The 72,089-nt window shown below is 36.4% G+C and overlaps 1 pseudogene; it reads left to right on the top strand.

Moving 5' to 3' along the window:
* Positions 1–27,624: 27,624 nt before the first annotated feature.
* Positions 27,625–56,669, top strand: LOC114208902 (glutamate decarboxylase 1-like; annotated as a pseudogene).
* Positions 56,670–72,089: the final 15,420 nt, after the last annotated feature.

Genomic DNA, 72,089 nt, shown 5'->3' with positions numbered 1-72,089 from the left:
AGATATTTTTGTTTGAGGCTTACCGCATGATAACCCAAGCAATTGGTTCTATATAAGGAAGGTTCTGAACTGCTAAAATACCATTTGTTCAAATTTTATTTGAATAGTGACTAGTTTTGAGAATTAAAATTCCTAATTGTGATTTATCTGAAAGGTAACCAAGTCGAGGTGGGAGGAGAGACTGCATAAAGAATTTGAATATCTTCTATGGATTTTGTAAAAGTTTGGAATTCAAATATTTTAGCAATCGTTCAATGATCCTTTTTGGGGGTGTGAATAATTCTTAACCAGATTGTTAAAGCCATATTTAAATGGTTTGACTAAAGTCTTTGATTTGTATTGAATTGGTGTTTTAACTAAAATCTGATACCATAACATAGGTAAAGCTGGGTAAATTTAGATAATCTAAGTAAACAATCAAATATCTAATATTTATTCTTGCTTTAATTATCTCATATTTATGCTTAGCTTTAAAATAGTCTTTTATTTTTTAAAAAATAATGTCTGAATGTAAAAACCAAATGGAAATTATTTGCTGTTAACCACAGCTCCTCACTGATAAGGTTGTAACGAAGGCTCTATTGCTCACCTGCAGACATTGTGCTTGATGTCAGCAAAGTTTCTAAGTAAAACAAATGGCTACTTACAAATACAAATCTGCAAGATGCACAGTTTACATTATAAAGCAAAAGAAGCCTAAATTTAGCCCCAGCATTTTTAATACATGTTGAAATTGAAGGTTTGTAAAAATCAAACTACAACCTTTTCATGAAAACCAATTTTTCTATATTTTTCCCAACTGATAAAAAAATTATAGCTATTCTCCAAAATAACCATAATCCACCATGTGGAAATTGAAGGTTTCAAGGGGAAGATTGATCTAGCATTCTCACACCACTGCAGAGAGGATGAAGTTATTTGGATACCAGAGAAACTAACAAGAAGGCAGATTCTGGTGTAAGACATGATGTGTCATTTGACATCAGTATTTCAGGGGAGATGCTTTATATTTATGAGAATAATTCAATGAGACTTGATCTCATGACAAAATGCATTGCTAACTTATTTATACTAAAGATATTTGCTATAAAATTTTAAGCTGAAAAACTTGCTGAGTTGATATAGGTGACCTAATCAAACTGTTCAAGTTTATTCTGTTTTATTATTCTCTCTTTTTCCCCTCTGAGACCAGGCTTCAAAAACTAATGGGATATAAGGCTAATTATAATTACAGGATAACAATGCCAATTATATCTCTCAACTGGAAGACACTCTATTTCCTTTTCGTTTGTTAAATTTTACAAAAGAACAAACTTGTATAGTTCAAACAATACTTGAATGAACAATAATTGAATTTCATGCCCCATCAGCCAGTCAAATTTAAGGATATTCCCAATTATTGTCCCAGAGCACAAAGCATGGATTTCATTATATTCAACAAAGAGCAATGTCCTTTAGCGCTGCTAACCTTCTGAGCTTTGAGAGACTGCATAAGGACAAATGCCTTTTAGAATACATCAAGGCTTCTGATGTTTCATCTAACAGTAGCCTCTGGTAAAATTAAACTCCACCCCAACATTCATCCTTCTGACACTGAAAAAGTTAAGATAAATACCTGTGTATTTTCAGCATTTGCTGTAATTTGAAGATAAAATAGTTCTGCTCTAACTCTCTGATCTTCCAGTTGACCGCTTACTCACTTTCTCTCCCCCGCCCCCCACTGTGTGTGTGTGTGTGTGTGTGTGTGTGTGTGTGTGTGTGTGTGTGTGTGTGTTAGAGATCACTTCAGCTTTGGTCTTCTTGGTTCTCATGGTAAGAAAAATAATTACCAGGACACCTGGGTGGCTCAGTCGATTAAGCATCTGCCTTCGGCTCAGGTCATGATTCCAGGGTCCTGGGATCGAGTCCCACATCAGGCTCCTTGCTCTGCAGGGAGCCTGCTTCTCCGTCTCCCTCTGCCTGCCCCTTGCCCTACCTGTGCTCTCTCTTTCTCTCTCTCTGTCAAATAAATAAATAAAATCTTTGAGAAAAAAAGAAAAATGATTACCTTGGCTCTAACAAACAGCCTGCTGGATATCCTACTGTAGAGCAGGGAGGGAGCAAGTCAAGGTCAGAGGGAAATGAAGGCTCCCCAATTGGGGAGCACAAACTGGAATTTACAGCCGAGATCCTACAGATAGAACAGTTTAAATGACAAGGAGGTATTGCAAATGTCCCTTCCCCATCCAAAGTTTCTATGACTGACTACTCATAAGAAATGGGGCAAAGTGTGTCTTCCAGACTAGTGAATGCAAATAGCTCAATTCACATTCCCATTTTTCCATCTCCAGTGAGGTGCACTCATCACACTGGAGTCTCCAAGATTTCTTCATAACTAGGGCCTTCAAACCTCTTTATGTTTAGATCCAGTCTCTTTTGCTTGAAATGCTCTTCTATCCTTCTTTACAAGTTAACTTCAAAATCTAGTTGTTACCCTTACATGTAAGAGCTTTTCCAGTTCTCTCAAGGAGAATTGGCCATTCTCTCTCCCTGCTCCCATATACTTAATATATACCTCTTTTCTGTCTACAGGCATCCCTCCGAGATATTGTGGGTTTGGTTCAGACAATTACAATAAAGTGAACACCGCAATAAAGCATGTCACATGAATTTGTTGGTTTCCCAATGCATGTAAAAATTGTTTATATTATACTGTAGTCTATTAAGTGTGCAATAGTATTATGTCTAAAAAACAATATACATACCTTAATTACAAAATACTTTATTGCTAAAAAAATCTAACCATCACCTGAGCTTTCAGCAAGTCATATGTTTTTGCTGGTGGTGTCAGATGGCTGCTGACTAATCAGGGTGGTGGTTGCTGGGGGTTGGGTTGGCTGTGCAATTTCTTAAAATAAGGCAACAATGAAGTTTGCTACATTGATTGACTCTTCCTTTCAGGAATGATTTCTCTGTCACATGTGAGGCTGTTTGATAGCATTTTACCCACAGCAGAACTTCTTTAAAAATTGGAGTCAGTCCTCTCAAACCCTGGCATTGCCTTATCAACTAAGATTATGTCATATTCTAAATTCTTTGTTGTAATTTCAACAATCTTCATAGCATCTTCACCAAGAGTACATTCCATTTCAAGAAACCAGTTTTTTCCCCGTCCATAAAAAGCAACTCCTCATCTGTCCAACTTTTATCATGAGATTCCAGCAATTCAGCCACATCTTCAGGCTGCGTTTCCAATTCTAGTTCTCTTGCTATTCCCACCACATCTGCAGTAGTTCCTTCATTTAAGTCTTGAACCTACAATTTGTAAAAAAAAAAAAAAAAAAAAAATGTGTTTTCTGCGGAATGCAGTAAAGCGAAGTGCAATAAAATGAGGTATGCCTATATGCTACTTTGAATATTGGATTCAAGTTTTTTGAAAACACAAGTAGAATGATCTACAAGTCAAGGAGAATCACTCTTAAGGAGAAGAAAGACATTGTATAATAAAATAAGAGAGGCATGTGTGTTCAAAAACGGAGGAATTTTTGAAGTTGGAAAAGCTTTGAATTTCTATAAGGTCCAATGAAATCTGTATCAGTTTGTTAGGGCTGCTATAACAAATTACCAGAAACTGAGTAGCCTAAACAGCAGGAATTTATTTTCTATCAGTTCTGGAAGCTAGAAGTCTGAGTTCAAGCTATGAGTGAAATTGGTTTCTTCTGAGACCCCTCTCCTTGGCTTGTAGATGATCATATTTCTCTGTGTCTTTACTTTGCTGTTTTTGTACGTGTTTTTGTTTCCTAATCTCTTCTTATAAGGAGGCCAATCATACTGGATTGGGCCCCACCCTAATGATCCCTTTTAACTTAATCAGCGCTTTAAAGACCTATTTCCAAATTCAGTTCTAACCGGGGTTAGGACTTCAACATGAGTTTTCTGGGGACACTGTTCAACCCACAACACACGTCATTGGAGCTCTGTTTCCAGTAAAAGGGAAGAAGTGGAAGTCATAGGAGAGGGGATTCATGAGAGAATGAAGTCCCTGAAGGACATAGACCAGAACAGGGCGCAGAAGAGGATCAGCCAGAGAGGAGAGACATTGTTTTAGATAATAGAGGCTGAAAAGTAGATAGATGCAGATGAATTTAAGCTTATTGAGAAATCAGAGTCTGATGGCTTTTATCTGTGGAGGGAGAGGAAGTATGGTGGCAGCTGAGGTAAAGTTTTGAGGAAGATTTGCTGAATGGGAGAGGCCAGAAAACAGTAACAAGAGATTGAGACTATTGGCAAGAAGTAAAACCATGAGCCATGGGGTCAATGCTGGCTGGGGAAGGGACGGAAGATCGGAAGACATTAAAGGGAAGGTATTGACAAGGATGTTGAAGGCCTAGAGAGCTCAGGCTCAAAAATATAAACCTAAAGGATGATGTTTTTTCTAACTTTTATTATTAGCTAAATCCATCCGTGCTTTTTCTTATCCAAACATCATTGAACTTTCTATACAAGAAAGTTGCTTGTTCTTTCATAGAGGTTAATACGATCACTCAGTACATCCTTTTATACCAGGTATAAATATAAATAAATATTAGGCGTGTTTACTCACTATCTTATGATGTTTTGAAAGATGTTGCCTTTGGGTAAAAGAATATAATACTTATTTTGAAGGAACAGAACTGAGGGTTGAAATGTTACTGACTAATAAAATGAGAATTGTTGCCAAGAATAGATTGCAGAGTGCACGTACAAGTGGAGGGCAGAAAAATAAGTTTGGAAGAAATGTCTGGAAAAGAAAAGAATGTGCGTGGGGGGGGGGTCAATCTCACTTGCAAGGGCACAAAGTAAACCAAATGAGAACTGATGAGTGATCACAATTATGTCTGAGTAATAAAGGGTCTATTTTAAGTTCGCTGCCTGTAGTTTAAAATGTTTAACTGTTCCCTATATCATAAATTAGTACTTGCACTATTATTAAAGTCTGTTAAAATTCATATCCTTTAAAGCAAGAAAAGTAACAGGTGAATTTATTAAATATTTAAGTGTCAAATGATGCATTCTGTAAAAGAAAGCCTTTATTTTCCAAAAGTATAGCTAATGTGTCACGAGATACAAAAAAAATCACCCCGATTATCATCACTCCCACCACCTTCGCCTATTGCTCACCACTACTTTACATGTTATATAAATTCACAAAACACTGTAATGAAATATGGATCCTTCCTCAATCTATTGATTTAGCAGCTCCACTCCTGCTTCAGCTGTTCTACAGAGAAAAAGAGGAATAAATTATTTTGATGATTTAAAAATGGAATAAATAAATTGTACACATTCATGCTCATTCCAGAGTCTTTCTATCTCAAGGAGGGTCACTTTTTTTTTTTTTTAAATAGATAGTGAACTACACTGTTGGCTTTTACACAGTAAAAACCAAGCAGCTTATAACTCTGATCATTCTCAAAGAGCATTACTCTTATATTTTCCACCTTTTTCAAATCCCTTCTTCCTTCTTTTCTTTGACACCCTTCTTCAGCTTTCCTTAGATACAAGGGTACTGCAAATCTGCTGACATGGACACAGGTGGAATGCGAGCCTCCGAGTTAAGTAACTTTTGGGGGCCAATGTTCGTTTTAAAAAGTGGGTTTAGGATTTAGGCCCAGACCAGTCTGGACACATCCACATTTGTGTTATGGTGGCCGGTTTGGGCAGGGGGACAATTTGCTTTGGGAAAGATGGAGAAAGCCAGCCAAAATTCATCTCAATAAAAATAGGATGACATAGGGATCCTCCTAACGGCTTCTTTAGAGGGAAGAGATTGTTACTGTCAGAGAGTCAGTTCTGAGACTAAGACAATTTTTTTATTCATTTTGAAAGAGTCTTAATGGCACACTTACTATGTACTAGGCATATGCTAGAGGCCAGAAATACAGAATAAAACAAGCACCATTCCTAACCCTGGAAAGATCATATCCTATTTGGAGACATTATTACGTTTGTGCTTTACTGGCTGGTATGACTCAATCAGTTATGCGATTGTCGTGGTTCAAAGGTCTTTTGGGAGAAGTCGGTGAAGTGCAAGTAACTGTAGGAGAGGTAGGGAGTATTCACAAATATGATAAGATTATGATTTTGAAGTATGAGCAAGTTGGTTTGATATAAAAAAGGGAAAAAGTATTCCAGGCAGAGGGAATAATATGACTAAAAACACAAGGAAAGATTTAACTGCTTAAACATAATTTACATCTGCTCTAAATAGGTAAGATTTTTTTTTTTCCCCATGATTTTTCTCCAAAAAGAAACAACTAATACTTATGTGGCTGTTTAGATACATTTTAAAAATCTTTAAGATGATTGAGTTTTAAAGAATTAAACGTAGCAGGAAGGGAAAATTGTTGGGGACACTATACGAGACTGGTGGAAACTAATTTAATAAAACCAAGCTGATGAGTCCTTTTCTAGAATAAATTACGATTTTTTCCTATAAGTATGTAAAATACTATCCATGTATGGAAATCTCTCCTAAATACAAGGAAAAAATGGTCACTACTGCATTTGTGGCACAGTCACTTAAATCATATTTCTTACAATTATTTTGTATGTTTCATAATTAAAGTTGGCTGTCAATAAAGCTATAATTAATCTAAAAGCAATATGGGTGGGAAAGTCTAGATTCCATGACTGCGTGAGGTAGGTAATCAAAGAAAATCAGTGTAAATGTAAATTTCACTATTTCACTGATTAGAGTGTCCCTGGTTTATAGTAGCAGCAAGGAATTCTATATATTTTATGTTATCTACTTCAAGATTTTGAAAAATCAAAAAGCAAATCGCTGTTTTTGCAAATCTATAGCTTGTTGGGAGGAAAACAGCTGTTCCTCTTTGCATAAACTCCAGGTTGGTGTCTCATCTGAAATGCTCATTGCTGCTTTCTGTGAAAGTGAGAATTTGCTCAGGAAGCTTGTCAACAGGATGGTATCAGAGGAGGAGACCTTTCCAGTGGGAAGATGTGGATGATGAGACAGAAGAATCATAGCAGGATGAAAAAAGTAAAAACAAACAAAAACCCTATATTTTTTGGTTGCAAAGGGATAGTGATAGCAATAATCATGGTAGGAGATTGGAAACAATTTTTACAATCTGTGCTCTCAGATCCCAAGAACTCCAATATGGAATGAAACAGGAAGACAAATTCACCTTAAATTTTTTTAAAGGATAATGATGTAATTCTTCAAAATTTAAAGAATTCATTGATTTGCATTGTAATAACAGACTAGTTCCTTTAACCTGTTTTTTTTTAAAAGATTGATTTATTTATATTTAAGAGGGGTGGTGAGAGGCAGAGGGAGAGAGAAAGAGAGAATCTCAAGCAGACTCCCCGCTGAGTGCAGAGCCTAATGTGGGGCTTATCCCAGGACCCTGAGATCACGACCTGAGTAGAAATCAAGAGTCAGATACTTAACCTACTGAGCCACCCAGGTGCCCCTCCTTTGATCTGTTTTTGAGAGCACAGTATTTTCCGTATTTATTTCTCTTCATCTCGTTCTGTAATACATATCTGATAAATTGAAGACATATTTCCATTTAGTTATCCCATTGCAGACTCCCCTCAGTTTCGCTGGGTGCCATTTACAGTAATTAGGAAAACGTTCCATCACAACTTTTAACATATCCATAAGTTTAATCCTATCTCTCATGAATCACCTTGTTTAGGTTTAGAGTCTCCAGAACTCAGGAGAATATAGAACAAAAATTCTAGAATTGAATATAGAATTGTTTCATCATTTTCCACCTCTCAGCTCATTCCCTCCTGATTCACATCCCTTAAAAGTGGAGACAAGATTAGTCTCCAAAGGCTTTAGTATTCTTGGTTTGGAGGGAAATGTGGAAGGCTTACTGTTCCACTCCTAAATCAAACTGTCCATGATCCACTTTATGGTTAATAGTAATATGGAGAGTATTTTGAACTTGCTTACTCAAAGGTATTGAATTAAAATCTCCTACAAATTATTGATCCAAAATATCTATAGAAATATAGTATGAATTTGAAAGTCAATATACAAATGGGGGAAATGGGGGGATTGTTATGAATATTTAATTCTCTTCTTACACTGAACTTGTATTAAATACACTATACATTTACATACTTGTTCAAATAACTTAGAGGTATATAATATGTATTTGTTGCTTTTTTCCTTCTTTTTCTTTGTAGTATAACTTAAAATCTAAGAGCATATGGAATTGACATTTTCACCATAAATCCACAGGATTCCCAACGTTAGGGTTTAATTTCTGTGATAGTATAGGAATATCCATGTATTCACTACCAATCTTAACATTGATCCTGTTTGTTTAATATCTTTTCACAGGTTTGACATACAGTATCTGACACACAGAGGGAATATCTATAACACAAACATAACTTAAGAAGCAAAATGATGAAACAGACACCCATTAACTAAGCTACCTACTTTCCCCTACACTGTCTCATTTCCCTGCCTCAGATCTTTCGTCCCGAAAAATAAAGCATTTCCAATCTTATTGATGCCCCGTGTGCTTCCCTCAGTTCTCTATCTGTCCTCCACTGTCTTGAATTTGTTGTATATAATTCTCATGCCAGTTTTTCTCTTTTTTTAACATTTTTACAACAAATATATGAAACCTAAACAATGTGTACTAATTTCATATAAGATTTATTAATTTGATACTTGGAGCTCCAGTTAATTAATTTTATCTAAATATTAAATTAATATGTCAATATTATTTATCCCTTTTTCCATTGATAGTGTTTGGATAGTGATATATAGATATATTTTTTTCTGTATGTGTTAATGCTTTGATGAACATTCTTATGCAAGTTGTACACAGATGCTGAAGTTCCTGTAAGGTGGAGGTTATTAATTTTTACTGCACATTGAAATCACCTGGGGAGTATTAAAAAAACTCTGATGCCTCACTCTCACCCCCAGAGATCATAGCTTAATGGACCTGCAGAATGACTTGGGCATCAGGATTATATTAAAGTTCCCCATAGTGAACTGAGTTTGATATAGGTTTATATATGATATAGGTTTATGTATGGAGAGTTATTAGGTTGTAGGTAATGCATATAAACATCTTCAGATTTACCATATATTAATACAGTGTTCCTTTGAGTGGGGGTACCATTTTACACTTCTAGTGAAAGTGTGTGAAAATTCCCTTTTTAAAAAAATTCGTGGGGCGTCTGGGTGTCTCAGCTCCTTGTGTCCGACTCTTGATTGTGGCTCACGTCATGATCCCAGGGTCATGAGATCAAGCCCTACATTGGGCTCCACACTCAGCAGGGAGTCTGCTGGAGATTCTCTCTCTCTCTCCCTCTGCCCCTCCCCCTGCTCTCTCTTTCTCTAAGATAAATAAATCTTTTTAAAAACTTCTTGCCACCACTTGATATTGCCAGGCTTTTACATTTCTGCCAGTTTAATTAGAGTACGACATTTTATCTTCTATGGGTTTTAACTTGCCCTTTGCCGGATCATTAATGAGAAGGAGTAATTTTTCAATGCTATTGGTATTGAGGTTTTTGTTCTATGAATTATCTTTTCATATTTTTATGCATTTTAATTAAACTTTTTTCTTTCGTGCTTAAGTCATTAATCAGTTCCATATTGTTATTTGTGTATAGCGTAAAAACTCTAACTTAAAAAAAGTTTTCTATTTGAATTTGACTGTCTCAGCATCATATTATTGAATAATCCTTTCTCCACTGATATGCAGTGTTGCTTCAATGATGAGTCAAATTTCCACGTATGTATGGGTCAGTTTCTTGTCTCCTTATTCTATCCCAATAGTTTGTGTATGCCCGCATGAGTAAGTCGCTTCTGTAATATTGACTTTATAATAACTATTTCTATCTGTTAGGATAAATTCCCTTGTCTTTTTCTTCTTTAACATTGCCTCATGCGTGTTGGATCCTTTATTCTTCCTTACTAATTTTAGAATTAGTTGGTCAAGTTAAGATCTTTTTCTTTTTCTTTTTTTTTTCTTTTTTTTAAGAAAAAAGCCCAACATGGGGCTTGAGCTTACAACTCTGAGATCAAGACCTCAGCTAAGATTAAGGGTTGGACACTCAACCGACTGAGCTGCCAAGGTATCCCTCGTTAAGTTTTTGATGATAATTCCAATGAATATATAGATAAATTTGAGAAGACTTGCCATCACAAGACTAGGTCATCTTATGATGAGGCAAATAATTCCATTTATTTAGATCTTCCCTTATGGCTTCCAATAAATGTTTATTATACTCTCTCTAGACTAATTGCATCATTTCATTGGATTTCTTCTTAGGTAGCATTTAATTTTGTTGCTATTATAAATGTCTTTTTTAAAAATATAATTTTTAGTAGTCATTCGTGGTATATAGGAACATAACTGATTCCTGTAGATTGATTTTCAATCCAATAAACTTGAATTCTGTTAGCTCTGATAGTTTTCCTGTATATTTGACTGGATTTTCTGTATTGACCGTGATATTGTCTGTGAGTAGTGGAAATTTTAATCTTTAGAATTTATTGACTTTGTTTTACTATGCTCTCTAGGACCTGAAGAAAATTTTGAACACAGTGATAAAATTCATCCTAGAAATATTCCTGATTGTTTTTTTTCTCTTACTCTAAAGCCTATTTTGTCTGATACTAATTTAACCACACAGTTTATTTGTAACTGTCTTCTCCTAGTTTTTCTTTTCTTTCCTTTGACTTTTCATCTTTGGTATCCTTATACCCTTATGTGTGTTTCTTGTTAATAACATACATCTGGATTATGTTCTTTATGCAATTTGATTAACCACTGTCTTTTTTTAAATATAGTTTTATTGGGCTACAATTTGTAGAACCATAAAATGCACCTATTTAAGTTTACCTTTCATTTTTTGTGGTGAATTTATAGAATTGTGAAAGCATCACCAAAATCTAGTTTTAGAACATTTTCTTTTCCCCTAAAAGAGCCCCATCAGCTGTTATGGGTAGTGATGCAATGTACGTTCACATACAAAGCTCGTGTGGACATAGCTCTCATTTCTTTAGAAAAATGCCAGGCAGTACATTTGCTGGCTCTGATGGCAAGTTTATGTTTCACTTTTTGAGAAACTGCAAATTGTTGTCTGAAGTGATGGCACCATGTCACATTCCCATCAGCAACATAGGAGGGGGTCTCGTTTCTCCACGTTCTCCAACATGTGTTACTGTCATCTTGGAGATAGACATTCAAGTATTTGTGAAATCGTATCTCATTGTGGTTTTAACTGGGATTTCTCAGATGACTCATGGTATCGAAGACCTTTTCATGTGTTTATTCACCATTCATATACCTTTGGTGAAGTATCTATTCAGATATATTCCCCACTTAAAAAATTAGGTTATTGTCTTATTATTGAGTTGTTAGTGTTCTATGTCTTAAAATAAGTCCTTTGTAAATGATATGATTTGCAAATATTTCCTCAGAGTAGGTGGCTTTTTCTTTCTCATGTTAATGGTGCCTTTTGAAGAATACTGTACTTTTGATGTTATATATTCAAGAGCTCTTTGCCTAACAGAAGGTCATGCAGAAAGTCCCAGAAGGTCCTGTGTTTTCCAATCCCTCTCTTCAGCTGATGAATTTAGTCCATCTGTTTTTTTTTTGTTTTTTCCTGTCAGATTAGTTCTTAGATCTATCCTTTAACATTTTTTATTCTTTTGTGTCATCTTGTCAGCAGTGAGAGGATTCGTGAGTTGAAAGGATGTTCATAGTATTACAAAAGGACAATAATATAAAAGGATAATAATATTATACTTTTCCCTCTTGTTCTCTCATAAGTGGACAGCGTGGGTTTTTCAGAGGCCACATGACTGATACTGAAGGCAGAACAAGATGTGAGGATCCGTTTCTCTTCCCTTAAGTCATATTGAAGGAGATCGGCAGAAATGTGAAACAATGACACCCTTAGTAGTTTTGGAAAATATATTTTTCATATGAATGTTAATATGGAAGAGGCTCGTTTTATTTTCCCCAGTGACTTATAACACTCAGAAAAAACTGAGGCCAAGGTGTTTGAGAATTACTGCCCTGCCTCGTGTGTAGTGCAGAGTGGGCTTTGTGTATGTGTGCGTTTGAGTCCTGCTCAGCACGACATGTTCTTTGGTATGAGGGCCCAGAGCTTTCTTCCCTTTCTGGAACATCAGCCGTGATCTCGTCTGTCAGCAGCGTCTTCCCCTCTCCCCTCATTCTAGTCTTCTGGACTGTTTACACCCTCTCGTGCTGTCTTCTGTACCTCTCTGTCTCCGTGGTAGTTTTCATTTCTGGGTCTCTGTCATACATCCGGAGTGATTTCTTCACATCTGGTTTGAAATTTGTTAACTTATCGTTTGTTTTTTCATCCTTTTTTCTCTCTTTGTTGAGGTGTAATTGACAAATTAAAAAAGTATATATTTAATGGGTATGTGGGATGGCTTTATATACATATACCTTGTGAAAGAATTACCGCAGTCAAGCTAATCCATCCATTACCTCACACAGTTACCTTGTGTGTGTGTGTGTGTGTGTGTGTGTGTGTGTGTGTGTGTGTGTTTGTATGGTGAGAATCATTCCTCATTAACGGAGCTATATCAAATATGTTGTTTAATTGTTCCACTTGATTTTTGATGACTGTAGATTCATTTCTAGAAATATTTGGTTCTTATGAAAATCTGGTTGCTTGGTAGTGTTCTCTTTTGCAGCCTTAAGAAGACTCTATCCCTACCAGTATGTGGGCATCTAAGCTTTTGGTTCCTGAGATGAGCAAAGGCCACCTCTTCTAAATTTCCTTCCCAGTGATAAAACAGTGTCAGCTCATGTGCTTGTCACTATTCTTTCCAGACCTGCAAAGATTTCCCCAGTTCTTTGGAAGGGCTCATGAGACTCCAAAGGGCATACTCACGTGAGGCTTTTACTTAAAGGCAGAGATTGCAGTGTAATAAGAGAAAGAGAATGCAGCAAACATCTGAAGTCCTAGACATCTCAAGAGCAAGATGTCCAATGGTCCTATTCACATGGACTGCACCGTGTCTCCAGGTTGAACCCCAGGATCAATATGAGAAATCATGGCTTTGTGAAAGTTTAAAGAGAAGCTTTCAAGGAGGCCCTTCAGGTAATCAAGCCAAGTTTATCAAAGCAGGTAGGCCACCTGCAAAAGCTAGGTAAAGAAGCTAACTCCGGAAGTTACCAGGGAACCTAAAATAGGACATAAAGTAGGATATCCTAAACAGTGCATCTTAAATCCCACTGCCCTGATCTTGACTCAGAGTAAAAACCAGACATGCACACTTCTCTTGAGATAAGCTCAGAGCTTTTCCATTCCATCTGAAAGTCAACTTGATCTCCGCAAGGTCTCTCTTTCCTTTGATTCCTGGAAGTTTCTTTTACTTTCATATGAGCTCAGTTATACAATTGAAGGTATGATTTTTGTATTTTATACAGAATTTGTAGGTGATTTTTAATAGGGAATAGTCCAAGTTGTCTTGGTGTTACTTAAATCAATAATCCTCCATTATTTTTAATAATGGGAGTGACCGAAATTCACTGGGTTTACTATAATCCCAGCGGGCTACAACCCTTTTCTGAACCTGCACACTTTTTTTTTAAAGATTTTATCTTTAAGTAATCTCTACACCCAATGTGGGGCTCGAACTCACAACCCTGAGATCAAGCATTACACGCTCTACTGACAGAGCCAGCCAGGCAGCCCTGAATCTGCTCTTTATTGCGTGTCTGATCTTCTCCCTGAGGTTACTAGATCCCATTTCTTATACTTTAGGCCACTGGCTGGATTGCTAGATAAAAGAACTGTTGGCCATCTTACTTCATCTATTTTACTCAAATTCCTGTTAGTAGAACTTATCTCAATTATGCCTGTTTCCTTTTTTGGGGGGGGCCGTCCTTGTAACTACAACAGCTCCTTCAGTGCCCCAGCAGTCTCTTGCCTTCATAGGCCACCACTGCTGATATTTGATTCATTGAGTACACCTTATAACAGGGAATTTAAAAATTAAAATTTCATTGAAAGCAAAGAGCATATTTTGATCTATTTTTTTCCTGTATGAAACAAATATTTTTCTTCAGTCATTTATCTTGTTGGAATTAAAAATTCTACTAACAAAGAGAGATCCCTCCACATAAATATGGAAATAAGACTGATTTCTTGTTAAGCATAAGAGAGAACATGCATGTAGGTAGTCCATAAAGACTATAGAGCCAGGATAAAATACTACACAATTTATATAGCGAAGCATGTATAAAGTTCACTCGGGACTTGAGATAGCTATTTGTTTAGTTAATTGACCTCCTCCAAAAGAATATTAAAACTTCTTTTATCTTCCCAAGAAACCAATGGTTGCACCTGGCACTGTGCACCTAAAGATCAGAGGAGGGAGTGAATGGCAACATTTTTTCCTACACTTTCATTGTCATGCCTCAGCCTCACAATTACCCAGGGAAGGAGGAAATCACCCCATTTCACAGACCGCAAAGACCCCAAAAGTTTGAAGTGACATGTTCCAGAACATGCAGTCAGTTGGTGTAGTGTTATGACTCCCCTCCCTCCCTCCCTTCCTTCCTCCCTCCCTCCCTCATTCCCTCCCTACCCCCCTTCCCTCCTTCCTTCCTTCTTCTTTTCTCTTTAAACAATAGTTGGAGGTTATTTTTTTCACATCAAAGTAGCACACAGGGATGTAAGATTGTTAAAATATTGCATTTGGGCACTCTTCCACTCTTTAGTTTTCTTTTATATCTTTTGTTCTCATTTTATTCTATATAGTTAAGTTCATTATAATTTTCTATACATGACTAAGCTTTTAAATTACTGCGACATGTTCAAGTCTCTCTCTCATTATTGGGGAAGTGGAATTTCCCCAGAGGGGAAATTATAATTAACTTGATTACCTTTTATCCAGAAAATAAAATAAAATAATATAGAAATGTTTTCCAAGTTAGGTTTTTAAATAAAACTTTCCTACCATTGATTAAAGTAAGATGTTAAGTGTGCTTTGAACTCTGTATTATTTTTATAAATATTCAAAATTATTTTCTTTATAATTTTATCAGGAATTTTTTTTGGTGCTCATTGATTCTTTATTCTATGCATTATATATACATATATACATATTCTATGGCTTACATATACATATAATCTGGAATATGTCAAGCAGAGATTTTGAGTGATAAGTCTACAACAACAAATAAAGGAAGGCTCAGCTTTCAAAGAACTTATACTTCTTTGGGGGAGAGAGATAATATACAATTAAATATATAATATTTTAGGTACAATACTCTGCAGTTACAGCTGTGCAACATAATAGAAATTTAGATAAATTCTCAAGTTTTGTACAACATTGCTGCAGGCATATTGGTTTATCACTCTTAAGGGAACCTGCAATGGAGTCCAGTACCCCCTCTGATAATAGCAATTATTGAGTGCTTTTTCTTATTACCATACACACTTGCAAGTCTGAAACACAAATCTGATAATGTCATTTCCACAGTAAATTCCACAGTGGCTTCTTGTATCCTAGAACACTCTTCTCAAGCCTTTCCACCAAAGTACCTCAGTGAGGAAAGGATACAATGAAGGGTGTGATAACCAAGGCTCGAATGATTGTTGAAGACTGTGAAAGTACTTAAATCTTGTATTTTGATATAAATATGCCAGCAGATTTATACTCTATACATAATATGCTTACTTTAAAATAATATTTTATTTATAATTATATAGTATAAGGAGAAAACTTAACCATCATTGATTCGTGGGTACAATGCTGGTGAATTTTGCCTATTAGTTTTAGAAAATTGAATTGAAAGTTGATATATTATTTTCATTTCAGTTTAATTTTGATTCTCAGATTTTGTATTGCATTATTGTAGTGATCTTTATTACCCAAATCGAGTGACATTCTTGATAAGGGAAGATATGTGTGACATAATACTCCTTTCAAATACCAAGATTTTACTTTATCCTCTTTTAGTTTGTAGCTGTTAGAAAAAAGACCTTCAAGATAATTTATATTCCTTAGCATAGCAGTGTTGTTTGAACTAGCTTAGTAATAAAGATAAAAAGAAGGAAGAGGTGTTGGAAGAACATTAAGAATATTGGAACAGTTCACAGAAGGAAGTGTTCTAGAAAATAGGGCCACTCTGTTGCTGGGTGAAGTGGGGAGACACTGGGGCCCTAGGGCCTGGACCCAGCTGGACCCAAAGGAGTCACCTAAGGTTCTTGGGCTTGTCATGAGAAGGAATTCAAGGACAGACATGCAGCACAGTGGATGAATAACAGAAACAGGAATGTTTATTAAAGTGAAAAGTACACTCTAGAAATATGACAGCAGGTGAGCTCAAGAGAGCCAGTGAGCTGCTCACCCTGGGGGTTGGGTTTCTATCTTTTATTGACAGTTGTTAGTAGGGCGTGGAATATTGATTACTTGGGGTGCGGAAACAGTTTCTAGCTTTTTCTTCCTAATGTGGTCAGGGGTTTCTTGTCATGACACCCACCATCCTGGGCCTGTCTGGTTTGATCTGACTTCTTGTAGAGTGCTGCCAGGATAGGCCTTGGATTTTCCAATAGCTGGCCATGACTTCCTCATTGCTGACCCCCAGAGTATCCTGTTAGAACTTAATTGCTTACTCTAACAGCTCTCGAGTTCCTCAAGAAAGAACCAGAGTTTGGTTGGATCCAGAATTTTCTTTTTCTGCTTCTGTTTTTTATGTTCTCTGATAATCAGCTTCATTCACTCTGGCTGATTCATGTGGCACAGAACAGTTACCAGCAGGCTGGGGTCAGACACTGATATGTTAGTGAAGTAAAAAGGTCTTTAGCACCTGCTTCAATTAAAAAATTCTTGGAGAAGGGCTCTGACTGTTCTCGCTTGGGTTATATGTTCAACCCTGGATGAATGACAATGGTCATAGGATGTGCGATTGATCATGTCTTAGGGTGTATGATTGGCCCTTGAAGACCTATGTGTTTGACATGAAGTGGAACAAAATATTCCACCCCCAAATATGCCTCTTTGGTATACTGACTTTTGAGGCTGATTATTTTTAAGGAGCAGATCCCAGAGAAGCTCTGAAAACTGGGTAGAAGTTACTCTTTTGTAAGAGACATTTACATATATAATGGATAGCTCCATTTATAAAGGTGTCTCCATCTCTGTACCAGAAAAGGAAGGTGACTAAATCTTTAGAAACTCTTATCAATAGAGAAGGCAGTGACTTAATCTGAATAACAACCATACCTTTGTTTATTGTGCTTCTCTGGCAACCCCCCATAAGTGGTCTCTGCTCCCTGTACCCCCAACATTTTCTTCTGTCTTTAGCTGGAGATGGTGTTTGAGGTGGTGGCTTGGACCATTTTGGGGAATTACTCAGTTTCTCCTGGATATCTCCCATTGTATACAGAAGGTATGTGTGTTATTAAACTTCTTTTCATTTTTCTCCTGTTAATCTGTCCTCTATTTTGGGGGTCTCAGCCACGAACCTAGAAGGGTAGAAGAAAAATTATTCTTCTTCCCTGACCGACGTATCAGTAAAGGTCCTTAGACTAAATCAATGCAGGAATGTGAGTAACACTCACTTGGCTATGGTTTGTAGGATTAGAAGGAAACAAGAGCATAGAGAAGAAATTCAGTTAGGAAGCTACTGAGATTTGTTGGCAACTTAGAAGATGAATGACACAAAGTTGTGATTAAAAGTTGACTCTTCACAGTGAACCTTGATGTGACACATGCTCTAGGTGTCTCAACTCTAGGTCACATCTCTAAAACTCCGTCTCTCCATAGAACTTAATATTTAGTAATTAGGACTTTGACATAATTTAGAGGGAAAAAAATAAAAGACTATATATATATATATATTTTAAGATTTTTTATTTTATTTTTGACAGAGAGAGAGAGAGAGTGTACAAGCAGGGGAAGCAGCAGGCAGAGGGAGAGGGAGAAGCAGGCTCCCCACTGAGCAGGGAGCCCGATGCGGGGCTCGATCCCAGGACTCTGGGATCACGACCTGAGCCAAAGGCAGACGCTTAACCGTCTGAGCCACCCAGGTACCCAAAAGACTATATTTAGTATTTATCCTAAGATTTAAGAACACAGATTTTGTGTTTTTTTTCTTTTGCAATAGGAAAGAAGGTATTCTTTCATTCTCATTCAATAATAATACAAAATATGAAGATGGTACTCTTGCCACTTGACTTTCCCTGTATGAAGTTTGTTTTTTGTACCTCACAGCAGGAAATTTGTGCTGAGCTGATAGAACTTGCTGAGGTTGTTTAATTTGTTTTAGTTAACAGAAAATAGCCATCTACTAAGTTCTTTGCTGTGCCCCAGATCAATACAGACAGAGCTGATTAAGACACAAAGGTGAATAAGACACAATGCCAGTTTACTTCAGGGAACTGATAATGTAGTCAGTGACATAAAATGTATATAAATAATTACAGTCCAAGATATTTGATAGGCATTTTAAGGTAAAAACAGAAAAAAACTTAAAATACTCTATGTTAATACTGAGGAAACAAAATTATTTCATCTTAAGGTATTAAGAAGGATGTAAGGGAGACCTGTAGGAATAAATAGGACTCAAATAATAAAGGAAATTTGGAGAAGGCATGCAAAACTGAGTTAGCAGTTTTAACAGAGCTTAACTTTTAATTCATGCAAGTAAACTTTCACAAGGAAATAAATATATTTGGACTTATACACAAGACCCTATCATCTGATATATATCACAGGAGGCTAAGTGAATGAGTTTGAATGGGTAGATAGAACACTACCTCACTCCCAAAAAACTAGAGAGATGAGAGATAAATGAACTATGCTCTGCTCTTTCTTAATTATCATCATTTCTATCAGTTTTAAAGTTTCCTAATGTGCAAACAAGACTCAAACTAATATCTCATTTTCAAATGGCGTTCAATTATGTAAATCTCTATCTTTCATTTTTTGCTTTTATTAGCATAACGGTGTCCAGTGACTATAATGAGAGAGCATTTTCTCAACTATTCAAATGTCACTTATTTAAGAAGCAAAATTTTGCATAATACACCTACAAAAGATCAAATAGATAAATAATTCAAGGAATATTTATGAGTTTATTCATTTGTTTTGCAAGCCTTCCTTCTCGGTAGGTGAATTAAGGTGCAAATTAAATATTCATGAGCCAATTTGTGTTATTGGCTTATTTTGTGATATCCAGATGTTATTTTTTTTCCTTCTTTGTATTCAGTAATGATCATTTGAGATTCAATTGCAAACACTAGGCATGGTTGTCATACCTATGTATCATTAAAAATGAATAATAAGGCACCATAAGAAAAAGCATTTTACTTATTGCGTTCTTTTCAATTTCAATAAGACAATATCATTGGAAATGTTACTTTCTACTTTAGAATAATTTTATATCTACAATATCTATGCTTATGAAGGCAGCATTTTATAACGCGGTAGTTTTAAAACTTTTTGGTCTCAGAATCCCTTTATATGCTTATAAGTTATTGAAAACCTCAAAGAAACCCAAAGAACTTGTTTTATCTGTGGTATAACTAGTAATTTTGACTGTATTAGAATCACAGACCTGTACCTCTGAAACAAATAGTACATTATATGTTAAAAAAAAAAAGAAGATAGTAGGAAGGGAAAAATGAAGGGGGGCATTGGGAGGGGGAGAGGAACCATGAGAGACGATGGACTCTGAGAAACAAACTGAGAGTTCTGGGGTGGGGGGAGGATGGGTTAGCCTGGTGATGGGTATTAAAGAGGGCATGTTCTGCGTGGAGCATGGGTGTTATGAGCAAACAATGAATCATGGAGCACTACATCAAAAACTAATGATGTAATGTATGGTGATTAACATAACAATAAAAAATTTTTAAAAAGAAGATTTCAAAGAGAAAAAATATTAAATTTAAAAATATTTATCAATTTATTTTAAAATAATAGTTATATATTATATTAATGATCATATATATTAACATTAATAACATTGTTTTATAAAACTAATCCTATTTTCCAAGACCAAAATAAAAATTGTACCAACATTCACTTGTCAACCCACCAGACTGGCTTCTGTTCTTAATATTTCACTGTGACTTGTTTTGGCAAGGACAAACAATATTCTCTATACTGCCAAATCCAACAAGTACTCCTTGCCCTTACATTCTTATATTACTGGTTTTCTCTGTTGCATCTGAGGAAAATAGTTATATATATGTGTGTGTGTGTGTGTGTGTGTGTGTGTGTACATATATATACATGTATATATTTTTTGCTTTAAACAATTGTTTTTTAAAAACTTAAAATAAGAAAAATGCCTTTACTCACATATTTATCATTTCTAACCACTCTTCATTCCTTTGTGTAGAGCCAAGTTTTTTAAAAATCTTTTTTTCAATTTTTTTTTTTTAGCTTGAAGAACATCCTTAATGTATCTTGTAGTACTGTCAACAAAGTCCCTTTGTGATGGAGAATGTGACACAAAATTCTAGTTAGTGTCTAGTTAGTGTCTGCTTGTTTTCTTTCAGTACTTTAAAGAAGTCTTGTTTCTTTGTTTGTTTATTTATAGCGCAAGTGGAGGGAGGAGCAGATGGAGAGAGAGAGAGAATGTCAAGCAGACTCTGAGCTGAGTGTAGAGCCCGACATCTCAGGACCCTGAGATCATGACCTGAGCTGAAACCAAGAGTCGGATCCTAACTGACTGAGCCACCCAGGCACCCCTAAAGAAGTATTTTCATTGCTTTCTGACTTACACTATTTCTGATGAGACATCTAGTCATTATTTTTTTTTATTAACGTTAGTCCCCTGTACATAATAAATCTTTTCTTGGCTGTTGTAAATTTTTTTAAATAGCTGCTTTCAGCAATTTGATATATGTATTCAGGGTATGGTTTTCTTTGTTTATTCACTTTGGGATTTGTAGAGCATTCTGGGATCTGTGTGTTTATAATGTTGATCAAATTTGGAAATTTTTTTAGCCATTATTTTCTTCAAATATTTTTCTGCATCTCCTCTCCTTCTGGAACTCCAGTTAAGGATATATTAAATTACATTATTTTGCTGCACACATCACTAGATTCTGGACATATTTTTCCAGCATTTTTTCTCCCTGTGTTTCAGTTTGGGTAGTTTTTATTGCCCTTTCTTCAAATTCATTAGTCCTATCTTTTTTTCCTATAACCTCTAACCTTCTATTAGGCCAAGCCAGTGAATTTTTCATTTCAGTTATTTTTTTCAGCCCTAGAAATTCTATTTAATTTAGTTTTATTGTCTCCATTTATCTTTTTATTATGTGCAAGTCTTCTTTAAATCCTTGAATATATTTGTAGCAGATGTTTTTTAAAGTCTTTACCTGCTTATTTCATCATCCTGTCATTTCTGGTTCTGTTTCTATTCACTGATTTTTTTCTTGGTTGCAAGTCACATTTTTTTCTACTTCTTTGTATATTTTATAATTTTTATTGCATGCTGGACATTGTGAATTTTTTGTTATTTTGAATTTAGATGTCATCCTTCAAAGAATGTCGAGTTTTGTTAGGTAGTTAACTTACTTGTGGGTCACCGTTATCCTTTTAAGGATCCTTGTTTTTAAGCATTATTAGGTCTAGATCAACCTTTTTTCCTAGGGCTATTTTTTAAAGTAAGAAATCATTCTCTTTGTCCAGTCTAATAGGCAATAATTTTATAATTTTAATTTTCAAAATACTAATAATGTATTATCAATTAATTTGTCAATTATTAAAATTTAAAGAGTTTATTAAAGTCACATTTACATGCCATTCCTTGAGTTCTTTTGAGATTGATAATTTTTTCACTTCCCTAATGTCTATTTTAAATTTTTTTTTCCTTTATTTCTTGTTTGCAATCTTTGTAGTATCTTCAGTTCAAACTTTGGTGATTTGGCCTGGCTGGAAGGGACTGATTGATTCCAGATTATATAATCTGATAAATACTAATAACCCTTAATTCCTAAAAATATCAAAAAGTTAGTTGGTTTAATTACCAATTGTTACATATGTATTTCATTCAGTTACTGGATTAAGTTATCTCTGAATAACAACAATTCATAATGAAGTAGGTGCCACTTAGCTGTTCTATGGTTTACATAACTGGGATAACTTGAGGTTCGCCTTGATTTTCCAAGGATGCTATAAGTCAGTTAGCATAGATGTTATAGATCTGGTTCAGGCCAGGTTATATTGAAACCTGTGAGATTCAACTTGGAATTATTTGTCCCTATTGGTCCATATTCGAAAATCATTCTTCGGGGCACCTGGCTGGCTCAGTCGGTTAAGCGTCTGACTCTTGGTTTCAGCTCAGGTCATGATCTCAGGTTCATGGGATTGAGCCCTGCGTTGGGCTCCGCACTTAGCAGGGAGTCTGCTTCTCTCCCTCTCCCTTTGCCCCTCCCCCTGCTCCCACACTCTCTCTCTAAAATAAATAAGCAAATCTTAAAAAAAATCATTCTTCATAATGCAGGCTTTGAGAAAATGTGGGAACTTTGGAGAAAAAATATAAATTACATGTGTCAACAAATAGGATGTGGAGATACGAATGGCAATTCAATTCCCTCATTGTAGGGAGCCATTTAGAAAGGCCTCAACGAACTCAGATAATTGAAAGAATTAATGTTGAAAGCAAAGAATTGGTGTTGCTTTACATGTTAATATTTTGTGTTCAAGTAAAAGCATACATTACCTGAAAACAATTTCAAAGTTTGATAACATCACAAGGTCTATTTACTAAGTCACTAGGTAGGCAGGAAGAGTTAGTATGTTATGTTTCAGCAAAATGAAGAGATTAAGGTTGGAAGATCTAGTTTTTGGTCTGGGGTCAAAACTCTGTCCTGAGAGTTGCTACTTGTACTTTGTTGGGCAAACTCTCTTAAGTTTTCTGTAGGTTTCTATACTGTGGATATTTTGTTAGAATTATACATTTGTATAATGCAAATGGTGATTTACAAAAACAAAACAAAACTCTTTTCTTCAACTTTAAAGATCAAGCTAATAAAAGAAAGATATCCTGTAGTTATCCACAATAACTACAAAGAACAATATATGGTTCTGAGTATTTTATATGATTGTGATCTTTTCTCCTTTCAATATGTATAAACAATAAGTTTGCAAGTGCTTATGGGAAAATGAAGGTGAAATGAAAGATGAAAGAATCACATGAATGTAAAGACCAGATGAAAGCATGAGAGATTTTCTCTATATTTTGTGTATTTAGAATATCATGCTTCATGGTATTATCGAAAACAATTTCTCAGAGATGAAAAGAAATTTTCCCAGAAGACATCAGTGATTTACAAAAACAGATGAAGTCAAACAACACAAAGTAAACACGTATCAATGTCTCTGAGTGTTTATCGAGTTATCATGTCTTTCTGTCCCACAGCTTTAGCTGTTTACTCTATCTTCAAATTTATCTTTCTCTTTGAACCCATATAATCAGAAATTATGTGGACAGAAAGGCTAATAAGTATGACCTAGGTGAAGGGAATGATGTAACCCTTCTTTGGATATTACAGTGTAACTACACATCATATAAATGTGTAAAGCATTACATGATATTAAGCACTGTGAAAGTATATAAGGAATTGAATTATACTTTTTCCTCACCTTCAAAGTTCATACAATCTGAAGTATCTAGAGTATCGACATAAGTAAGTTAAGAAATAAGAAAATATTAGGTAACAATTGTCACAATCTTTTATGTATAACATGTTGAAATACCAAACATTTTTTATATCATGGACCAAATATAATTTTTTCCACTTTGAGTAGCTAATAAATGCACAAATGTGGGCAAGGTGCATAACGTTTTTGTGCTTCCCTTTCCTTATCTGAAAATGAGTGCCACAGTATCTGCACATGGTGTAGATCGTTAATGCTTCCCAATATCCATCTCATCTTTGTATTAGTAACGCTAAACCTTCTCTTCTCTGCTCACCTCTTTCCTCCCTTATATACAGTGTTAGCAGGGAAGATGTCCATCCAGCAGGAGACTGTAGTTTCTATCCTAACCTCCTAGCAGCTCTGTGTGGCCATGTCAGCTCTCTGGTCATGTGACTAAGTTCTGGCCAATAAGATGTGCACAAGTTCTAGATCACACCTTAAGTGATGGTCTAATTTCTCTTGTTTCCCTTTCCCCCATTCCTTGGTTTAGAATGCAGATACAGTGCTAATGAGCTAGTTTTGTGGATGAAAAGTGGGTGAAAGCAACAGTTTTGACCTGTGCTGTCCAGTTCAGTGGTTACCAGCCTCATGCGGCTGTTCAACACCTAAAATGTGGTCAGTGTAACTGAAGAAATTAATTTTTAATTTTATTTGGGTTAAAGAACTTTTTAAAAATTTTTTATTTATTTACTTGAAAGAGAGAGAGAGAGAGAAGGAGAGAGACCATGAGCTGGGGGAGAAAGGGAGAAGCAGACTCCCTGCTGAGCAGGGAGCCCAATGCAGGGCTCAATCCCAGGACCCAGAGGTCACGACCTGAGCTGAAGGCAGCCACTTAAATGACTGAGCCACCCAGGTGCCCCTCAAAGAACTTTTAAGTATGTTTGAAACACACATAAATTATTATTTTTATCTGTTTTTTCAAATGAAGCTTTTATGAAATCTAAATATGGACTAAGTATTTCCCAATTAACATGTAATTAAACATCCACTTAACATCTAATTGAGATGCAACACATGTTTGAATTATAATATTTTGGATATAATAGGTTAAACTGAATGAATTTTTAAACATAATTTCACCTGTTTCTATTTTTTTAAATGTGATTAATAGAAAATTAAAAATTACACATGTTATTCCTTACATATATATATCTCAGAGAGCACTGGTCTAGGGGATGGGAGAGTCACAAGATAGAAGGAACCCTGGTCTTTGGATGACCTCATGGACAGAATAATACAACTGCCCTGAGCCATTTACCAGTTTAGACTTCTATGTAGGAGAGCAATAAATCTTCTAATTGGCTTAAGTTACTATTTTTTATTTCTGTTTAAGCAGGCATATATGGTTTTAACTAATAAACTACTTCATAGAGTTTGGGAAGAACTAAATGAGTTAATGCTCATTAAAGTTTAGAACAGATTGTGCCTCAGACTAAAGGCTCAATGCCTATAAATTATTATCATTATTAAATCTCTCAATTTCATTGAAATTTTCTACCCCCTTATAATTCGTATCATTTTATGTATTTGTATAATATAGTGCCATCATCACTATCAATTTCATGCATTTTTTAAAAGATTTTATTTATTTATTTGAGAGAGAGCGAGACAGAGAGAGAGAAGGAACAGAGGGAGGGGCAGAGAAAGAGGGAGAAGCAGACTCCCCGCTGAGCAGGGATCCCAACATGGGCTTGAACCCAGGACTCCAGGATCATGGCCTGAGCAGAAGGTAGACACTTAACCAACCCAGGAGCCCCTCAATTTCATGTATTTAAATTAGAATGCACTTTGGAAAATTTTTCAGAAGGCATATGTTCCTTTTCTATAATCTGTTAATCTCAAAGATGATAAACAGCTCTTGTTCAGAGTTTTACTAATATATGTATTACGTTCAACCACCATCCCTTCACCATTGTTTCTACAACCATAAGGAAAACACAGTCATGTCACTGCATATCTCAAACCCTTCTCTGGTTTTCTCTTACTTCTTTTGCTCTAAGGATAAGCACCAAACAAATTCATGTGCCCTTCCCACCTCCCCAGGATTACTTCTCCTCGTTGGTTTTCTGGGCTGTCCTATACTCTGGTTTTCTCTTATTTCTTCAATTGACATCTCAGTATCTTGTGCATTTGATTCTTCCTTGAATACGTCTCTTCCCTCAGCATGTAGTTAAATCATACTAATCCTACATGTTTTAGCTCACATGTTGTCCTCTTTAGAGAGGCCTTCCATGTTCGTCTCCTGCTAAATGTTCACAGAGCACCTTGATGGCACCTTCCTGTACCACCCTGTCCCGTGTCTCTTCTAGACTCTATGATTATCATCCTTGTTATAAATGCAGCACTTTTCCCCTTATTAAAATATGACACTTTTCTGTCCATTACTCACTTTTCTGCTAAGTTGTAACTTCCTTACAGGCAGTATTGAATGTACATTTGGTACTTCCCCTCCCACATCAAAACAGAACCTCTTTTTTTTTCTTTAATGTAAGCTCTGCACCCAATGTGGGGCTTGAACTCACAACCCCGAGATCAAGAGTCACATGCTCTACTGACTGAGCCAGCCAGGTGCCCCAAGACACAACTTCTAATAAATGTATTAAGCTGCCAAATAAACTGTACAAAAATTGACCAATATTTGTTGTGATAATTCAGAGAAAAATAAAGATCACTTCAGCTCACTGATGGAGATAAGAAAATATCTATGGAGCTACTAAGATGTGAGTTGGAACTTCTCGGATAGAATTCAGGATAGGGTTAAGAGAGTGGATTGTAGAACCAGAATAGCTGGGATTGAGTCTTGGATCTGCCAGTTAGTAGCTATGCGATTCTTAGCAAATAACATGAATTCTCAGTGCTTTAGGTTCTTCATTTGTAAAATGGAGTAAGTAAACAGTAGTGTTATAAGGTTTCAGGGAGAATTAAATGAGTTCATACAAATTTAGCTTGGAAGAGTGCTTGGCACATAGAAGTACTTGATAAATATGGATTAAATGTAACTTTTGGATTAGAAGAAAGGAGGAAGGAAAGCATTTAAAACAGATGAAATTTTACAAAATATAATGAGGCGAAGTAAGAAAAAGAGTGAATGAACTTACTTTTGAGATGCAGAAAATTTCTATAAACGCATACTAAGAGGTAACACAAGAAAAGAGTAAATAAAGGACTTTATCAAATAGTGGTTGGGAAGCAGTGCACGCTTTTGGTCAGAGCAAGTGGTGTTCTCAAAATGATTTTTTGTTTGTGTTTGTCTGTCAGGATTGCCAGAGGAAAGAGTGACATAAAGAATTAATATTAGAAGACCTTAAGAGGCATTGTCTCGATACCACAAAGCCATGAGTAGGTTAGTACCGTGCCCACTTTATTGATGGTGGAACTGAGGTAAGGAGACATGCCAAAATCATAGACTCTCTATGAAGATTCAACATGTGAAAAATATTTAGCATGGTACAAAATACAACAAGGGTCCAGTGAAAGAAATCTATAGGTGTTAATATTAGTACCAATCATAAGAGGGGAGTATTGTCTTCTTTTCCCTTTTGTAGTCCTATATAATGTCGTGTAATATAAGAAAGCTTTCACATGCTTTGGGGAGAAAAATTGTGGGTTTTAATTTTAATTTATTTGTGTTTACAAATGTATAAAATTAGGGTAAGGTGAAACAAACAACAACATTAATTTTCCTTCGGGCTGGGGAGGGTTTTGTGCTGAGCATGTCTACAAATAAAAGTCTAATTGCCAATGTGAGGACATGAAAGGGAAGAAATGAGTGATAGCTAGAGAGTAACTTATGGCTCAAAACCCATTTCCTCAGAATTGGGATTGTTTGAGGCTTGAATGTAGAGTGCTGCTGGTTATTATGTGTGAGAAAGGAAGGGGCAGGTGAGGAGCTTCGGGGATGAACTTGGAATGCGAGGGATGACTCACTGCACAAGTAGTGGGCGATCATGGGTGGGCCTATTGACGGAGATGAGGGTGAGTCCAGGAATCCTGAGAAGGGTTCATCTTTGCAGAATGAAGATAATGGGACAATCTTCCTTAATGGATGTCAGGATACTATTAGAGCAAAGAAGTTCTGCAGATCATTCAAAGGAATGGAAAGACAGCTGTGGGCTCCTTGCGGTTTATTTTTTCTATTTTCCCACATATATGCCACTTCTACCATCATCAGTCAATTCCACTGGAAAACAATGGAAGGGGGAAATGGTTTTCAAATCATCAAATATATATATTTTTGTTTGTTACAGGCTCTAAGTGGACTCCTTAATGAAGAAAAAGTTGCAGTAATGTCTCAAATTGGGTTGAAAGTTATAAATGGCTTTTGATAAACCACAATGTTTTTTTCATTATTGTTAGAATAAATTAAGTTACTTAATCATTTTATAAATTGTACCCAAATGCCTAGGATAGAGGATAATGTATTCCAGGTGATTTTCTTATGTGAATCATCTGTGTTTTCCTGCTCTTTCATTAACATGCTTAATAAAGAAAAATAATGTTGACCAGCATATTATTCAATAGTTGTAAATCCCAAGGGATAAGTGGACATTTGATTAATTCTGGAGAAAATGCGTACTTGGAAATGAGGCTCAGAAGTGAAGACCATTATGTATTTTTGGATTATTTAAAATGTTAAGGTTGTCAGGCAGCTGGTGGCTCAGTCGGTTAAGTGGAAGCCTTCAGCTCAGGTCATGGTCTCAGGGTCCTGGAATCGAGTCCCGCATCGGGCTAGCTGCTCAGCGGGAAGCCTGCTTCTCCCTCTCCCTCTGCCTCTCTCCCCTGCTTGTGCTCTCTCTCTCTCTCAAATAAATAAATAAAATCTTAAAAAAAAATAAAATGTTAAGGTTTTCAATCCAAAGGCAAGTAAATACCTGTGTTACAAGGGTGTGAATTGTATTGTTAACATGCCCATGCATTTTTTTCATTTCTGCCCTAGAATGTTAAGTACCTAACACTTCACCCTGCAGATAAAAGTTGTAATTGTCAAAAGGGAAGTTGAAGCCCATTCCTTTTTTGACAGGAAATCATACTTTTAAAAAGCCTTAGCGTTTAAACACAAATACATTACGATCATCTTTTGTTTAATTCTCTAAACAAATAAAAGCATTTTATCCCTGCCCTTTTTACAAATAATGAAATTGCTTCAGATTTCTGTGCCATCAATAAAAAGGGCTTTAAGAGAATCTATATTATAAGTTAGGGCAGTTATACACCTTTCATGGTCAGGTTCTTTTCCATCACATAAAATCACTCCCTGGCTCCAGGTAATCTTTGAAAGCAGATACTATTTCTTCACAGAACATGGATGTCAAGGATTGTGGAGATAGCCTGACAAGTAAATTGAAATTTTGTGAGAAGAAGTGGGAATTCAATGGCAATTATTATTAACTGAAAGAGTGGGATTTTGAGTGTTACTTGTCAAAAAGTGCAGACTGTCAAGTCTTACTTATTTTATATGATTATTAATCACATATATTAATCATATATCACATATTTTGACAAAAACATATTAGCACCAGGAGAGATGATGGACTCTGAAAAACAAACTGAGGGTTCTAGAGGGGAGGAGGGTAGGGGGATGGGTTAGCCTGGTGATGGGTATTAAAGAGGGCACGTTCTGCATGGAGCACTGGGTGTTATGAACAAACAATGAATCATGGAACACTGCACCAAAACAAATGATGTAATATATGGTGATTAACATAACAATAAAAAATTAATAAAAAAACATATTAGCAGTCTTTGTCTTACATATTTAAAAAATCATTTTGTTATTAAATATAAATTTAATATAATTTTAGGTTGTAGATTCAATGTGTAGTTGAACTATTAATGAAGGATAATTCTTATACCAATATATCAGATCTTTCGTTTTTACATAATTTCTTTATAAACATTTGTAATACTGTTCCATGTGTAGAATTTTTTTAATTTCACTTTTTCTTATAATTGTTATTTCCACCAATTATTTAAAAGGAGTTATGCTTCTAAAACTTTACTTACTTTAGGATTTATGTTATTAATTATTATTCATTCTGTATAGCAGTGACACTTTAAAAAGCAATTTTCCTCTAGAAAAAGAATTTTTATGAAGAATTAACCTAATATATGTCTGTCTACAGGGTCAACGTGTAATATGGAAATTTGTTTTTAAGTACTTTGCATGCTTTACTAACAATCTCACGTTTTTGTAATTTCTGTCTTGCACAGTTTTTTCATGTATCAGGTTTTTATTCTTTATGGAAAAAGGTCTAATAGAACATTTTTATCTGTCATATATAAACACTTAAAAATGCTTAAACATTGTATCAAAACTAAACCAAATTGATTTTGCTACAGTCTAAAAATGCAATCTGAAATATATAGAGAATGGCTTATTTTATTTTAAGAAAAATCCATTAGAACTGGAAGCATTTAATACCACTAAGCTTATAAAGTCAAAACTATAAAATTTAGCTAGAAACTATTTTCTGATTGCTTCATATTTTCTGTCTAGCTGTAGACCAACACCTTGATATTATGAATTACAGTTTATATGTCCTTCCCTGTCCCACATGCCCAGAACATTAAAAGATATTTAAGAATGACTTGTTTGCTTGATTGGATATTTGGTTTAATATTTTTATTGAAGAGGACTTCAGGATTTGCTGTTTTTATTTATTTATTTATTTATTTATTTATTTATTTATTTATTTATTTAAGATTTTATTTATTTATTTGACAGAGAGAGAGAGAGAGCACAAGTAGGCAGGCAGGCAGGCAGAGGCAGAGGGAGAAGCAGGCTCCCCGCTGAGCAGGGAGCCCGATGTGGGGCTCGATCCCAGGGCCCTGGGATCATGACCTGAGCCGAAGGCAGACGCTTAACCGACTGAACCACCCAGGCACCCCGAGGATTTGCTGTTTTTAAATACTGATTTTTAAAGGATAACTTAATGGTCTTTGGATTTAAACATCTGTCTATAAATCCTAGTTCTACCATATAAACTATTTTTGTTAATAATAATAGCACCTATATCATAACCCTGTGTTATGAGGATTGAATAGAACGATACATATGAGATTTTAGAATTACTTAGAATTATTTATATTTAGGATTATTACTATTACTTAACTTCTTTAAATTTGTTTCTTTATCTGCATACTGGCAAAATGGGATTATGTTGTAGAATTATTGTGAGGATTAAAATGTGTGCAAGGCACTTAGAGCTCTTAATATATAGTAGACATTATTACATGTATTAAAAGTTAGTAGCAGGATCTTATTATGAAGTGGGCATTGTTATTTATAATTAAACATTATAGATCTCAATTACTAAATTCCTAATCCTGTACACTAAACTGATATGAAACTAACAACCACAAATTGTATCATTTGTTCTCTATACAGTTATAAAAGAGCTTACATAATTTCAGTAGAATTAATGCTTCTCGCCAGTTTATACCTACCCATCAGAGATCACATGTGGATGTAAATAAGAATTTCAATGGTTATGAATTTCTTGAAAGCATCTATTTATAGATAAAAGCACTAAATACATATTATCAGCATGCTTTAATAATCACAAAATACTTCCTTTTTTAACTTAGGTAAGGAACAGAGGAGAAAAAAGTCTGGTCATGCTTTTCAATCAACTGAGAAAAATGTGACAAAAGATGTTCAGACAGACAATGTAATGACTAATTTATCAAATGCTTATGCTTCAGGTATGGATGGCGGTAACAAATGTTGTTTGTTTCATTCTTTTTTTGTCATCTACATATTTATTGAAGCAATTGTAATTTCTTTAAGATTTGATGCTTTAACTTTTTTTTTTTTTGAGAGAGAGAGAGAGAGAGAATGTGCACGGAGGGACAAAGGGAGAGGGAGAGAGCGAATCTCAAGCAGCCTCCATGCCCAGGATGGAGCCTGACGCAGGGCTGGATCTCATGACCCTGAGATCATGACCTGAGCTGAAACCAAGAATCAGCCGCTTAACTGACTGAGCCACCCAGGCGCCCCTCGATGCTTTAATTTACTTTTAAACGTACAATTATCAGCTCATTTTTTGACTAGACAATATAATAAGATCCACCTGGGCGATCTTGATGGTTCAATTACTCCAATGGCATTAATCTAAAATGGCTTTTTTCTTCTTTTGGTGAAAATTGTTATCCAATGGGACTTTGAATGAAAATTATAAGTAAGATTTGGACAAATGCTACTTGTTACTTGACATGGCCTTTTAATATCTTTAATCTCCAATGAGCAAAAGTCTATCCCCAGTGGTGATTTTCTTTGGTACCCTAGTTACCAACCTGGCTGTTTAACTCTTTTTTTTTCTCTAGATTTGTTGCCATCAAAGGATGTGGTAAAGATTTAACAAAATGTTTTTTGCTACAAGTGGTAAATGTTCTTGTGCATTACATCAAAAAACTTTTGATGTTAAGAGTAAAATACTGGACTTTCATCATCCTCATCAACTTCTTGAAGGTTTGGATGGGTTTAACTTGGAACTGTCTGACCTCCCTGAATCTTTGAAGCAGTTACTTGTTGACTGTACAGATACCTTAAAATACGGTGTTAAAACAGGTAATTTTCAAACTGATGCTCCGAACTGAAGACGGATTGAATAGTCTTAAGTTTATGTGTATGTTGAAAATGGTCCAATTTTACTCATTTTTATTTAAAACATTGGTGTTATCACATATGAATTGTTTATTAATTAACAAGAAAAGTAAATAAATAGTTTTGGTTTGGGGAGTTATATCCCAATGGCAACTAAATGTCCCATTTTAACTTATTTTCACTTATCTATTTCGTTTGGTCATATTTAATATTGATGCTCAATTGATTATCCTTTTACATCAATAAAATATAGAGATAAAAATTATATATGTATAATTATGTATTTTAGAAATTGTGTTTTCTGATTAGCTTTATTGTAACTTTATTCTTTTTTTTTTTATTGTAACTTTATTCTTAACCACTTAAAGCAATGATACTTCCAGGAGTTAACACTGTTTCAATAGGCTCTATGGAATTCTATTTCTAAAATCTTTTTTTTTTTTAAAGGTTTTATTTATTTATTTGAGAGAAAGAGAATGAGAGACAGCACGAGATGGAAGAGGGTCAGAGGGAGAAGCAGACTCCCCGCCGAGCAGGGAGCCCGATGCGGGACTCGATCCCGGAACTCCAGGATCACGACCTGGGCCAAAAGCAGTCGCTTAACCAACTGAGCCACCCAGGCTCCCTCTATTTCTAAAATCTTAACTGTATACTAAATAATGTATTGGAAACAACATAATCTTTGGAAAAACACACACACCAAAAGGGTTCAACTACGACCTATATCCCTGGGTTTATTATTCATTTCTTACTATGTGATCTGTGAAAATATTTCATGTATATTTTAATAACTAGAAATCATTTGTGTATGATGACTAACCAATATTTGATAGACTTCAAATAGACACTTAAAATAATGTATTTTTGACATTCCAGAAACTTTCAGCATCACAAATATTTTATCTTCAGACCAAACTGATCAACCATGCCATCAAGCAAAAATGACTTATATTTAAGAATGCTCATTTTTGCATTAATTTTAATACCAAAAACCCAAAAAAGTATATTCATTTTGACATTTATCTTATATAAACTGGATATCCTTTGAGAGGATACTATGCAATGTTACCATTTAAAGTCCTAGGAAAGTCATGGGGAATTTCTCACAGAATTTTAATCATTATAAAAAGACATACCACAATATACACAATGGAATATTATGCAGCCATCAAAAGGAATGAGATCTTGCCATTTGCAACGACGTGGATGGAACTGGAGGGTGTTATGCTTAGTGAAATAAGTCAATCAGAGAAAGACATGTATCATATGACCTCACTGATATGAGGAATTCTTAATCTCAGGAACAAACTGAGGGTTGCTGGAGTGGTCGGGGGTGGGAGGGATGGGGTGGCTGGGTGATAGACATTGGGGAGGGTATGTGCTACGGTGAGCGCTATGAATTGTGTAAGACTGTTGAATCACAGATCTGTACTTCTGAAACAAATAACACAACATATTTTAAGAAAAAAGAAAAAGAAGAAGATAGCAGGAGAGGAAGAATGAAGGGGAGTAAGTCAGAGGGGGAGACGAACCAGGAAAGATGATGGACTCTGAAAAACAAACTGAGGTTTCTAGAGGGGAGGAGGGTTGGGGGATGGGTTAGCCTGGTGATGGGTATTAAAGAGGGCACATTCTGCATGGAGCACTGGTGTTATGAACAAACAATGAATCATGGAACACTACACCAAAACAAATGATGTAATATATGGTGATTAACATAACAATAAAAAATTAAAAAAAAAGAAAGAAATAGTATACATATGAATTAAAGCTTATTGTTGTGACTTTAAAAAAAAAAAACATACCACAAAATAATATGCTTAATATGATTTCAATTATATTTATACTTTAAACTCTGTGTGAAAGTGTATATATACACACATATAAAACTACCTATTTACAAAAACACATTCTTAAGTTATACCTTCCAAACGTATTTATTGTAAATATTGAGATAGCTATGTAGATAATTTCTCTACATATATGCATAAAAATTACTGTTCTGTATCACTTTCTATTCTATGCACTTCTCTAACATATAGTATATTTACAACTAGAAAAATATTATTGAACAAAGCAAAAAGAAAGCCTCTTAGGATTCCGAAATAAAAGGCATGTTTTAAGACTAAGTTCAACATTTACAAAGTAAATGTGAAGTTGAAACAAGTTTTCGTTAGAAATAAAAATAGCAAAAGAAGTTCTGAAATAGAGCAGAGCAAAGGGGAAGCACTCTGACAGATGTAAATCAAGTTCTTTTTCCTTCCCTTATTCAGCATTGCAAATGTAGATGAATCTCTAGGGGCCCATTGCCTGCATTTGCATTTCCTAGGATCAAGCACAGAGGGAAAAGGCAAAGATGCTGAGAAAGCGAAAAGTAAATAATAGAAAGAAGCACTTTGTAACAGCCACAACTTCCAGGCATTCCATTCGTTTCGTTTTAAGGAACACTTCCTGAGCACCTACCTGTTAAAACTATGCAGGCTCTATGGGAAGAGGGGCACTGCAAGCCAGGGAAAGTGACCTGAGGAAAAAGATGTTTGCAGAGTGTTGTGATGCATGTCATCCTTGAGCTATGTTGTCAAAGAAGTGCAAAGGAGCTAAGGAGGAAATTAATTTAAACTGAGTTGAATATAGAATGTTCAATGTGGCAACTAATGCTTGGTGATTCTTCATTAATATAAGTCTTCAAAAACTCATTGTAAATATCAGTCCAAAAAAACGTGGAAGCAGCTTTTGAGAAAAAATTATTTAATTTGATTTCGGTGGTCCTTTCCCCACTCACTGAGGTGGTTTCATGCATCCCAGCCTGGGTCTTTCTACTTTAGACCCGGGATGGGTCCCTGCCCCTCAAGCTTAGGAGCTCTTCCTCAACTCCCTGACTCCTCACAAGCTGTCCTGCTACCCGTGATGCGTCTCCTCCACTCTCTGTCGGGAAGCTAACTTTAGATCTTGCTTGAAAAATCACTTTCTCCAAGAAGCCTTCTCTAAAGATTGCTTCTCCTGCTCCCCTGACTGCCTTAGGCCCTCAAGGAACGGTCTTATGGTCTTATAACACGCCCATCTTTTCCTTTGTTGGTGCTTTTCACAATTGCAGTTAAGCACATTGGTGTTTTCTTCCACTGGTCAGTAAGATCCGCACAGTAGTGGCTCTGTCCACCTTATTTACGATTGTGTTCCCCCGTACTGTCCCTGCCTCTGATAGCTCTCAATAGTATTTATTGAATGAAATAATTCGTTTATGTGTGCTTGATCCCTGGATACTTATTAACTGAGAAACTGCTAGAAAATTGAACCGCTTTTTAGCCCCGTGTTTTTATTTTGGCTCATTTGTAGTTTTGTCTTTTTTCTAGGTCCTCCTCGCTTTTTTAACCAGCTCTCCAGTGGGCTAGATGTGGTCGGACTTGCTGGGGAATGGTTGGCCGCCACTGCCAATACCAACATGTGGGTATCCTTCTGGGCCAAGGAATGTGAGCCTCAGAGACATGCGTAAACAAGAGTGAAGATGTAGATTGTATATTTTTGCTGGATACGATGATTGCCGTATCAAAAACAAATAGTCCGTACCCTGAGAGAAATGCAAAGAAGCTGCTCCATGTTCTCTGGGTTTATCCAGTCCTCTGGACAGTCTCTAGAAACTTTCAGAATCTGAATTCCTTGGTAAAGAGTAAAGGTCAGTTGATTAGTCCGGGTTATTGGTGCGCAGACCGTGAGTCCAGTTCTAGGGTTGGAATCATTTAAACACTACCCCCAAAGAGCCCACAGCATACGGTAGTCTAAAAGACATGCACAAGTGTATGGGAAATTGCCTGAATATAAATTAGAACCCGAATCTGATCAAAGGTGAAGAAAGTAAACTTCTAAAGGAAATCTAAACCCAACTCCAATGTGATTCTTTAAAAATTTGACCTTTGCCATAGCAAAACTGTTGGTCATATAAAAATCAGATCTACTGCCACAGTGTTTTGAAGTAAAGTTAATTTTAGGGCAATATTTTTCAAGGTTAAAAGGACAGGGAAATGATTGGGTATGAAATTGAAAGGAACAGTCTGTGTCAAATGTTAATTTAATTTAACTAGCAATCAAAAGAGAGGGCTGGTAGGAATTTAAACTTTAAAACCAAGAACTAAATGTTTATGAGGAGAGACTGCTTTGCGATGTGGAAAAAGTAAGGTTTACTTTAACTATTTAGTTATCACTGGGGCTTTAATGATGCATCGCTCATGGTAGTAATTAGCATTTTGTAGGTATGAAAGGCAAACATAAATGGCTTACACAAGCTACTGCTATTTTTAATTTTCATTGCTTGATTATGGCCTTTGAAATATGCACAGAGTAATGTTACTTAAAAAAACTTTATCTTTGGAGAGAATATGTTTCTTTGCTCTATAAATGATGACAGAAAACTCAATTTCTAAATCTTACTCCATTGTTTAGAATCCCACTGTTATGAGACTTAATCATTCTCTATTGAGGAAAATAAAGAAGGAGAGTAGAAAGAACACATGGGAGATGCAGAGAGAAAGGATTTCAGAGAGTCTCCTTGACCTTCAGTTTCTTCCTTTTTGATGAATGGAGATCTCTTAATACGCTCTGAGACAGTGGGATCATGCGAGGTAGAACTAAGGAGAACCTGATTCCAGTCCTAATTCTACCCTCTGCAGTGCTGGGAAGTTTAGTGAGTCTGTTGCCTGAAAATAATAATGCCTACTCCATGGCACGGAGATAGAATCAGAAAGGTAATGTGTGTAGATGTTGAAGCTGGCATACCATATGCTGGCAGAAATGAGCCGGTTGAAGTACCAGTGCATACGGCTTGCTTCTTAACTTTGTTTCTCTTAGGACTAGAGTCTTAATTCTCAGAGGCAATGCGTTTCCTTACTGGGTCTCTGTGTGGGGCCCCCTGGGCAAGAGCTTATGCGTAACTACTTTATTAGGCCACGCCATCCTGAAGTACAGGGTTGAGGAAAGATGAAGGGAGTCAGGACAGGACAGAAGAGCAACATGAGGGAGATGGTAGACCTGTCTATACCATTAGTACAAGCAGAAGCGAATGCTTCATCATCTGGGATGCAGTGCCCTCTTGTAAATGACTGCTTCAAAGGGCAGTCCATCTGTAGGGAACAAGGGGAAAGAACTGATTTTCAACCAGCTCTCTTATGGCCAAAGGACTGCACTATGGGATGTTAACTCCCCCATTAACATTGGGAGTTAACATTGGGCATTCTTGGGACTCCCAGAAGATTCCATGACTTGTCATGGCTGGAGGCAAAAGGCGACCCCCAGGCTGTAGGTCAGTGCCTGCCTTGTAGGTGGCAAGGGGTTCTCTGTTGGCTTGTGAGTGTGTCTGAGTGAAAGTGGTCACAGCAGTGGCTGGGCCTCCATCACATCCAGAGGCTTTAGAGACAGGGGAAGCTGAGAGCATCTCAAGTGGCACATAAATGGTGTCCAATACTGGGGTATCTCTATCTAAGAACACTTACAGGGGTCCTTAAAAGGTGTTTGAGGACAAATAAAAGAATTTCTTGAAAATAACCGAACCAACTCTGATTTCAGAATGCACAGTAAGTACTTCATTGCTTATTGTATATGGCATGTATAGACAAAAGCTGATAGCCTTCTTTTTAATCTTAGCTGCTTCTTTTTGTGGAAGGGACTCTAATCTCACGGTGTGACTCAGAAGAGAGTGAGTCCCCATTGTTATGCTCTCTGAATTCTTGTTCATGAATCCCATACTGTTCTTGCCTTATACCATCTACTTGCTTCGAGCTATTACTGAAAACATAATAGTTTTTAGCCTTTTTTTGGTGTGCTTGTCCAAAGTACTATCTTTAGGTAGAAAATCTTTATCAATCAATTTTGAGAAGAGGCTTTTTCTACCTATTTCATGTTCTGCACAATATTGTTTGTAGCTCTGGATCTCTTTCTGACTTGCGATATATGTGTGTATATATATATATATATATATGGGCATTTTCTGGCCATAAACGGTATTGTGTATGTGCTGAGGGGTAGGGTTTACTTTCCAAAATTACTTTTGGTGGGAAAGAAATTCCCAGTTACTGCACAAAACAATGGAGTCCATGATACTTTCCTTGTAGAACTTTGTAGAACTAATATACTCTTAATCTGGAAGGGACGATTTAGAGCATATAAGTTTTAACTATTCCTTCTACAGTCTTCTATAGAATACCAAAAAATGTGCATAACCTTATCCAGCACATGATTTTATTTATCCTTTTCCATTTTATATGATTCACAGTAGAAATCTATGTATATAATGTAGGTTTACCTATGAAATAGCTCCAGTATTTACTGTCATGGAAACAGTTCTTCTTAAGAAAATGTATGAAATTATTGGCTGGCAAGAAACAGAAGCAGAAGGAATATTTGCACCTGGTAAGAAAAAGCAAGAAATCATTTCTCTAAACTAAATAAAATACATATTAGGAGACACTCAAAATATATTTCAGCGAATGCTATTATTTTTAAGAGATAAATGTTCATGAGCCATTGTGTTAGTTATAATTATAAACAAAATTTCCATAAATCTAAAAGTTATGAATTTTGGTGTTCGACATTTCTCGCAACACTTTCAAGGAAAGACAGTTTTAAAATAATGCTGGTGCAGGACGCCTGGGTGGCTCAGTCGGTTAAGCATCTGCCTTTGGCTCAGGTCATGATCCCAAGGATCTGGGATCGAGTCCCCACATAGGACTCCTTGCTCAGTGGGGAGCCTGCTTCTCCCTCGACCTGCCACTCCCCCTGCTTGTGCTCTCTCTCTAATAAATAAATAAAATCTTTAAATAAAAAAATAAAATAATGTTGGTGATTTGGCACCATGTTAGTTTCAGAAAGCTCTCAGATTGTCATGATTTCAATAAACATTTCTGATTGTTGAAATTAGGTTAATGTTACTATTTCTTTTGCATAGGTGGAAGTATATCCAACCTCTGTGGTATGTTAGTAGCCCGTTATAAGCAATATCCGGAGATAAAAAGACAAGGCATGACTGCACTCCCATGCATTGTGTTATTTGTTTCCAAACAAGTAAGTGCCAAGTCTAGATTTTTCCAACTTTTAAGAGTCTTCTGGGATAAACTGTAAAGTAATTGGAAGTCAGAATATTAGCTTCACTCTAACAATACATAGATTCAGTAATCTCTGTGTCTGGGTCTGCATACTGATATTAGAAAGAGAAAAAAACAACCTTCCAGTCAATATAGGCTCTAGAGATTAGCAATACAGATAATTCAGGATTAAAATTTAATTTCAAAATATGAGAAACTAACAAAAAATGTGATTATAAATATAAAGCATTGTGCTATCTTTACCAAAAAAAAATATCAAGCCATAAAAATTGTAAAGACTTAATGATTTTCTTTATCATTGAATGTAGAGAAGAATGTGATTGATGTTTTATTTTTCCAGTGAGGATCAAAGGAATCAGTTAAAGAGAAAGGCTTATTTTTATAGACTAGGTCCTCAGCCAAAGGTTTCTGATATTGACAATGTATCCAGTGATGTCTCCTCTTGTTTTAGTGTTCCAATCTTGTATACGGCATCATTGCTTCTTTTTTAAAAAATCGATGCATCCCTTTAATAAATCTGGTCACATTTTTCTTTTCCACCTCAGCAACATTTGTGATATTAAAATGTAATAGTCGTTCCAGTTTGAGAATTCCACCTAAAAGTGCCTCTAAACATAGGGTTTTCTTTGAAGTGTCTCTGTGTTTATAATATGTTTCTATGACCAGACTCAAATTGGCATTATATATAGGCATATTATCAAGTTGGAGACCACTGCTGCTTAACTAATGTCATTTACTGTAAAACTTACATGATTTAAGGTGCTGGTTTACAAATGTCATTTTCATCATTTGACATATAACTTTTGCACAGAATGAGTGAATATGCTGAATTTCCATAATGTAGATTAAAAAAATCATTTCCTATTTAACTGGTGCATTCTCCATTGAAATGAATCATAGTTAGGGTTTTAAATTTCTGCATTTTTTTCTTTCATATATCTGGTCTTTTCCTGACAACTAAAAATAACCAGGTCCAAGTTTAGATCTTGAGCTGTTAATACCTCCATCTTACTGATATTATTTACACCAGGCAGAATGATACAAGGGAATAGTTACCTAGAAGGCAAGAAATCGAAGTTGATGTCAAAGCCAAAATTCAGAATTGCAGGCATCAGAAGAATCAATGCATTTCTCCAAGCCTTATACCTTAAAAAATATATAGATATAGATGATATAGATATCTGTAATGCAAGAGTTACAACTGTCTGGAACTTGTAAGGATCTTATCACTGGAGAATATTATTACTAGATTTATAAGTGACATGACTTCCTGTGTATATGGAGAACTAGAATATTCAAACCCCCACTGCATGTGAAGAGTTGTGTGATGGTGCCTTCTAAATGAGGTGTCACAACCTCCTACATCTGAACAGATGTCACAATGAGGGCCTGGAAATATGCCTTGAGACCCGTGCGTGTGTATGTAGATGTATGTACACATACACAAACCCATTCAAAGCTATGTGTTTATGCCCCCAAATGCACTAGTGTAAATGATCATGAAAGGCAGAGAAATGAATGCCCTAGATGTTAGATGCCCATAAAAATCATTATTGATGAATGCCCATAAAAATCATTATTATCATTATGCTTCGTAGATTAAAATCCTATTTCCTATTCCAATTTTTAGCAAGAGTACTCTCCCAATTTCAATAAATTTTAACTGCCATTAGTATGATAAGAAGTGCCAAAGTTATCCTATCCTATTCTTAAAATTTCTTTACTAAATATAGTCTTATATGAGAGGGACTGTCTCAGATCTTCCCTATTTTAAATATATTGAATTATATGCATAATAAATACACATAAAAATGTAATAATATTTGTAGATAAAAATTCAACTGCTTTAGCAATCTACAAAGTAAAAACATATTTCCATTTTCCTTAAATACCAGGTTTCAGAAATAAATAATATGACAAATATTACATATATTCTGAGGATCATTTTTATTCATAGCAAACTTACACGTCAATTCTATGTGTATTCTGTAACTTGCTTTCATAGTTTTTTGGTTTTAGAATGTGTTTCAGAAATCTTATCCCATGAATTCATGCAGACCTTATTCTTTTTTAATTACTTCAGAGTTTTCCATTTCATAAATGTAACAGAATTTCATGAATTTTATTTTATTTATCCTTTTCCATTTTATATGATTAATATATTAGCCTGGAAAGAGCTACAAATGTATCAAGTATTTTAAAAGAGCCCAAACCTCTCTTCAACCAACAATTTAGAAAATCAATTTGATGAAATAGTTAAATCTGATTGTATTTATTTATCTATTTATCTATTTATTTTTATTTATTTGAGAGAGAGAGCGCGCACTCTCGAGCGAGCAGGGGAAGGGGCAGAGGGAGAGGAAGAAAATCTCAAACTGACTCTACACTGAGTGCAGAGCCTGATGCAGGGCTCAATCTCAGGACCCTGAGATCATGACCTGAGCCAAAATCAAGAATTGAGCACTTAAACAACTAAGCCACCCAGATGCCCCTTAAACCTGATTTTAAATCAAAAGAAGATTTAGCCCATTACTCTAATAAACATTTTAAAATTAATACATATTAAGGAAATCACAATTTAAGGAAATCACAATTTTTGATGCTATTAATTTAGTACAATGACTTTGGGCAAAACTTTCTTCAGCTTTGGTAAGAGTTAGACAAATTTAAAATTATACAATATGGGAGAGATGCTAATTTTTCTGTGGCATTGCCAAATTTGATGCCAACTTTTTTATCTGTCTCTGGAAATTATACAAAAGGTGTTTGAATTAATTAGAAACCTAAAACTTTACCGTGTCACGAATAGGCAATGAGAATTCACAGGAGGAAATTTTAAAATGCATTGTTCTTATAAGTAGTATAATGATAGCCAAGTTTATAATTATCTAACACAGCAATTAAAGCGTCATCAAAGTTTGAAATAATTTAACATGGGAAAAAGCGGCCGATGCTATTTAAAAAGAAAGAATTAATAGAAGAACACATATCTTTTGTACCTGTAGGCAGCCTGGGGAGGTGGATTGTTGCTGTCCAGAAACCACTCCCATAAACTCAGTGGCATTGAAAGGTGAGACCTGCGTCATTGCTTGTGAAAGCAAAATTACCTGTTTAGGCTTCTGTTCTCTTTCATTAGACTGTGAGCACTGATTGGAGCTGTTTTATCACCTAGGGCCAACTCTGTGACCTGGAATCCACATAAACCCATGGGTGTCCCCCTTCAGTGCTCTGCTATCCTCATCTGGGACAAAGTAAATGATTTCTATTTTTCAGTAGTGCTGTGATGGATGTCTTGGTAAAGACTAGCTTCATTGTGAATGTTTAAAATCAAAATAATTATGGCCTTATAGAATTAGCACAGTGCAGTACAATTTGCCCTCCTAAACTGACCCTTCTCCCTTGATCTTTAAGTAGCCACTGGGTCATTGAGGTGCCACAAAACCAAATGACTGTAAGCACAGGTGGTACCTCCATGGGTGGATAAGACCTGGGATGACACAGTAGGCAGTGATGAGGTCTATGAAAAACTTGGTCATTCATGCCGCACTTATTAAAAACACCATGAACAAACAAAATGTCTCTTACGGATCAAATTTGGCCCACAGGCCATTTGTTATTTCAAAGTGTAGGGCCAAAAATGTCGCTTATTTTAAGTGTAGATAACTATGAGTAACTGCAATATATTTTTAGCATAGAAAGCACAAATTTATGGGTTGTATGAAATTATTATCTGCTCATTCATTTGTGTATTTTATCTCCATCAATAGTAAACGCAGTGCTACACAAAGAGATGAGCCCATGATCTCCTCCAAGGAAGGATACAATGATGAAGTTCAACTTAGGAATTCTTATCTCCATGTCATTGTCAGAAATGCAAATGCATTTTATGTAGTATCAGTTATAGCTTTATTTTCTTTCTCTCTTACTCACCAGCGATCCAAAGAGTTTGGATATAAAAATAAAGTGTCGGTGCTCTTATTACAATTGCCTTAACTTACTCTTTTTTTAAAAAAAAATTTTTGATTATTTTTAAATAGTGTTTAAATTCTAGTGTAGTTAACATACAGGGTAATATTAGTTTCCGGTGTACAATATATTGTGCTTATCTCAAGTGCCCTCCTTAATCCCCATCATCTGTTTCCCCCATCCCTCCCACCACCTCCCCGCTGGTGACCATCAGTTTGTTCTCTAGGGTTAAGAGTGTGTTTCTTGGTTTGCCTCTCTCTTTCAGCCATAAAAATAAAATCTTGCCATTTGCCACCATGTGGATGGAATGGAGCTAGACGGTATCTTGCTTAAGCAAAGTAAGTCAGCCAGAGAAAGATAAATACCATGTGATTTCACTTATATATGGAATTTAAGAAACTCACTCTTGAGTACTCAGTGCCCACTTTGTCTCTTCTGAAAGAGTCTTTATTCTCTCTTAGCCTAGGCCATTCTCAGCGATGCAGGCTGGAACTTTTAGCTCTGCTTCAGACTGTGAAGTTGGCCACATGGCGGCCATATTCCTTCAATATGCCTTCAATAAAAGGGCAGCTGCCTTGTGTTTGAAGCCTGCAGGTTAATAGGCTACTCCTTCCTGTCCTCTCCTGTGTGTGCAATATTTGGAAGTTATAGTTTGACTACATTTGTTTTCTTTAAGAAGCTTCTGAGTTTGCTCCCTCTTCCTGTTGCTAACAGGTCTGTCTTCAACGCTCAGATTTCTGATAGCTTTATGTTTAAGACTCAAAAACAAATGTTTTGCAGTCTTCCCTGATTTCTTCATCCATAGTGAGTACATTGAAATAGTACGTTTTATTCTGTTATCACATATCATGTGTTCCTCAAAGAAGTTAAGTTTCTGTTTTCTTGTTTTATACTTCTTTTTTATCTTTTCTTAAAGACAGATAGATGATCAATGGAGGGAGAATAGAACCCCCAAACTACTAAAGCTTTCACTATTTTTAGGGTCATCTCTGGAAAATAAGCCTATTGTGGTGTAGCCTTAAATTAAGAGGAACATTTGATCCTTATCTATTAAACCATCTGAGTGCCTAAGGTTGCACATTACACCATTTTAACTCATGCCTTAATGAGCAGTTTAAACCAAGTATATTCAAGGGGCGCCTGGGTGGCTCAGTCGTTAAGCGTCTGCCTTCAGCTCAGGTCATGATCCCAGGGTCCTGGGATCGAGCCCCACATTGGGCTCCCTGCTCAGCGGGAAGCCTGCTTCTCGCTCGCCCACTCCCCCTGCTTGTGTTCCCTCTCTCGCTGTGTCTCTCTGTCAAATAAATAAATAAAATCTTTAAAAAAAAAAATAATAAAATAATAAAATAAATAAACCAAGTATATTCAGTATTTGATGAATATATTTTCTGATGCTGAAAAGGCACATATAGGCACTATACGTATATATATTTTGCTGTAACTGTAGATAAAATACAATTAAAACTATTTTAAATGTCTTTTATTTAAATATTTATTTATTTTGGGCGCCTGGGTGGCTCAGTTGGTTAAGCGACTGCCTTCGGCTCAGGTCATGATCCTGGAGTCCCGGGATCGAGTCCCACATCGGGCTCCCTGCCCAGCGGGGAGTCTGCTTCTCCCTCTGACCCTCTTCCCTCTCGTGGTCTCTATCTCTCATTCTCTCTCAAATAAATAAATAAAATCTTTAAAAAAATTTATTTTAAAGATTTTATTTATTTATTTATTTATTTGAGAGAGAGAATGAGAGAGAGAGAGCACATGAGAGGGGGGAGGGTCAGAGGGAGAAGCAGACCCCCCGCTGAGCAGGGAGCCCGATGTGGGACTCGATCCCGGGACTCCAGGATCATGACCTGAGCCGAAGGCAGTCGCCCAACCACCTGAGCCACCCAGGCGCCCTTTTATTTAATTTTTTAAGGGAAAGGAAGTGCCGTGTGTTTTTGTTTTTGTTTTTTTAAAGATTTTATTTATTTATTTGACAGAGAGACACACAGCGAGAGAGGGAACACAAGCAGGGGGAGTGGGAGAGGGAGAAGCAGGCTTCCCGCAGAGCAGGGAGCCCGATGCGGGGCTCGATCCCAGGACCCTGAGATCATGACCTGAGCCAAAGGCAGATGCTTAATGACTGAGCCACCCAGGCGCCCTGTGCTGTGTGTTTTTGAAATGAAGTGCTAATCATGTCAATCTCTTTCAACCAGAAGGACTTTTTCATAGTGCAAAATTGAAACCCATTCAGTGGCTTCTCATTGCTTTTAGGATGGGGATTAAAATCCCTGACATGGCCTACAAAGCCTGGGAGGTACAGCCCATACCCTTCTCGGCTGTCCCATTCATCTTGTGCTTCCTTTTGGTTTCTGCCCTTGATATCCCTTGACCTGCCCTTACTTCCCAGGAGTCATGCAGCTTGTCCCCTACGACCTTCACAGGAGTTTCTGCTTCTGCCTATCAGGGTCTGGCTCCATTTTGTCTCCCACACCTTCCCCCCAGCATCTTTCTAGTTTAGCTCCCACTGAACTCGAAAATGACTTTTACCCAGAAGTCTTCCTAGACTTTCAGACTAAGGGAAAAATCCTTGATCCTTAGAGCAGAATATTCCAACACTGTGAAACTCCTTCATAGCATTTAACCTGGGTACAATTTCACATCCACATGTGTCATATTTGGTTTAGTGTCCAACCCACCCAACCTCCTGAAGCCCAGGTTGTAAGGTCAGTGGGGCAGAGCATTTCCACCCTTGCTCGCCACAAATCCATGGCCCCCGCACAGTGCGCAACAGATTGTGGGTAAATATGACTAACGTAGCTTACTCATCCCATCAGGAGAGTGAATAAAACTTACACTGATTATGCTGTTTTAAAGTATTTTAAATAGTCTCCAGCTCTTGTCTAACATAACATTAAAAGGGAGTTTGAAGTAAACTAAAGAAAATATTTACATGTGTAAAGAGGAGTCCTAACATATAGATACATAAGGCACTCTTTTCAAGGTATCATTTCTATTCCTTTTCCCCTAAATACTTCAATTCTTACCACCACATCGTGCTCCTTTGCCTAGATCCACAGCCTATCCTAAACAAAGGAGTGTGAGATTTTTCCTTTGAAGTTGGGTTTCCACAAACTCCAAGACAAACTGCCCTTCTGTCAGATCCCAGATTGATCACTGTTTGGTTATGTGACCTTGAAGATTGCTCAATATGTTAAAGTATCCATTTCCTCAGTCTACAAAAATGATATAACAATAGTACCTCTGCTATGAGTTTTCTGTGAGGCTCAAATGATATACTATTTGTGAAGCGGCCAGTGTGATAATAAACACATAATATTGTTATTTGCTTCTTGTACAAAAGTTATGCTTAACGTATATTTAAACGGTACCCCGTCTGTGCACGCGGATTTAGCCTTGGTTGTGCACACCCTTTGAGAAAAGTCTCTCTTTAACTGGGTGATGGGAAACATTTCTTTTCTCTAGTGGTTTCTTCTTAACCCTCCAAAGCAGATATTTCTCCATTCTTTCAACATCTTTTATGTGAGAAGCACAAAATTAAATGAATGGGTTACTTTATTCTCTACCTACTGTGACTCTCAGAGCACTTTGCTAACTGGCACCCGAACGGCTGATTCATGGGATAGTTTAGTTCAAGTGAACGAGGCCCTCAGTTCTCATTAACTTCAATATATAGTAGCAAGTGATTTCAAAGAGCAGCAAAACTTCAAGGACTTTGAGAAAAGTTAAAGAAAAATATAGAAATCATGTTAATCCAATTATACCATCTGTTGTTCCAGATAAACCCAAAGAACAACTGGATATATTAAAATCCTAGAAAAGTAACATATTTTTATATAAGATAAAATTCTCTTTAAAAGTGCATGCACTGAATAACATACAGAATTGTTGAATCACTCGATTATACACCTGAAAGTAATATAACACTGTATGTTAACTATACCAGAATTAAAACGCAAAACTTTATACAATTTTTAAAAAATAAAATAAATGAAGGTAACCAAAAAAAAGTGTATGTAAAGTAGAAATGCTAAGTTAACTGAAATAAATAATGGTGGTTTCTTATTGAAATGTATATAATCTGCACGTAGATATATTATTCCTTCTTTAGGGTCTTCTGGAAGCATGCAACCAGATGCGAGCTGGATATCTTTTCCAGCCAGATAAACTCTACAATGTAGACTTTGACACTGGGGATAAAACTATTCAGTGTGGCTGACATGTTGATATCTTTAAGCTACAGTTAATGTGGAAAACAAAGGTAGGAATTTGTCATTCCTTTTAGTAGGTCCTCCTCATTTGGATAAAGAGTATAGATTATTCCATTTTTTTAGAGTTCTATTTGGGTGTCTTTTCCAAAGTTTTAGTCTCATCATTTTCCTAAACTTTGCTCAAGAAAACCTCTATATTTCTAATTACAGATGACAAGCTTGGCTTCTCAGGTCTAAACCCCAACGGAGATGGAAAAAAATTTGGCATGTCCCACTGTTACTATATACTCTACCAAACTGTAGGAATAAAAATCTGATAAGAATATAAACTTGTCGGGCGCCTGGGTGGCTCAGTTGGTTAAGCGACTGCCTTCGGCTCAGGTCATGATCCTGGAGTCCCGGGATCGAGTCCCACATCGGGCTCCTTGCTCAGCAGGGAGTCTGCTTCTCCCTCTGACCCTCTTCCCTCTTGTGCTCTCTATCTCTCATTCTCTCTCTCTCAAATAAATAAATAAAATCTTTAAAAAAAAGAATATAAACTTGTCTGCAACTTTTAAAAAAAAAAACTGTTTTTTTCCCTCCTACTCATTTGAATTGTTGATAGTCAACTAGACTTAAAGTCAATATAGATTCTCAAATGTGAACCCTTATTTATTCATGGATGTGCAATCTACCTTGGAGTCAAGATCAGCAGATGGTCTCTCCAAAGATTATGACAACAGCAGGACATGTTCTGTACCCTTTGCCTGCCCCTTATTTATATGTTTTAACTTAAATAATTAGCATGCTTTTAGAAGCTGTTTCTATCACTCCATCCCCAGTCCTCTATAGAAAGATGGACATTGGGTTCTGTGCAGATGAAAGCTTTGACATGAACTAACACCATCTATAATGTATTACTGACACTGCTATTTAATTTGACGTCTTTTTTGTTGTTGTTGTTAGAAATCTATTACCACAAAACCAGAGATACCACTTTTCATAGAAGTCACCCAGCAACAGCCTGATGAATAGGCAACATTCTGATACAAGAATATCAGTTACTCAGGAAGACAATCAGCTATTAGTTCATCTTGGAGTTTCACTGATAACTTTCACTATTCAAAGATATGCATTGTCTAAGTTCTTTTCCTGAAGATTTTTAAATATCCAGTTTGGAAATTTTGTTTAAACTTGCTTTAAAAAATATTCTAAGTTCAAATTTTTGCAAACACAAAGCTCAAAATTTTGTGTAGATCTCTCAGACACTGATAATCCAAATATCCCTCAGTCTGATTCTGTACAGATTTTATTTATGTAAATATTCTCATGGACCTCCTGAATTCTGTAAGAGGTTGCTGGTTCTGCTAAAGCTTAGCTGTCAGTCACTGCATATACCTTGACTTTCCTTAAATGAGTATATACACCTAGATATTGTCAACAGGTTTGTCCTTGAACTCATAAATGCTCAATATATATCAAAACATTTATAAAAGAAATTATATATATAAGGGATTATGAAAAGCATCATAGAGTTCATCTATTATTTTATACAATAGAGGAGTGGCATTTAACCTTTTTTAATGCAATCCACAGTAAGAAATAAATTTTATGTTGTGGCCCAATAATACATATACACACACAATTAAAACGAAAGTTTCAGGAAAACACCTTATAATATGAAATTCTCTAATATTTTCTATTCTACTCTTTCTCTTTGAAAGAAAAGCTGGTATGACCCACTTAACTGGTTCTATTACCCACCAATGGCCTATAACCTGCAGTTTAAAAGGTACAGATAAGCACCTTTGGCCTGGAGTAAGCTAGACTGTCAAAGAACTGTGTACTTGGGCCACCTTGTTTGGCCTTCTATAAAACAGATGTGACCAATGAATATTTAGTATCTATATTTATTTACTTCATCTTTCTTATAAACATAAGGTTTCTGAATCAGAGGAAGATCACCTATTTACTTAGAGAATATCTCAGTGTCAGTTTCCCATACCCCGGTTCCCCCTCAGGGCAACACGGTGAGGCCATGTCACATCACCCTATGTGTGCAAAGGAGATTTCTACCACAGGACAGGGAGCCTGCATTTCCGAAACTGAAATCTTGTACTTGAGCGGGCACACCCAATCTGAGGGAGAGGGAGGGAAGGAGAGAGCTCATGTTTACTCCTGAATGCTAAAGTATCTTCTTTTGAAAGGCATTTGACTCCTGGGGAGATAAGAAAAATTTAATACCCTTTCAGTGGGTGCAGATGATTACATAAAAACTCAGTATACACCAGAATACAAATGCTTTTCCCATTAAAAAAAAAAAACATGACTCACACTGGAGATCAAGTTCAGGAAATGTGCATGGCAGGTTCGAAAGGGAGGAGTTGACTTGCAAGTTTGAAAAATTTTGTCTTCCTTTGCTCTAATTACAGAATGCATACGTCACTGATGGTAGAAAGAGGAGCCACTGTTAGTGAAATTCGTATTTCTTGTAAGTAAAATCAATTACATAAAATACTGTGATAGGTTATAAAAATAAGGAGAAAATCATATACTAATATAAGATGCTACAAACATTGACTATACATGCAAAAGCAAATATAACACAAAAGCTTCCTTTTACATGGATTTTTCTACATGGGTTGGACCACTTTTGGATTCTTAAAATGAATCTGTTTTGGCCATGAGAAGGCTATGGGGAGTTTAATTGTCCAAAAGCCCCATCTGCTTCTCTTAAATTCATAAGTACATTTGCCCCGGGGCTGTTTCCCAAAGTTTTCTCCCAGCCAGTGACTGAGTCTAGGATTCTAAGGCATTCCCCTTCCCGAGAGGCGTAAGGCTCTTCTGACAACTGACTTGGTGTGAGGGCCCTCCCCACTGGCCTTTCTGTATTTTCCTCAGACTTCATGGTAGTCTAGGGAGCTCAGGCCATTTAGCCCCCCTTTCCCCTTCACTTAGGGTCTGACTTCTTCTCGCAATCTGAACAACTCCTCCTACTCTCTTCCAACAAGTTACTTCCACCACTAAAATCCTGGCACCTTTAATCTCATCATGACGTCTGCTTTTTGGAGAACATGGGCTAATGGGGGCCAACAAAGCTTCAACTGCAAGTGCCATTGTCTTTAATATTCAACCTTTGTAGATTTTTTTTCACAGAGCTTAAAGATGCATTTGCAATATGGACACATACCTTGATGTTTTTAAATGCCAATTCAATATGCATGAATGCCACCAAAAGTTCTATATGGAAAATTCCTGGAGAGTAGTAAACTCTATGGTAATCACTTCAATGATCCTTGGCCTCATTTCTTCAGAATTGAAAGTAGGAACATTCTTCATCGATCAATTTCTATTAACTTTTCTGCTTCCCTTTTTAACAGTTTATAGCTTCCCCCGAACCAGATTGCCCTCAAAGAAAAATTTCTGGCATAATATCAGATGATAACGTGGTTATCACAATCAATCAGTCCATTGATATTGAATCATTCCTATTCTTAAGCGTTTCAAATACTAACAATGCCTTTTCCAAATGAATGTTTGTTCAAAATTGTGAGGGTTGTTGGTTCTAACCACATATTCATGTAATTAAATTTTTTACACATATTATATATGTGTACATATAAAATATACATATTATAAATACTACACAAAATGTACATACATACTTCCTGTGGAGAAAGATATTGAATTCACTGAAAAGGATAAGGAGTGAAGGAAACGAATTCTGTTGGAAACAAGTTCTGGTTTGAGCATAAAGTGTGGTCTCTTAGGGCTCTTAACATCCCCGCTTGCTCAGTTGGGTTCACCTGTACTTGCACGGAGAGCCACGGAGCTCCCACATACGACAGGGCCAGTGGAATTCTGTGTTCATTGAACATTGCAAATGCTGTGTGTGGATGGGGTGGCAAGACATGGAAGTTACCTGTATCTCCTTAGCTCACATGCATGATCCACTGTCTCATTAGGCACACTTTACTCACTTTACCTACAAACACAAGCCCAAGGCAAAGTTTTAAAGAATTTCAGGACAGCAATGGCAGAGAATTAAATTAAACACAAAACCCTTCTGAGTGTAGGGCCTGCGTGACCGTGCAGGTGGTATGCCCATGAAGCCAGCTCTGATTACAAAGGCTTATGTATTGAGAATCCACTAACTTACCACTTCATGTGGTTGTAAAGCCTAGAATAACTGTGAATGCATACCCACATTTTGGGTTATAGGTGCATGGACAGAAGCAGAGATCAGTTAGGAGGCAATTTCAGTAATGGGGAGAGAGTGACTGGGCTGGCAGAGTGGCAGTGGACAGGTTAAGGTATATTAGATTCTAATTACATTTTGAAGGTAACCCTAATGAAATTTACCAAAATGTTAGATGTGGACTAGGAGAAAAAGCAGAAGATCAAGGATAGGAGAGCTTTAAGGTTTGGTCTTTAGCAACTAGAAGACCAAATTGATAGATTATTGACATTGGAAAGACTGTGGGAGAAAGAAGTTTGTGTAGAAAGATCAGGAGTTCAGTCTTGGACATGCCATTTTGAGATGTTCATTAGTCATCTCAGTGGAGAGTTGAATAAGTAGTTTAGTATATAAGTCTGAGATTCAGAGAGAAGGTCTCAAATGAAAACAGGGGGTGGGAAATTCACCCCCTGTATAGTGCTTAGTACCATGAGACAAGCAGAAATCACCAAGGGAAAGAAGGTAGGTGGAGACACAGACTGGACAATGCTTCTGTGTCTCAGTTGCCCACCTTTTAGGGCTCTTCTAAAAGTAAATTTAACCAAGTGATTCAAGTACTGAACTACATGCCTGTGTAGTAGCAGAAGCTCAACGGTTGTTAATTTTTAAATACATTCTGCTGGCAAATATGCCAAGAGCTTTATTTGTAGTATTTCTCCCACTCCTCATAACATTATATGTAATTTTTAAAAATTTGCTCTACATACTAGACAGATGAAAATTACATGTCAAAATATTTAGCGAACATGTGTAGATCTAGGCACTGCAGTATGGAAGGCTAAGTAATTGGCCTTAAGTTCACAGACAGTAGGGATCAAAGGGGGATGAGGATCTGGAAATAAAAATGAAGTAATAATGGAGAACACCTACTAGTAGTAAGATAATAATCACATTATTTAAATAAGTACATTTAAATAATTGTAATCAATTTCAGGAACTTTTTCAATGTAATTTAAGGAAACTTACTTTTGAATGGAAACTTTATTTTGATTTTTTTTTAATTATAGGGAACCCGTGGCTTTGAGGCACAGATCAACAGATATATGGAACTTGCAAAATACTTCTATAAGGTTTTGAAGAAAAAAGATAACTTTAAGCTTGTGTTTGATGCAGAGGTAAGGACGTCTTTTTTTTTTATAATTTAATTGGTTTATACTTTGCTGAGAATTCTTACCTGAATCTTATCTGAGATCATTTTAAAAGTATACTTAGCAAGTATCATAAATATTTTTATCTTATCTAAATGCACATCACTTAGGTTTTAAAACCTGTTTCATTTAAGTTTTATGTCTTGTATGCCAAGGGTTCAAAAGACTTTGATGATTATATTCAATATTTCATTTTTAAGACAATTAAAACTACTTGGTTACAATTGCTTTTCTGATTTCTCTGGCACAGAATAACAGTAATTTAATTGTTCCTAACTTTTTTCTTGTATGTTATACTATGCAGCTGGGTTTCTGGACAGTAGATCATAGGAGAAGGTGGACTTCAAGTTATGATAATCTTTAGTAGATCATTATTAAGCCACTAAGTAGATATTAATGAAAAAATTGAGATTTTTGCCAGCATTTTGTCCATTTTCCTATCCAAGTCCCAGTCAACCATCCAATGGCATGAAGCCATGCTAATAAAAACAACTGTTAGGGAAAAAATATGCTTTGTCTGTCTTTGAAACTGTTTTCCTCTGACTATATTATTATCTTAATTTTTGTGAGTCTCTTGCAGTATTAAGTGGAAACTAGAAGTAAAGTCTTTTTTTAAAATTTAATTTAATATTTTTTTAGAGAGAGAGAGGAAAGGAAGGGGCAGAGGGGGAGAGAGAGAGAGAGAGAATCTTAAGCAGGCTCCACACCCAGTGTGGAGCCCCACATGGGGCTGGATCTCATGACCCTGAGATCAAGACCTGAGCTGAAATCAAGAGTCAGACACTTAACCAACTGGGCCACCCAGGCGCCCAAAAGTCTGCCTTTTTTAAAATACTGTATATACTCTACGAGTTTATTTTCCTTTCTGAAATGAGCTTAAATTTAAGTAAAGTTCTCTTACACTTTTTATCTATGTGAAAGACATCCAGTCACTGAAACCAGTGAAATAACCTTTTAGAGGTTATTTCAAGGTGAATTCAGAGAGAGGTTAATTATATATGTTGGAGATTTTGGAAATGTAAGTCCTCCGATCTGTACCCACAGCCACTGTTTTAGTGAAGTCTTCTCCATTCTTTCCTGCCTTACTATCATAGCCTAATATTCTAATAGCTAATATTCTTCTCTCTCCACTTGTTCTCTCCTCTAATCCATTGTCCATATTTCAACCCAAATGACCTTTCTCAAATATGAAACTGGAACTAGCATTATTGTTTAAAATATTTTGAGGAATGGTCATGGAATGGGCGGCTGAAGATCTCTGAGGGAACTGATAGCCCAGAGCACGTTGAGGATGACCTGCAAAGACCAGAAAGTCACCAAGAATTGTGGTAGGAGAGGTTTTCCAGAAAGACAGCAGGAGCCTATGCCAAACTGGGAACTCTGTGAGGACAGTGCCCATTTCTGTTGTCTCTGTGCCCAGGGTCTGATGTGTATTACGTCCTTAAAAACTATTTTTAAACATATTAACAATCAAATTCATTAAAATACCTCTGAAATACTTAAGGAATTAGGTAGGGTTTTAAGGATACTTGTAAAATTTTTGTTTGATTTAGCCTGAGTGCACCAATGTCTGCTTCTGGTATTTTCCACCAAGACTGAAACATATGCCAAAAGGTTTTGAAAGAGATCAAGAACTCCAAAAGGTGTGTGTGTGTGTGTGTGTGTGTGTGTGTGTGTGTGTGTGTGTTGTTTTTAATTTTAATATTGCCTTTTAAATAATGTGTCTGGTTAGTTTGACTGGCTAGTACATGGTGGTCATGTGGCCCCAAGCCATTAATTTAATATTTGTATAGAGATGAGCTCAATCTCAACATGTCAGTCATTTTGCAAATTAATCCAGTCATAATTTATATAATTGAAAAATATTTACTGAGTATTTAATATGAAATATGCTGAGTTTCTTACTCTTGCTTAAGCCATTCATCAATTAATGTATATCAGGTATTCCAATAAGAGTTAGAGGTATAAAATAAATTAGACAGAATCCCAGTCCTAAATTGGCTAAAAAAGCTTAGTAGGAGAGAAGACAAGAATAGAAATCATTACAATTCTTAACAGCAATAGAAGAGGTAGTTGGAGAAGTGTTACAAAATTTGAAATACTTATCAAAAGATCATCTGAGCAAGAATGTGAGATTTTATTAGAGAACAATAAACAATAATACTGAAAAAAAATCCAAATGAATATCATAGCATGGGGGATATTTTGTCTTTACCTTAATGATATATGTTAAAGTAAAGAGGATCACCACCATTATATGTAATTTATCACATAAACCAATCTTAAGCATGCATCACAGATACACATTTTACTTTGAGTTATGCCAACATCATAACCACTTATGTTGGGTAATGTGAGGTGTCCTGGCATGCACTGAACACAAACTCTCTGATATCAGTATTTAAGAGCTTCAGCTTTTTCAATCATCAAAATCTCACTGGGCTTGTAAGTCCTAAGTGAAAATAAAGATTGTTTTGTTTTACTTTTTGCTTCTCATAATACTACTTGTTAAAATATTTCATGGTTTGAGGTAAGTTTTAAGTGAAACTCTTCATAGTTTTGAAGTGTGGTCTTCCATGAGGGCAGTTACTACCAGCTGAGAGCTAATAAGGCACGTATTTACACAGACTTGCAAGCCAGCCCCCGAGGTACACACAGCTTGTTTACCCGTGAGCTGTCCCTCTCAGGGACATGTTCCTGGATGGAAGGCAAGGGGAAGACCATGAAACAATTCCTTAAAATATTGCAGGCAATAACTAGTATCTATTATTTTATGATCATCTTGATTAACTAAAATATTAACTAGGGAAGGACACTACATGAAATGCCCGACTAGAAGGGACATAAATATGTATTGGCTTCTACACAGCCATTACATAAGCCTTAGGGGGAGGTTAAGTCATGGATAGCATCTCCAGCATTTTAAAAGTGAACTGTGTGCAGAAGCAAAAGTTTTGAGAAGAGGAGCAGGTTGAGGTGTTCTAGAATGCCCTCTTCTGGCTTTCCTGAGCGTCCGCGCCACTTTGCCCTGTTGATAATAACCCGAGAAGGTACTAATGTGATCCAGTGTCATGTGTGTGTTGTTGTTGGAAGAGCCATACAGGATGATTACACAGGCGGGATTTGTTTCTGTGAAATTTACAAAGAAACTGTTTTGCTGCAAAACAGTGACCTTGTAGAAAAACTCAAGATGTAGTACAATAATTCAAATAATGAAAGTTATAATACCAAAACATGCCATTTTTCCATTTCCTATTTCCTTTCACCTCTTTCTCAGATACTTCTATTTGAATTGCCATATAAATATAAGCAAGATATCATACAACCTTCTTTAATGCATTCTAGCACATTTATCTTATTTTATGCATCTGGTCATTGTGAAGTAATGAGAGCTACAGTATGAATGTAGAGCATGATGGGTGTATTTTTTTTTCCTGTACTAAGCCTCTTCTTAAAAATTATCCCTGATAGTTTTAAATTGCCTGCTATTTACTCCGAACTAATGATAGTTATGTAGCCATCTAGAATGTGGGAGAGCATATACTTGTAAAATTACCTTTTAATAATATTTACATTTACACACAGATTGCTCCGAAGATTAAACACAGATGGTGAAGGAAGGCGCAACCGTGATAAGCTACCAGCCATGTGGGGACAAAGTAAATTTTCTTCGAATGGTTTTTTCTAACCCTGCCACAAGGCGAGCAGATGTTGACTACCTTATTGATGAAATTGAAAGGCTTGGAAAGGATTTATGAGACTTCAGTATGAGCTTGAATACAAGTGTGAACAACAACTTAAAAAAAATCTGCTGCTGAAGATAACAAGAGAGGAATACTGTAAGTGGTATCCTCTTTTATCCTTTGCTATGTAAGATGATGAAAGGGAAGCCGGTTCACTGAAGATAAATAAGTTCAAGTTCATTCATGTATTTGTTATTTTCATTATTTTGATCAAAATTATTGAAAATCTGTTAAATGTCAGCTACTTTTCTTGGTGTGTTCAGAGTACACCAGTGAGTCAGAAAGATAAAAATCCCTGTTAGAGGATTTTTGTAAAGGAAGAAGTTCCACTGTGGGCATTCAGTAACTTGGCATATATTTACATGTTGGAATTAACTGAATAAAGACTTCCTGAATTGAAATCATTTTCAATATCACATGGTAGTATTCTGTCTCCATAAAAAATAAAATCATACACAGCATGTTTCTCTTTTTCAAACAGATCAGATGGAATAAAGTGTTCTGTATTTTGGAGCAAAGAGACAGGAATGACAGGGTCTGATATATCTCCCTTTTGAACCTTGCCTTTGTATTTAGAGGGGACTGTGGGTCTACCATGTTTCTATGCAATAATTTAATTCATTTTTTTTTCTGCAACAGCATTTTTAATGTCTCTAAAGATCAACTGCAGCGACATCTTTTACAGTTCTCCAAAAGCATATCAGCCATATTTTATAAAATGGAATCAGGTGGCTCCATATTGATGATATCATTAGCGTTTTCCAGCTCCACTTTGGAGATAATAACAGCTAACATTAATAGAGCACTTGCTGTATATCAGATGGTATGCTAAGTATTTCAGCTTGCACAGTCTCATTCAGTTCTCTATTAATGCTGTGATTTAAGTAATTTATTATCTCCATTTCACGAATGAGAAGATGAAGATTTAAAGAGTTTAAATAATGTGCTTAACATCATGCTGCTGCTAAGTAATGAAACCTAAATTTGAAGCTTAGGATGGTTTCTTCTCAAGTGTGCATGACAAAGAATCTGCCAAATATCTTGCTGTAATTAACATTCACTACCTACCAGTTGAGCCGTTTGTCAAATCACTTGACTTAAGCAGTTCTCTTTGCTCTTCTCTGAAATAGGAATAATAACGATGCCCATGCTACAGGTTTTTGTTAGAATAAAATGTTAAATATTTATTTAAATTGTGTCAGTTTTTTTCTTTTACAACGTATACATGTATCAAACCATCATGATGTACACTTTTAATACCTTACAATTTTGTCAATTATATCACAATCAAGCTGGAAAAATAAAAAGATATTTTCTCGATATAGAAAAAAATCAAATGATTCTGTAACTTCAAAGGAATCTGAAAACCTAAAACTTAATATCACGTTCTGGGAAATGTGGAGAGAAATATAGGGTTGAATCTAGAGAAAAATATAAAGAGGGAAAAAATTTAACATAGAGTATATGTAACTTCTTCTTTATAGCCTGTTGACAATTCACTTTCCCCCAATAGACAAGGAAGAAGCTAGAAGAGACCTATAACGTTGACTGTGTATAGGCTTAGCGCATAAATAATGATAGTGTTGCATATTTCATTTTTTAGTATGCCAAATAGAACCAGAGACTTAAAAATATATACCAAGTAAAAATAAAGTTCCATAACGTTGGTTTTATCTTTATTAATCATTCAGGGTTACAATCAGATATTGTCACGTTTCGTTACTGCAGAGGACATTGTACCCTTCAGTTTTCCAGGCTGCGTTGCATTCATTCAAGTTAAATGTGTAAGAACTTCTATATTTTAGAAAGAAAAACACATGAATTGGGATAGAGATTCTTTTCAATTGTTTTTCTACCAAATAAATAAGACATTTCAGATCCAAAGTTTTCCTCAGAGGAAACATAAAATTGATTATGCTGCAGATTTTGATAGGCTGTGTCTTTGTGGGATACAGGGAATGGCAGTTTAATTATCTAAGTGCAATGTATCCCTTGATAAGAACTCCTGCTCTAGACAGGAGGGTTTGTTCCGAATGTGATTGGGTTTGTCAGGCTTAGAAACATAAATCTGTTTCTTCCCTGTGCATTATGCATGATTGCCTATCATTACATAAAGGTTATCAAAGACATATTAAACATTTCCTTTTCAAAAGTGCACCTCAAGTTTCTTTGTCCCTATATTCACAATTGTGGGTACTGGTGTTATTTCTTAAAAAACACTTGGAAATAAGAATATAGGAAATCATAATACTACTTCAATATAATGTGCATATTATGTGGGTTATATAAACAGGTTAGAACAGTGCTTTCTTCTAATATCGATTCTATGGATTAAGCAAGTATTTTTTGTAGCATTTCTAGAAATCTACAATCTGAGTTTTTCAATGGTGCCCCGTTAATAGCAATGAACCTAATAAGAATTGTTCTATTATTTTGAGGTATGCAACATTTTCAATTATTTGGATACCTTTTTTATACAAGGTTGAAAATTTGTGACATTTAAATTAAAGGATAATATTCATTAACCTATGTCACCCCTTACCTCCTTGACCTTGGATTATTTTCTATTTACTGGTCAATCAAAATTATCTTAGCCACAGAACACTTAACCACTTTTCCCATGGCTATGTTCTCTCAAACAAGCATCTGGCATTAGCCTTGAATTGCATGAAATAATGTGTGAGTTTGCCTTCCATAACTTACAGAAATTCTATAGAAAGGCCCCTTTCTTGCTACTAAGAGATTTAGTTTAACATGAAATTCTTAAAAGAATATTACCAAGTTGTTTATTTGAGTTTTTACCAAACATAACATAATATGTTTTTAACACTATGAATGTCATTCATTTAACTGAAAGAGAAGACTCCCAGAGAGACTGTATCTCCAGAATTTAGAGTATCAAAAAAAGAAGTTAATGTATTTCTCAAAATTGTATTTTTGATTCAGAGTGCTTCTATAGAATCATGCACAACACATAGGCTTTTATTCTGATGGCAGTTTCAAGGATGCATTAGAGGAGGTTCAAGCCTTGAGCACAGAACCTTAGTTTTAGAGGCTATTGCAATAAGCCAAGGAAGGATAAGGGCCTAGTGGTGCCAACCAATAGGGAATTAAGAGCTATTTAGGAAGTAAAATTACCAAAATGTATCCGGAAGAGAAAAGTTGATAGAGCCTGCTGTTCAGTTTCTAGCTTGAGAGGAGCTTAGATCTTAGTAGCACAGAAATCCAAAAGGGAGAGCCTTATTAGCCCAATGTCATTGGTCTATTTAGCTTGCATATAGTAAATAAACTGGAATTTATGAATTCAGAGGGTTTAGCGTTGTGGAAAATATCATTTAAACTATGTAACTATTGGTGTATAAAATGGAGATGTTTCATGATTGAATAAGCTCCCTTCTGTGTAATTACTGTAGAATCATACATTACTTAGAGACTCTATATGTTAATGCAGGTCACAGAGCATCCTGAACCAGCACGAAAGAATCTGGGAAACCATTGGGTAATTCCATACCTCTTCCTACTTTCTGCTTCATAATCACCTCTATCCTCGAGAGTCTTAGTAAGGCTTTGTACGGGGTGAGATCTCCGGTTTGTCTGAGTCTCATTTAACAGTCGGGTCCCTTGTATTATCGCAATGGTAATCTTTTACCCAAGAGACTGATAAGGAATATTTGAAGCCTCTGGTGTAGTTAACTCTTAAACATTTCCAGTGCAGCCCTGCAGGTGTGGGCCTGAAACAGGGAAAAGCCACTGAGGCCCTATATTTATTATAAACAATCTCTCTTTTGCTGAATCATGTTACTCTATATCCTTGCATTCTTCAGTTTTCTGTCTGGCTTTTGTCTCAGCTCAGTTGGGCCTATAACTCCCTTTGATTGAAGGGTCAAGGTTTCGGGTTCCCCCCCCCGCCGACAAATGTCTGACTTTGACATCAGTCTTCTATCCAGGTCACAGCTTTTAATGTTCATTCTGACCAACCAGTCCCTTGCTTTTCCTCATGGGCTGTTTGTCAGACCCTTAACCCCCAGCCCACATCAAGGGTCAGGAACACCAACCCCCAAGTGTCTGTGCTCTACTTGGCACCTTCCTCGTTCACTTCCATTGTAGTGAGACCTGGTTCTTTCCATCAAAAGTGTACTTATTCTGCAAGGTTCAACCCAGGGTACCTCTGAGTCTTTTTCCTGGGACAGACCCTCCTGTAGGAAATGTGAGTACAAATTCAACAAATATTTTATAAGAATATTGGAATTTATTCCCCCAGTCTTATGTGAGGTCCTATCTCTAGGTCCCCATTATAGTTTTCCTTTTTACAAATATAGTAGCTGATGGACATTAAATCTTTCTCATCTTCACTCCCACATGGAATGTCCTCTCACATAGAAAACAATTTTGCAAGAAGCTTCCTGGATACAATGATGATAGCAGCTATGCTGATGTTATTTAAACTATATATAGAAATAATAGACATCCCATTAAGTCATATCCATATACTCCCAAATTAATGAACCATTTATAAAGAACATGGATACGCCTTCAATTCTGCACCTCAAAGGATATTTCACAGTCTTATCCTCTCCCAACTTCCACACAATATTCTGACATTTCCTGCTAAAAATAACTTTTAATTTTCTTGAGAAAGTAATTTTGAGGGATGTTTGGGTGGCTCAGTCGGTTAAACATCTGCCTTCGGCTCAGGTCATGATCCCAGGGTCCTGGGATCAAGTCCTGCATCCAGCTCCTTGCTCAGCAGGGAGCCTGCTTCTCCCTCTGCCTTCCACTGCCCATGCTTGTGCTCTCTCTTTCTGACAAATAAATAAATAAATAAAATCTTTTAAAAAAAGTAATTTTAGTACATCTAGTTGCAAATCTTACTATGTTTTTAATTATAAAATAATTAAATTACCTTTGGTCAATAAATTCTAGCAGAACCTTAGGCTATGGTTGTTGAAAGACCATGAATATTTTTGCTATTTTTACTTTGATAAAAACAAATAATTAAACTGGTTTCTGCAACTGCCTAAGTTTAAATCACTGGTGAACTGCTTATGAAAGTCCTGTGGGACTACATCAAAATAAATAGTTTTTGTACAGCAAAGGAAACCATCAACAAAACAAAAAGGCAACCTCCTGAATGGGAGTAGATATCTGCAAATGATATATCTGATAAGGAGTTTCTATTCAAAACATATAAAGAACTTATACAACTCAACACCAAAAAAACAAACAATCCAATTAAAAAATGGGCAGAGGACCTGAATAGACATTTTTCCAAAGAAGACATACAGATGGCAAGCAGACACATGACAAGATGCTCAACATCATTCATTGTCAGGGAAATCAAGTCAAAACCATAATGAGATATCACCTTACCTGTCAGAATAGCTAAAATAAAAAAAATAAGCAACAACAAGCATTGGCAAGGATGTGGAGGAAAAGGAACCCTTGTACACTGTTGGTGCGGATGTAAATTGGTACAGATACTGTGGAAACCAGTATGGAGGTTACTTAATAGAAATATCATATGATCCAATAATTCCACTATTGGGTATTTACCCAAAGAAACAGAAAACACTAATTTCAAAAGATATATACACCTCTACATTTACTGAAGCATGTTTACAATAGCCAAGATATGGAAGCAACTTAAGGGTCCACCAATGGCTGAATGGATAAGGAAGGTGTGGTGTATAATCACAGTGGAATATTATGCAACCATAGAAAAGATGAGATTGTGCCATTTGAGACAACATGGATGGACCTAGAGGGTATTATGCTAATTGAAATAAGTCAGACTGAGAAAGGCAAATACCATGTGATCTCACTAGTATGTGGAATCTAAACAAAACAAAGCACTAAGTGGATAAAACAAAAAGCAGAATCAGATCTGTAAATACAGAGAATAAGCTGGTAGTTGCCAGAGAGAATGGGGCTAAGGGTGGGCAAAATTCGTGAAGGGGAGTCAGAGATACAGGTTTCCAGTTAGGGAATGAATCAGTCATGGGAATAAAAAGCACAGCATAAGGAATATAGTCAATGATATTATAATAGCAAGATAGGACATATGGGGACAGATGGTAGCTACACTTGCGGTGAACAGAGCATAACATGAACGTATGGAATCACTAAGCTGTACATCTGACACTAATGTAACATTGTGTATCAAGTCTATGCAAATAAAAAACGACAAATGTGAACATTTGTTGAAAATGTGATAATAGGTAATAATAATACCTGATCTTTGATAGCTGTTTTCCAGTTTAAAATCACATTGGCATAACTTATTTTATTTTAGCTGATTGTTTTCTAAAGAAGGCACTGTCACAAACTCTGTGAAAATAAGGAGTGTACCAAAGAGGTTAAGAGCCTGGATGCTGGAACCAGGCTTCCTAGAATCAAATCCTAGCTCCGTCCCTTACGAGCAGGCAAATCGGGCTAGTGCCCTGCTTCTTCTGTATTCACTCTCCCCATCTCTCTACTAAGTACCAGTACTACTTCCTCACAGGTTGTATAAGAATTACATGGATTACTTTGCATATGTTACATACTTTAAATGTGCCTGGAATGGAATAAGCCTCTAATGCATGTTAATATTTATACCAGAAACACAAGCTTTACGAGCGTTGTTGTTTATTTGTTTGTTTAGTCTTTTAGGTAGGTTTCAAATTCACTATTCTGTTTCAAAAGTCGGATTCTTTCTAGTTTGCCATGCTGCGTTTCCATGTGCAAAACGTGTGTGAAAGGCATGATGTGGAACAGTCTGTAGTTGGGCCTGGCAGCCTCGGTAGGAATTTGGCAGATGGCAGTGTCAAGAAAAGTATGATCTCAACTGTTGAAAGAAGAAAGATGTAAAGATTATGAATCTGTTACTTGAGTGAAAGGTATTTCAAATAATTTGACAACACCCCCAAAATGGAAACACTCTTACTCTGGTTCTATCATTTTATTTCCTAGGTGCCAAGAACACCATCTTTCTGATAAAATGACCAGCCTTTATCAGAAAATGTAACATTAATCTAGAAGGAAGAGGTATATCCTTATCTGGGAAATAAATTTTACCAGAATTTCAGCCCTGAGTTATTCTTGATCCAAGGTGAGTTTGCCCATTACATTAGGATGTGCCATGAGCTTAGGGTCCACCTGTCTGAGATAACAGCAAAAATAAAAGCTATTTTTGAGAATCCTACTCCCAGTGTTGACCAGTATAAAGAGATATATGAGATACTTATGAGAGACTTAGGGATTATTTTTTTTTCTTATTTACCAATTTAAAATTTCTTATTTCTTTTTTGAAAATTTCTATCTAAATTCTAGTTAGTTAACATACAGTGCAATATTGGTTTCAGGAGTAGAATTCAGTGATTCATCACTTACATATAACACCCAGTGCTCATCACAACAGGTGCCCTCCTTCATAAGAGTCTCTTACGGTTTGCTTCCCTTTACCTCTTTTCTTTTTCCCCCTCCCAATATGTTCATCTGTTTTGTTTCTTAAATATACCACGTCTTCTTTATCCATTCATCAGCCAGTGGACATTTGGGCTCTTTCCATTGTTTGGCTATTGTGGACAATGCTGTTATAAACATTGGGGTGCATGCACCCCTTCCAATCTGTATTTTTGTATCCTTTGGGTAAACATCTAGCACAAGTGCTGGATCATAGGGTAGTTTTATTTTTAACTTTTCAAGGAACCCCCATACTGTTTTCCAGAGTGGCTGCACCAGTTTGCATTCCCACCAACAGTGCGCAAGAGTTCCCCTTTCTCTGCATCCTCTCCAACACCTGTTGTTTGTCGTGTTGTTAATTTTAGCCATTCTGACATGTGTGAGGTGGTAGCTCATCATAGTTTTGATTTGTATTTCCCTGATGTTGAGTGATGTTGAGCATCTTTTCATGTGAGACTCAGGGATTTTTGCGACAGCAAGCAACACACTTGGATCAAAATAATCAATGTTACATTTGCTGAGGTTGGTCTTGTATTCCCAGGCAGACCATATAATCTTGGCTACAGAGACCTCGCATGTATTTGGAGCTTGTACTTGGAACTGACCCATGATTTCAGATTTTCTCTTGGCAACCCTGCAGTCCTGTCTGGGAACATTTTACCACTGCAGTCCCTTGGGAATATTTCATGCCACAGTTAATCTTTCACAGATAGTAAACACAGTATTTCCAAGTCTCAGCTCCCTTATTCCCATTCGTCAAATTATTTAAAGGTAAATAGAAATAGAAGTGAAGCCATATCCAAATTATCCTTGGCTTAGTCAAGAGCTAGATGTATGACACGATTCATAGTTTACGTTAATTCCCTTTGCCTGATCACATATCTCAGGAAATAACTGGCATAATTAAAAGTGCAACAACCTCATTCAACACGTTAACGTTACCATGTGCACTCTATTTCAGTGACTTATGGATAATTTTGAAAATCAACATTACTCAGCCCCTCTCAAATCCTACGGATTGATTTTTGTATAATTATAGCAGGTGCATTCGGTAGCTGTGTGATGAATTAAAATTTCCTTGGAACAAATGATTTATGATAATTCAACAGTTCCAGATTTTTGCTACAATAACTGTATCAAAAAGTTAAATGCCCCCAGGAAATAGGATGACAAAAATGTGACAATGCCAGCTATATATGGTTGTTTAATAGCTTTGTTAAATTTGGCCTGTACTTCTTCCTTGATTTCCAATGTGAAGAACATTTCTGTGGTTTTGTTTTTCTCTTATGTGAGAAGAATAATTTTGTATCATTTTTCTTTGCATTTTATGCTTACCTTTCATCTCCTAACTCCAAGACCATGAAAGATAGAGACTTCCTGGTTGAGTATTATGAAACAGGGCTTAGGCTAGGACAAATTTCCTTCTGCTTTAATTTGTTCTGGAGGTGGTCTTAGGGGTAGAAATATTATATTACGCTGCTATGGGGAAATAACTGATATGCTGTACTCTACTGCTCATTCCATTCCATCTGGCTTCCTCTGTCTTGCATTGGCAAGTAAGTTTCATGCCCTCACCGTGACATAACTTCAGTTATTAGTAACTCCACAGTTCTGTATTCTTGTAACCGTTCAGCACTTACACTGACCCCTTTGGACTTGGAAAATTTCCAATGCTTTCCCCACACTATGTTAGGGATGCTGGACTCCCTAGGAGAATTGCAACGTAACAAGATACACCACAATTTTTGCTTTTTCGCCCTTTCCCTAAACCTGTTCGGGATCTTTCTGCTTTCTGCATTACTTGTCCTACTTGTGCAAGACAAGAATGTAGACTGACTATAACTCTCAGAGATTGTTCTGGGAATGCAAAATAGAGCAGGCATGCTGGAAAAAACGGACTTTTTTGTATAAAGTGAAACACGGACTCACCATAAGATCTAGAAAATTCCATTCCTAGGTATTTATCTTACAGGCATAAAAACTTATATTTTTAGAAATCCTGCATGCAAATGTTTATTTATAACAGCTTTATTTCTTTATTTCACCAAAAAAAAAAAACCCTAGAAAACCACCCAAATTCCCTTCAACCAGCAGATGGACAGATTGTGGTACATACTCCATTGTACACTCTCAGCAAGAAAGATGAACAAACTCTTGGTTCTGTTAATAACACAGATGATGCTCAAATCCATCTTGCTAAGTGAAAGAAATTACATATGAATTGTAGAAAAAAGGCAGAATTATGGAGACAAGAGATCAAATGAGTGGCTCCATAAGCTGAAGGCTGGGGGAGGGGCTGTCTCTAAAGGGGCAGCATGAGGGAATTTGGGGGCCATGGAACTATTCTGGGTCATGACAACAGCGATGGATACACTACTCCCTGCCTTCGTCAAATCCCAGAGAACTGTGTAACACAAAAAGCAAAATTTAAAAGAGCCTATATTTCACAACTCGAGCCACATGACAAATTTCTACTTTGGCAGAAGATCTGAAGTATGAAAATAACAGTGAGTCACAAGAATTTGGGAGAAATAGGAATTGAATAGGATCCTGTATAGTGGGCTTCTGAGTGACTCTGCTTGGAGAAAGGAAAACAGAGAAGTTGATATCAAGTTTCTCCCTTTAATTTCAGACGATTGATCCCTGAGCCCTCAGTGGGTCTTTTACATTTGTTGCCATGACAATAGAGCTGTGGTAAAAGAGCCACAGACTATGGCTCTCCAGAAATTACATGTTTCATAGGATGATGTAACTAATAAAAAATGATAGCGCAACATACTGCTCCGTAGGCTCAATCTGGTTCTCTTTTGGTGCAAGCTGTCTTCCTAACCATACCATCAGTTTTTATGACTTCAAAGCCTGGTGAATCATTTGCCCTTGATCCACCGATCGTCACAGGCTATGGTTTCTTCAGGCCACATAGATTCCCGCAGTCTCTTCCGCTGAAGATGCTACTCTTATGCCCAGTGCACAATTTTTACTAGTTTGATAGTTTTCCTGAAGCTTGTTCATTGGCAGCAGAAGAGAAAGTCCTTGCTCAACTGACCTGTGGAGACAGTCTACTGAGTTATGACTTCTAATTCTGTCTTTACAGATATCTCTCCACTGCAGGTGTTGATGACTCATAGGAAATTTTTTCCCAATGTCTCATTTTCAGTTAGATGATTAGCTCTATAAGGACAGGGACTACCTCTTGAATCCCATTTTGTAACCAGTGCTAATGACATAAATGGGAAGAACACAATTTATAGTTACCGACTGCTAACACTGAATACATTGCACTGAAATGATATGCTTGGCAAACTGGCTCTCTCACCGGACAGCAACGTCTTCTGGGTCAGGGATGAGGTCCTATTCTAGTCCTAGAAAATAATGAGAATGCACTGATGCCTAGTATATCAATGAGTGTCATGCACTCAGATGGACATAGGAAATGCTTCAGAATTTTCTTAATACTATAGGATAGTGGAATTTGGAATTATTTTTTATATTTTTTCTATAACGTGTCATTCCTTATACCCTGTTCACAGTAGAGAAATGATAGAGGAGCGTAAAATAATTTAATGCATAGAGCATATATGACATCAACTACGGATATATAAAAACTGCATAAAATCAAGAGTTAATTATTTCATTAACTGCAAATGGCCCTAAACAAGTCATGTAATATCCTGAATTCCAAGGTTTTAGGTATGTGTATCATAGGGAAGCAAAATCAGAATTTTTAAATATAATGACTTTATCTGATTATGTGCCACCCATTATCTTGCCAAGGTTGTTATGGCCTTCTCCCAATCCTTAAGCAGGTTTCTGCAGTGCACTATTAGAGAAAGATTACTGGGCTGCAATTCAGTGCTTTGGGTGTTTGAACCTTGTGTTGTTTCTTGTAGTTCTTTTACTCTGGGTCATGACCCCTGAACATTGGTCCAATCCTGTGATTCTCCAGGGGAGCTTTTTAAAATTATAAAAATGTATGGATCTACCCCAAACAAATTAAATGAGAATTTCTGGGGTTGTGATCAGACAATTGGTTATTGTTTTTGTTGTTTTAAAGCAACCCTAGGGATTCTAAAATGCAGTTAAAGTTGAATCACTGGTTTACAAGCCAATAAAGTTAAATAGAAAAGTCTGACCTCACTGGGTTCTATCCCCAGAATAGCCACAAAGAAATTGGCTCAAGAGAATGAATTTACACATTTATCGTATTCAGTATCTTGCTCTACTACAACATTTTTTTAAAGATTTTATTTATTTATTTGAGAGAGAGAGAATGAGACATAGAGAGCACGAGAGGGAAGAGGGTCAGAGGGAGAAGCAGACTCCCTGCTGAGCAGGGAGCCCGATGTGGGACTCAACCCCGGGACTCCAGGATCATGACCTGAGCCGAAGGCAGTCACTTAACCAACTGAGCCACCCAGGCACCCTCTACTACAACATTTGATGAAAGTTCAAATATTTACCTTGAGCCTAAAGTATCCAGTTGACCAAAAGAGCTCATTTATCTAAGCATTTAATATGTTAATACTATGATCTATGATTTTGGATATAGGTTCTAAGTAGAAAAATATATGATTGGTCAAAGAGGTCTTATGATATTGAGAGAAGCAGTCATTCATTCTGGAATGCAAGTAGCTGAATCTATTTCAATCATATCTCTCTCTAAATCAAAAAGAAACTATAGAATTAAAGCAAAACTTATTTTAAGGATACTTAAAGGTCTCATGTAAGTGACTTCTAGGTCTGTAAGAGGGATACAGATAGACTATTGTGTTTCTCCATAACCTCCTCATGTGTATCAACTAAATTGAGAAGACTTAAAGGCAGTTACTTATAAGGAATAAAAAGAGATTGATTTATTTAAGTGCAGGAAAAGAATAAGAAAGTGACAATACTCCCGGTCCTCTCTGTAACTCCGTTCACCAGGTAAGGTTGCCTCAGGGTTGTTTTGTCTCTCCCTCGGGGAGGAAGAGCAAGGCACAGAAGAGGAGCTAATGACTCCTTCTAGACTACAGCTCAGCTACAAGGGGATGAGCTTGCTGGTCTCGGAAGAGCTGAAGGAATGCTGTGGGGTCTCCTGGGATGATGCAACAGAAAATATGGCATCACTCCCTCAGCGCTTGGTGCTGGCTACAACTGAAAACATTTTTTAAATGATTTAAAAACCACTCCTTGCTCCTCTTAGAAACAGCCCCAGCCCCAGCTTGTTACTCATGGACTCATTTTATCCGGTGGATGGCGCTGGTATCTGTGGCAGCGTGGGCGTGACCGCTGTTTTCAGAGGCTCAGATTACCTTTGGATCAGGTGCTTTATTGCACTTAGAAAAGTAACAGTATAAATCAATCAATCAATCAATCTTAAAAAAAAAAGTATAATTTAAAAGAACACAACTGTTGTGGGTTTTTCATTCTGCCCCATATAGATTAATGTGAGTCTCTAAGGGATTTGAATAAAAATATACTTCATATCTTAATGTAAATAGTTTTATCTTACTAGTTTGGGACTACTTGCCTTTACCATTAATCTGGAAGTTTCCTTCATGTAGGCTAAGAGCTGTTCTTTCACCTCATCTTCCACGGCGGGAGGCTTTGCAGTGTCTCCATAAATATGTCAATAAGCAAGTAACTTCATTTCCATAAGCTCAAACTTTGGACGTACATTAAAGAATATGTAACATTTTAACGTGCTTATTAAGAATTTCAATGTGTCCTTTTCTGAACTTCCCTCTCAGAAAAGTGCTGATTCTTGGAGTTTTATATCTTCAATTCTTAGAGCTTTATATCTTGCCAAATTCTCCATTATATTCATCGGGATAGGTAGCAAACTACCTCAGAGCCTTAGTGACTGATGACAACAAAACTTTATTTCTTGTTCACGCCACTTGTCCATTGCAGATTGTCAGGGTGCCTGGTCTCGAGTCTCTTATTCTAGGCTGATAGAACACCCACTGTCTCTAATGTCACTGGTCACTGTGGTAGCAGAAAAGAGATAAATCACGTGTGGGTTCTTAACATTCCCAGGAGGAGTTGTATGTCACTTCCCATCATATTTGTGGACCACAACAAGTTATGTGGTTGTGCCTCATCTCCAAAAGGGCAGCTAAATACAAAACTAACGTGTATCTGGAAAGCAAAGACATGGAAATAATTTGGTCAATAGCACTAATTACTAACACATCTGACCTTCTCATCAGCAAATTGGACACTATCCCATTTCTTTGACCAAGATAAGCTCAGCCTGTCTCCTGGAAGTTAACTCAAACAACAACAATAACCACAACAAAACCCAGTTTCATTGCAGGATCAAGATCAAAGTTCAGGATTGTTGGGTAAAGTGTGGTAATTTCTCTTTGAAGGAGCGGTAAGCCATAGTCTGCAACCAAGAACCAGATGTGGCATGTCTTAATTCAAAGACCGATAAACTCAAAAGACCAGTCATGTGTCCTGAACAAACCCAATACACAATGATGGAGTAGACAGGACCAACACTGGAATACTCCCTTTCAGAAGGAGGACAAGGAGACATTGAGCTGTTATCAGTACATAGTAATTCTAAAATTTCACTGTGAAATGTCAGGAGCACCTTCTACCATGAGGGAAGGGAATATATCCTTTGATTAGGCCCCCATTTGATTTATCGTTCTGACTCCCCAACCCACTCTTCTCAAGAGTCCCCGGCTCTGCCATTTGGAGGCTTTTATTTTTCCATTCCCTGCCTTGCCACAGATGAACTGCAAATTGCAGAATCTGACCTCCTTGCAGATGAGTGGTTTTCTCAGCCCGCTTCCTGTCTATAGATGCTGGAGTACCCAAGGCTAATTTAATGGCCAGGTAGTCATATTTTGTCTACAATCCAAGTTGGCTCTTCCTTTGTTAGGATATCTCTCTCAAAAACTTAGTAGGCTTCTTATATAGTCGATTCCAACAGTTCACTATGTGAATAGTATCATCCACAGATCTTCTCCAGACTTGTAGCTTAGAATTGATATATTTCTCCACGGTCTCGCCTCAGTACCCAGCCCCCCCACGCCCCTCCCCCCCCCCCCCCCCCCCCGGTTAGGTGTCTCTATCTCTCTTTCGGCTTAGTTGTGGGTCCCTGAGAGCTGTTCAGTCTTCCATGGGACAGCTGTCCCTTTAGTCTCTTTCCCCTGAGCCATTTTGACCAGTTGAAAGAATTGATCAGAAACTACTTTAATCCACTCTTTGATTTCAACTAAATACAGTTAGAAGAGCTTGTTAGAAAAACGTCCTTCTATTTTCAAAGCATAAAGAATGAGTCTAAATTGGAGAAACCTGAAATGTGTGTGATCTGTCTCTACCGAAAGGCCAAAACTCTAATATTAGACTTTGATAGAAGAAATATTTATATGACAAATTTGACCTCCAAAACTACTCAACTTCTATGTTGCTGACATGTTTAATATTTATTTTAAAAAATGAAATTCTCTTGTCAAATGAAGTATCCTCCAGACATAAATAAGTAAAACAAACCTCTAGCCAAATGATCCATAAAAACATAGAAGAACAAGTTAACACTGGGCATGAAACAGGGCCTCAAATATAGATTCTACAGAGATTTTAAAAAAAAATCATAACAAAATTCAAAGAAAAAAACCTATGCTACCAATTTTGAAAGATATATTACCATAATTTTCTCAAGAAGAAATAGAATAATAGAAGAAAGTGAAAACATTAAGGAACTGATTTAATAACTCCACGGCACTATGAATAGAGTTACATCAGGCCCTGGTGGTTTTACGGATGGGTTTTACACACTTTCAAGGAACAGAGAATTCTGACTTTATATAGACTACTTTATCACAGAACAAGAAAAGAGGGCGATCCTCAATCTACTTCACACGTGTATTCTAATTATTTTAATGAAACCAGAAGGCAGCAGTATAATAAAATCACATTTTATACCAAACTTCTTTGTGAACACTGACATGAATATCCTAAACAAAATGCCATTAAGTCACACTTAGCTGTGTATGT

This window comes from Eumetopias jubatus, unplaced genomic scaffold, assembly GCF_037043125.1.
Source record: "Eumetopias jubatus isolate StellerSeaLion01/CBP00866 unplaced genomic scaffold, mEumJub1_p1.0 scaffold_16, whole genome shotgun sequence".
Classification (NCBI taxonomy): domain Eukaryota; kingdom Metazoa; phylum Chordata; class Mammalia; order Carnivora; family Otariidae; genus Eumetopias; species Eumetopias jubatus.
The sequence above is the reverse complement of the archived record's forward strand: the minus strand, read 5'-3'. Positions and strand labels throughout refer to the sequence as shown.